The following is a 72,089-nucleotide window of genomic DNA, read 5'->3' on the forward strand; positions in this document are numbered from 1 at the left end:
CTGTACCAGATTTTACAGAGGATAAGAGAGGTGGCCTATAGGATTTCTTTGTCGCCGCCGCTTGTTAATCTTCATGATGTGTTTCATGTGTCTCAGTTGAGGAGATATATTTCAGATCCATCTCATGTGATCCAGGTGGATGACGTGCAGGTGGGAGATAATCTGAATGTTTATGTATCACCTGTGCGGATAGAGGATCAGGAAGTGAAGCAGATGCATGATAAAGAGATTTCCTTAGTGAAGGTAGTTTGGGGTGGACCAACTGGTGGGAGCATGACTTGGGAGCGTAAGAAGCAGCTAAGGAAGTCGTATCCGACTCTATTTTCCTCATATAATTTTCGAGGGCGGAAGTTTCTTAAGTGAGGGAGAGTTATAACACCCCATTTTTTATTAGATACTTTATTATATTTTAATTGTTTGAATTATAGATTTTAATAATTTATTTTATGGCTGGCGGAGTATGTACCCTTGAGTTAGGGGTATAGATGGATGGTAGAAGTAAATAGAACAATTTAGAATTGTTTTGATAATTAAAAATAATGTTTATTTATTTTTATTATATTAATTAGTGAAGATAGAATAATTGGGCCAAATATGAGAAATTGAGAAAGTTAGTGGGAGGAAGGAATAGGAGATAATTAAATTGGGGCCAAGTTGGTGATTTGGAAAAATTTACCCTAAAAATAAAAAGTTAAGAGGAATCTAGGTTTAGGGAGATTTTCATAGTACGTGGCATTTGAGAAAGAGGAGTAAAGAGAAAATAGGAAAGGTGATCAAGGGAAGAGAGTGAAAGTTTCAATTCAGAATTTTTGCAAGAAATTCAGGTAAGGATGGGAACTTGTTCCAATAGTAATGAGTATGGTAGAAGGGTAGAATGGAGGAATCTTTAACCTCATTAGGATTGAGTGTTTTGATTCATAATTTTGAACTTGGATGCTATGATGGCCGTTATTTGATGATTATATGATGAATTTCATGTTCCTTATGTGCATGTATTTTTCTATTTTTATGATTGAACATATATTCACCATTGTTGCAATTTCGAAGGTTTTAGATATAATCTTAAAATTGTGATTAAATGATTTAATTGTGTTAAAACTATAAATTAACTTTAGATAATTAGAGTATTGCATGGGTTGTAATTTTTTTGAGCGTTTGGTTTTTTATGGAATCGAAATCGGGGGTCTGGAAGGCCTCCAACAATGAAAAACGCAGAAAATTCTGCATTTTGTCCATCACAATCGTGCTCAGCGCGAGAGCCTTTTTTGTGTTGTTTGGTCGAAATTATTTTGGCTGTAACTTTTGATTCGTAAGTCCAAATCGAGTGCCATTTGAAGCGTTGGATATCTGAAATAAAGGGATATAACTTTGTTTTAGGGATAAAATAATTTTGGTGATTATTTAATGGGCGTTTTCCGGGTTGAAGAAGATGAAAATTGTGTTAGAAATTTTAGAAAACAAAGTAACGCCTTCTTGCACGGTTTTGATCATAACTTTCAACTCGTAAATCATTTTGGGTTGGGGTTTGTGTAAGACCCCAATTTTGTCCCTAAGATCCCTCATGGCATCATAACATTGCATTTGCATTGCCTCAAGGATCATTAGCATCTTGGTTCCCTTTGCCTTTGGGTGGGACCTCTTGTGAGTGTTTTGAGATCACCAAGCATGCTTGATTTGTATATCATTGCTTTTCTTATTTTGTTTACTAACCAAAAGCACAAAAATATGTCACTAACATCTTTTGTTTGTAGCTTAAGCAATCACAAGGTCAAAGCTTCTAGGAGATCATCTATGCAAGGATAAGGTCAAGAGAAGATGATAGCAAGCATGGTAATGGTTCCCAAAGATCTCATCCATCAAATATGCCTCCCTAGCATCTCAATTCATCATTTTGATCAAAGCAAGTCAAAGGGTTTGAGGTTTGTATCCCAAAGGAACCCTAATTCATCAGTGCACCACAATGCCTTGCTCTTGAAGCAACCTCAGCCCATGGTCAAATACAATCAAGGGAAGTTCTTTAATTCATCATTTCATGCATGTTTGAAATTATTTGAGTGTCCTCAATCATCAATTCATCAAGATATGAGTCATGGACTTGAGAAGTTGATCAGTCGATTCACTTGACTATTTTGAAATGCACTGAGACCTAACTTTTCATGTGTTGGTCAAATGGAGATGGTTCCAAAATAAACAATGTTATTAAGGACAATATGAATAACTTTCATGTTCATCAAAAATTGATTTGAAGCTTGGAAGGCCATCTCCTATTCCAATACATTATAGGTCATTTTGACTGAAACCCTAATTTTGGGTCAACTTCCCAAGGACATAACTCATCCATTTTTTATGATTTTGAGGTGGGATAAAATGCATTGGAAATATTAAGATGTCTACTTAAAATATTATGTTGAACAAAATTTCAAAATATCAAAGGAAATACATCTGATAATGCAAGACATTATAGGTCCTTTTGGACCAAATGCATTGAAAGGCAAAAAAGTCCAACTTCAAGTGCCCATAACTCTTTCATAAAAACTCCAAATGATGCAAAATTTAAGTCCATTTTAATTGTCTTGAAAAGATCTACAACTTTGATGTTGGAGGTTTTTTCATTTGAGGCTTGCATTATCAAAACAGAAAGGCTTGAACATTGGCCAAATTTGGAAACCTTGCATTGACATGTTTTGCACATTACACTTTAAACTCAAAATTCACCAATTTCCATACTTCAAATGGATTTCTGCCCAACATAACAATTGTTCCTTACATCAATATCTTTCCAACCATTACCCACATGATTATGTTTGGATTTTCTAATTGGGACTTTCGAAGAGGTGAATGTTTAGGTCAAAATATGGAATTCACATGAAATCTTGATACACAAGCAAATGCCATTCAAATTACACGTCCAATTCAACTTGATTTGTGTTCAGCATTCATTTGCATCAGCTTTTGGGCTTTGCACGCGCCTGTACAGGCCCATGCATGAAGGGTCCAAGTTCCATGCACACGAGAATTCACCTTGCTTGCAGCTTGTTTTGCTATAAATAGAAGTGCTCAGCTTCATTCAAACTCAACCTAATGGCGCCTAAGATGCTGCACAATTGAATCCATAACCATTACCAAAGAAGCTAGTTCATTTTTCTCCAAATTTTTCAGATCCAAAATTCAACTACATCTGGTTGAATCCTTGGATCTAACGCTTCTAAACCTTCATCCTGCATCTCATTGATCTTCTGTTTTTGCAAAGAAAGCAAGGAATCGAGCTCAAGTTTCCAGAAATCAAGTTTGTTCTTCAACTGGTATTTTCTTCGAAACTCATCATATATTGACCTATTTGCTTGGATCTTGTGTTGGCTGAAGTCCTCTCAATAGAGGCATCATGATTGTGCATTTAATTTTTGAAATCCATTGAGTTCATGATGAACACCACAGAACTTCCATCTTTGATTTCTCTCAATATAGAGATCTAGAGTGGAATTGAGTGGCACAGGGATGATGTACATCATCCCAGCTTTCTAAAGAGGTATGGATCGTGCGTTTTGGTTTCCATTTGAAGTTCTGCAAATTTTGGATGTGGCCGGAGAAGACGGTGGCGCTGGCCACCGTCTGGTTCCCAGATTCAATCTGATCCGTCCATGTGAGTTTCCAGATTCAATCATACGCGTCAATTGTTATGACTTATTTAAAGGCTTGGTGTGTTTCAATTGACCAAGGTGCATGGTGAACGCGCGCTTATAGGTCGTGTGATGATCCACGTCAATTAATGAGTCTTCATCCAATGGCTCACGTTTTTTTTTTTAAATTCTGATTTCATTTTCCATTTTATTATTTTAATTTCATTTCATTTCAAAAATTCATATCTCTTTTATTATTGGTCCAAAAAATATGGGACTAATTGCATTAGTCTCCAAATAAATTCTAGTTTCTATTTCTGATTTTTAATATTTTTTATTTTGTCATTTGATATTTTTTATGAATTTTCTCTTTTCTGGTTATTTTTAATTCATTTTAAATAGTTTTTGATATTCAAAAAAATACAAAAATATTTTCCTAACCTATTTGAATGATGATGGATCTATGAAAAATATTCTCATCAATTTTTTAATTGATTTGAGATTTATTTGAGATTTTAGTTCAATTAGGTTATTTTTATTCATTTTTAATTGATTAAAATTAGTTTCTGACTTTTAAAAATGCTGAATTTTTTTGTCAAACTTAGTTTGACCTTGTTGAACTTGGGATAAATCACTTGGACCTTTCAAGGTTGATTTGAAGTGATTTTGAAGTTTGACCTTTCTTTTATTTTAATTCAAGTTTATTTTAATATTAAAAATGCCAAAAATATTTTGCTTATTGTTTAATCCCCAATCTCCATCTCATTTCTGATTTCTTATTGTTTGACTTTGACTTTCAATGTCATTTGGTCAATACATATGGATTGGTACATCTTATTTCATCTTATGCATTTTTTATCTTTCCATTTCCTTATCCATTCTTCATCTTCTTCTTCTTCTTTCTTCTTCCTTTTTTATCAATGAGTTGAAGGTTGATAAGTTAGCATTGATTAGGGAGACTTAATCTTCCTTGATTCAAATCTAATTCATCTTGATCAATTGATCAAGTGAATGGCTTTGCATTAAGGATAGGTTGTTTCCTAAATTGTGCAAAAGGCTTAAACCAATACAAGATCAATTCTCATTTTCTTTTTGGCATGGCAAGTTGTTGGAACTTGGTTCACTAATCAAGATTTCTAACTTGTGTTGTTGCCTACATTATTATTGACTGGCCTCAGATAGTTGTGACTTCTACATAAGTCCAATTACGATTGCTTAACATAGCGCTAAATTTGCCTTATGGCACACTAACTACTAACACTAACCATTAACAATTAACATTTACTTTTTGCTCTTTACTTTTATGCAATTTACTATTCTTGCACATAATATCTATTTGTTTTTCCCTTTGCTCACTTGAGCACATGTTTATGTTAATGCCATTTGCCTTTTGCTCACTTGAGCACATAATTGTGTATATACTATTGTGCTTGTGTTTTTCTTTTGATTGTTGTGGACCAAATGCAAAGAAGTGGACTTAGATCTTAGGATTTTCCCTATGCAAAATGGACAAATGGACTTAGTTTCTAGGATATTCCCTATGCAAAATTGGAGTAAAAGGACCTTAATGATGAAGATGGATTAGAAGGACCAAATCTCTAAACTCACTCTTGTCCATTCTTGGTTTACTTCATGAAACTTTTGATGTGTGTGCTTTTGTGCTAGGGGATTCTATGAGCTCAAATTGAAGGACCATTGCCATGTTCATTCAAAGTGAAAGACAAGATACATTGGGGATCTCCTAAGAGACTTGTTTGATTGCTTGAGCTTACTATTATTGTGATTGCTTATTCCAAAGGATGGGAGCTACTTGGATCATCACTATGATCTCAAGAGAGGAACTCCTTGTGTGGTTTTGTTCCCTTCTCTCTTGCCTCTTGTATGCTTAGGACTTTAGCCCTTCTTCTTCTTCCCTCCACTCTAACCCAAGCCAAAACTTTTGCGCAAACATTTAACATTTCTTTCCAAACATTAGAAACCTAAGCCTTATGCTTTTGATTTTCAAACTTTCTTTTCATAATACTTATTTTGAATTGAATCTTTAAGTCAACTTTGACCATTTTTGTATATACTTCTAATTGGTAAATATAACCCATTCAAATGTCTTTTTGTGGTTCCAATGGCCACTTCCTTAATCAAACGTTTCATAACCTTTAGCTATTAGGTTTTGAGTTATCTTTGTGGTAGATGTAATATTCACCTATATCCTTAGTGATGGACAATGAGTCTTCCATGCTTATTATAGGGTTAACCCCTCACTAGCATGTTGAAGCTATCCTCACATGGTGGATTTGTGGTTTGGTTGAGTTTTCTCCATTTGATAACAAAAGACCTTAAGGCTTTTGGACCAATCAATTCACCAACTCTTTTGAGATTTTTACCCCGAACTACGAGGTTTTGATCCTAATCTTTTTATAAGATGGTACGCAGGCAATGTGTTTATCCATCCAAACACAAAATGTAAATAAACTTGTATATTCTCATCTCATCTCTTCAATCATGTTTGCACAAACAAATTTTTCACAAAATAAACAACCTTACAACAAGTATGAAAAGGGCTCCCTAGGAGTACCTAGGATGTTTTGGGTGCCTAAAACCTTCCCATTACATAACCAACCCCCTTACCCAGATCTTTGTTTCTCTTTTACTAGTTTTTGTTAAAACTTTTAGGTTTTTGTTCGCTTTCTAACCATTCCTTTGGATAAATAGAAGTGCGGTGGCGACTCGACTTGTATGATTTACCTTGGATTTAGTCAATATCTCTAATGGTAACGAATACCCCGCTACAGTTTGAAGTATTAGAAAGTTGACTCTCAGGGATATAACATGATGATGATAAGTGAATTGTTTTTGTATTATTCCTATGCCTATTGTGTTGGTGAAGTTTTTGTTCATACATTCGATTAATGAATTGTTGACATATCCCAACGATTTTGGTCATAACTTTTATTCCGTATATCCAATTTTGATGTCGTTTGAAGCATTAGAAAGATAGCGCTCAAACCTATAACATGGTAGTGATTATTGATATGTTTTAATAATATTCAAATGCCTAGTATGTTAATAAATGTATTGGTTTATACGTTTGGTTGATGAATCGTTGCATTGTTGTAATATCGTGGTGTGATGATTATGTTGTTATGTTGATGATGTTAAGATATTGATAAGTTATTGTTGTTTATTGATATTATTCACGTGGAAACATGAATGGGTTGTGGCATAATGAATGATGTCAAGCATAAATTATGATATGTGTGTGGGGATCCTTTAGGTGAACCTTGTTGTGTTAATGCATATTATTTGAAAGTCAGGCATTTTCGTGTACGGGCTTCGGTCCAATTTTGGTGAGCTTCGATTCTATGGTGATGGATCGTATGCGAGTAGTTAATTCCTATTATGGGGGTTAGTGAAGCATTACCTATGTTGATGGTAACGATTTTTGGTGAGCCTCGATCCCATTGTGATGGATCGGGTGCGAGTAGCTAATTCCTATTATGTGGGATTAGTGAAGCGTTACCTATGGTGATGGTAGCAATTTTTGTGTGCTCCGGTTCCAAGAGGGAATCGATCCTATGGTGGGGATCATGGAGTGACATGAACTTGAGTGTTTATATTTGGTATCACATGCATGTCGAGTCGGTGTTGAGTACATTGCATAAGTGTTGCATTTGTATTGGTTGTTGTCGATGTTTTGTTGGATGAGATGTTGTTGCATATGATGTTAATGATAATTGAGATGTGGTTTTGTATGATGTTGATGATAATTGATATGTTATCGTATATGATGTTGATTATGATTTGGATGTAAGAATGATATATTGGTGTGCATGATTGTGTAGATGTTGTACTCTATTCTCCATTCTATATCGTTATTATTGAAATGAATTCTCACCCCTTCTGTTTGAATGTTGCCTTTACACGGGCATCGTGCAGATAATCAAGAGTAGTATTGATGAAGTAAGTGGAAGGTAGCTCTTAGATTACTTCTTTATTTTATCATTTTTACTAGTGGTACCTTGCTCTGATCATGTAACATCAGGTTGGGTTAAACATTTATTTTATTCCTTATGTATGATTATGTTGAATTCATAAGACTAATTTTGTTTTTGAGAATTCCTAAGATGTCAAGTTGATTGATTACAACTCTCTTATTTTATTATTACAATTGAAGTTAAGACTAGATGTTGTTACTTGCTTTATCTTCAATAATTATGATGATAATTCCGCTGTGGGGATACTTTAAAATGGAAGTGAGCATGCAGTGACAAGTTATAAATGTCTTATTATGTGAATATATAATACCGTCTAGATGAGTTAGATTTCATGTAAACATCCTTATTACAAATGTGTGTATTGAAATTTATTGTTGAAACCCGTGTTACGGAGCAGGTCATGTGTGTTATGAATGTGTGACACCCTACATAGTTTTATTTTATATTTAATTTATGTGATAAATTATGTGTGGGGTTTAGGGTGTTACATCAATTATGTTTGTATGCATTAGCATTACTCTTGCATCAGATCATGCATTTCATCTTATGCATTATGGCGTCACCCATATATCAAAAAATCCAACCATGTTTGGTACCTCAAAGTCCAGATCTCGTCTGGAATTCACTTTTCAAAACCAGTTCCCGTATGGTAGTTAAGTTTCCAAAACCAGTTCTCGTCTGGAAGTTAATATTGAAATTCAGTTCCCGTCTGGTAGTTAAGTTTCCAAAACCAGCTCCCGTCTGATGGTCAGCCCAGTTTCCGTTTGACGGCTTAATTCTCAAGTTAGTTCTCGTATAACTGTCTTTCACCAATTCCCTTCTGGTTGTCCTTTTTCAAATTCATTCTCGTCTGGAAATTCAACTTCAAAGTCCTTAACATCTTTAACCTCAGTAAATCTCTTCGAAGTATTTGTCTAAGACGAACATCTATTCATTAGACTATCTCAGATAACAATCTCCTCAACAAGTTTGATGAGCAAAAGTCCCCGACAGACCAGATTCTCTGAGTTGTTCTCAGTTAATCCCCATCAAGTCTCCTGCATAGTTATTCCCCAGAAAGTCTTTTTCATTTCTCTAAGATATTTTCTTTCATCCAAGAGTAGCTGAATGCAATGTTTTTCAGCCAAGAGCAGCTGGATACATCGCTTTAATATGACATCTACAACCAAGAGCAGTTGTATATGATCATTTCTTCCTCATGAGAGTTATTTTAGCAAAGGACAACTGAATTTAACTTTGATGAGTACATCTATCTTCAACGAAGAGCGTTTGAATATGATGTTACTACTAATTTATCTCCACTAAGAAAGTGTTTGGATATGATTACTCCCCAACAATTGTATTTGGATACGATACCTTATCCATCCCCTGTAGAGTTTTCTAACATGTTTGTTGCGATCCATCATCAGCAAGAAGCAACTGAGTACGATCTGTCAAGATTAGAAACATTTGTGTCAGTCAAGAGCAAATGAACAAGATTTTCTAATCCCTTAGAAGAATCTATCGTCAGTCAAGAGAAACTATATATGATCTTTTAATCCTTTGAGGAGTCCACCTTCAGTCCAGGGTTACTGAATTTGTTTTCCCATATCATTTTGCATTGCATTTGATGATTAAGTAATCAAGAGTATTGCTTAGTTTCATTGCATTCACCCATATCATGATTAAGAAAACAAAAATTATTTCTTTATTCATTTATCATCTGAGTTTAAGAAATCAGGAGTATTTCTTAACTTCAGCGTATTCATCATTTCATGGTTAAGAAATCAAGAGTATTTATTAATTCCTTCATCGCATTTGATGAATAAGTAATCAAAAGTATTGCTTGGTCTCAGTGCATTCACTTTAGTTCATGGTTAAGAAGTCAAGAGTATTTCTTAACCCCATTTCATCCATGTCATCCGGTGATTAAAAGATCAAGAGTATTTCTTAATCACAGATCATCATTTCATTTCACTACACTAGATCACAGAGATACAGAGATATATTGGTCACGAGTACTAATTTTTATCTATGTCTTTGTAAATTTCCATTTTTCATTCATGATAGAGAATTATAAGAGTCTAAGAGTTGACTATTTTGTATCTGGTTCTATGTTCATAGTTCATCGACATCATATCCCTTGCATCAGAAGGAAAAATATGGGTTTGTTCAATATTTAAACCATCTTTCACCGTGATAATTTGAAGACAAGAGTTCTTCATATCCTCTGGTTAAAGATGTTTAAATAGGGACAATTGTCATGGTTAAAGATGTTTAAAGATGTTTCCACTTAATCCAAATTCTTTTATAAATCAACTTGAAACGCTTGATCCAACGTCAAGTCGTTCTACACGCGAAACTCCTTTCTCAATAAAATTGAAAGACAAAGTGATAATTGGTGTACGCCTGTTGAATACCTTGGTTTTTTGCCTTAAAATACTTTAATCAAACTAGGATAACAAGTGACAATTGGTGCATGTCTTTTGAACATCTTGGATAAACGAGCACTTGGTGCACACCTATGCTCAAACGTTTACTAAATTCCGTAAAGACTAAATTTTCATAAAAATGGACGACAAAGGACCGAGAGACGCACATCTCTCTACAAGGCTTGGATAAACGACGTTTGGTTCACACCTTGCTCCAACGGTTACCCTAGTCCACATAAAATCAACTCAACCAATCAAACTTCTTTTTTTGGCCCGTGTGCGACTTGAAAACCTTTTTTCAAAAACGAGTATGCTTTATCCATTTCGACGCGAAACAAACAAAGACTTCATCCTCCAAGAGCTAGCAACAAGTAAATGTTCAACCGTTCAAATGCGAACTAAGCATCACTCCTTAAAAGCAACCAACAAAAAGTTCTTTTCTACAAAGAACTACGTAGTCTTAGTTCTCAATCGCACTTGGAGATACATAGGAGCATGATTTTGAAATCTTGTCAGGCAGAATAATAAAAAAACTCAGTTTAGTCTCTTTCTTTTCTATTTTCTTGCTCAATAAGTAGAAGATCCCAAATAATTCATGCTAACATTCTTCGCATGAATAACTAAATGAGTCTCGTTGAGTACAACGGATGTGATGGGTGTTAATATTTTCCCCTTGCATAACCGACTCTCGTACCCGATCTGGTTGCGGTGATCATTTCCCTTAGCTTTAGCGAGTTTTATTCTATATTTTCCCGTTCCATTGGAACAAATAAACATCATTGGCGACTCTATTGTTATTCCGAGCGCACAACGCGTCCAGGTGATTTTCGCGTTGCGACAAATTGGTTAGTTCAAAAGTCCTTTTAAATGATAATGGAAAACTTCTTAATGACTTAGTTTGGTTTTGTAAACATATTTAAAATATAAAACAATTTAGAAAAATATTTTTAATGTGTGTGTGTGTCTGTGTGTGTGTGCGCGCGCGAGTTATCTTAGAACTTAGAAGCTACTTTCTTACTTTTACAAAACTCTGGCAACTCAAAAAAACACAAATTGGAAATCTTTAAAACTTTATTTGAGGCTTCAAGATTCTTTTCCATAAGCATCGATCATATGTGAGCTTCAATCTTGAGTCTCTTTTATTGATGACACTCTGAGATTTTTTTCTAGTTGGTTCACCATCACCAGAGTGTTGAAAGTTATTACCACTGACTTCAACATCACAACTGACTTTAATATCACGACTGTTGACGTTGTCGTCATAAAAACTTCAGAGAGGATCTTTTGCGGAATTATCAACTTTATACCTGAAAGCACATAGATCCACATGTGGGTCGCGCCTGATGTATCTATATCTTTCTGATCTAATCATGCGCCAATTTGGATATATATAGTTTGCTCCAAGAGACATTTTCGAATCTTTTCCTCATACTATGATCCGCAAAGATGTAGATGCCATGTATGAGGATTTCCTTAATCATCTGGTACCAACTGAAGCACGAGGTATCGTAGCATCTAACGAATGAAATTGTGCATAAGGCTATGTCCAATGGTATTTTATAGTGTCACATCCTTATATGATACAGGATGCTGAGGGAGAGCCGCCTAGGTCAACTCATCAGGAGATATTAGAGAAGGAGCAGGCTAGGGCATATCGTGTTATTAATGTGTTATTTGTTTGTCATCGTATTATAGATCTTGTGCAAGAGGGTATAGACAGAGGGAACTTTCCAAAAGAAACTTCTGAAAGAACCATTATAGATGTCATTTTTACTGAGATACAGACGACATTGCAGTACAGGAGGCAGTGAAGAAATAGGGGGTTTGATATACACAATAGTATTGTATTGTATTTTGTTATTTTGAGTGTATTATGGACAATTTTATCACTTATATATGACATTTTCATCTTATTACATCAATGTTTGGCTTAATTGATAAAAAAAACATCTATGATAGTATAGTTATAAATAGGTGTTTTCTTGAAAATATGTCAAAATTTATTAAGTATAAGGTGACTATGAAAGTGTATATTCGTATTTGACACAAAGATGCATTTCCGGACTAAATTATGGTAAAATTATGAGTGTTTCAATTATGATTGGTTTGGATGCATATAAAATGAATCTAAAAATGTATTTTCAAACTAATCTCTACCAAAAACGTAGGTGTGTCTTTACACATGGATTTATCATAATACGAAAATATATTTTCGAATTTATACGAACATTTTTGAATTTTTATAGGGCGTTTCTCCACCACTTATGGATGGAAAAAACAACCCACTATTTTTATTCAATCCAAATAGTCAATAATTCAGTTCCTTTACGGCCCAAGAAAGAATTTAATCCAATACATTGGGCTTCAAAACCCAAACCTATTTACTTTAAAAGAAAATTCAAACCCTTCTATTTATAGTAAAATAATCAAAATAAAATTTGGGTCTCTATAGAAGTCTAGAATGTTTCAGAATTTTCAAGACCCCATGACAAAATAAATCAAAGTAAGAGCAGTTTCTGGATATTTCAGGATTATTCCTATCTCCTTCATATATATCTGTGCTTCCTCACAATGGGAATCACACTAAGCATCGATAGCATTTCGCACTCAATTCTTCTCAATTCACAGAGTTCTCATAAACTAAATCCAAAATGTCTTTGATTCCAAGTTTCTTTGGCAACCGAAGGAGCAACGTATACGATCCATTCTCCCTCGACGTTTGGGACCCCTTGAAGGATTTTCCATTTCCAAGTTCTGCACTCTCTGCTTCATTCCCTCGAGAGAATTCTGCTTTTGTGTCCACGCGAGTGGACTGGAAGGAGACCCCAGAAGCACACGTGTTCAAGGCTGACCTTCCTGGACTGAAGAAGGAGGAAGTGAAAGTTGAAGTTGAAGATGATAGGGTTCTACAGATAAGCGGAGAGAGAAGCGTTGAGAAAGAAGATAAGAACGATGAATGGCATCGCGTGGAACGTAGCAGTGGAAAGTTCTTAAGAAGGTTCAGATTACCTGAGAATGCTAAAATGGATCAAGTGAAAGCTTCCATGGAGAACGGTGTTCTTACTGTTACCGTTCCTAAGGAAGAGATCAAGAAGCCTGATGTTAAGTCCATTGAGATCTCTGGTTGAACTTAGAATAAGCTATGTTACTCGGTTGCTTCAATTTGTGTGCACTTGTTTTGTGATGTCTTGTATTGTAAGAGATATATGATGATGTAATATGTGTAATGTTAATGTATAAATAAAATTAAGTTGTTGCTCTTCTGACAATGCTTGGTCGAGTGTAATAGTATCAATTATAAGAGTATAGCAGTTACCTATTCAGCAAGAATGCCGTATTGTTTTTAGGTTTTTGGTAACTTTTGTAAGCTCGCATATCACCAGCTTGATCTAGTCATTTCTATTACTATATTCTCTCTCTTGCTCACACCATCATATGTTGTATCCACAATATAACAATGTGGTGTTACATTTACTTCTTTTAAGAGTAGAAAATTAAATCTTACTTTATAAGATTATAAGATTAATGACAGAATTTCATGCTAACAGTTGGATGGTAAAAGGGGCAAGTTGCTGATTCTTAGTGTTGATTCCGAAGAAAATTAATCCTGCTGGTGATAGAGTGTATTTATGATCTTATAGAAATAATTCATATTTAATATTAGGAATATTAATTTTTTATTAAATTTAACCTATTTAGTGTAGGTTAACATTTTGCTTATGTGATATTATTATTTCTGTACATAAATTAGTGTAGTTGTCAGTCTACAGTGCGTATGCGTAACCATGAGTGGAAGTTTGTTATTCTCTATCATCTTTCATTTTTATCTTCTTCATTTTATGTATCAACAATTGGTATCTAAAGCTCCGGTTCAAATCCATGGGGAAATATAGGGAAACACGACTAAATCCATTGTGTGATTGATTTCGTTTCTTGAATTTGTGTTGAATTTTTTATCGAAATCGTAACAGAATCACATTTCTTGATTCTGCAGAATTAAAAAACACTAGTGTTTGGTGAGATTTAAGTGAATTGCACAAGATTGAAGATGAACGAAAATGGTAATCTGAACATTAAGCTTCCAGTGTTCGATGACAAGAATGTTCGATGACAAGAACTGAAATCGATGGATGATTCATATGTGTGTGTTATTTGGCGCTTAAGATGTTCTTGATCTCGTCAACGGCAGTTACGTTCCGGTTGTACTTCTGAAACATGCAATGGATGCGTAGAGGAATGTTCCGCGTGATTTAAAGAAGAAGGGTCAGATGGCATTTTTCTGCATCTATCAGTGAGTGGATGCAGACGTGTTTGAGAAAATCGTCGATTCGACGACGACGAAGGTTGCGTGGGACACACTGGTACGGTGCTACATCGGTGATGCATCAGTGAAAATGTGAAGTTTCAGTCTCTACGTCAACAATATAAGAATCTAAGCATGAAGAACAATTAGAAGGTACCTGACTACATCTCTAGAGTGATTCTGATCACAAATAAGATGAAGTCGTGTGGAAAAACTTTATCTAAAGAAAGGATCATTGAGAAGGTACTTAGATATCCTACTCCTCAGTTTGATTACATTGTTGTGGTAATTGAACATTTTAAGGATCTTAGTACCATGAGAATTGAAGAGTTGCAAAGCAGTCTAGAGGCATATGAATTGCGTCTGACTGAGAGAAACTCTGAAATGGAGGTAGAGTAGTGGGCTCTGAAAGCAGCTTCTGATAAGAAATATCAAAAGTATTCTTGGTCAGAAGTCAGGAAGAAATCTGATGGTGTTCAGAAGTCAGAAACCTCAACTTTTGAATGGCAGAATAGTGCTCAAAAGTGGAAGGAGAAGTATGACAAGAGGAAAGTCCAGTGCTACTGTTGTAAGAAGTTTGGCCACTTCACTGCTGATTATTGGTCAAACAAGGAAAGGAAGTCAGAAGAAGCAAACATAGTCAGAGGAGATTCTAATGATGAACCTGTGTTATTAATGGCTTCTGAGTATGATAATGTGTCTTTGAAAGACTGGTGGTGCATGGACATTGGTTGTTCAAATCACCTTACTGGAAATAAATGGCTGGTTGAGTTTGACTATGGTAAGAGGATCAAGATCAGATGTTATGATGACAAGTATCTAAATGCTGAAGGAATGGGAAATGTCAGAGTAGTTCTGAATAATTGTAAAACTGCATTGATTCAAAACGTGGGGTATGATCCTGGTATGAAAAGCATCAAAATAGATTTTCAGTTACCATGAAGGATAATCTTTTGAGGTTGTATGACTGTAATCAGAAGTTGATTATGAAGTCAGAACATGAAAGGAATAGAACATTCAAAGTGAATGTTAAAACTACAAACTCTGAATGCCTTAGTGCAACAAGTGTTGTGAAGGAAAGTGAGTTGTGACACAAAAGATTTGGTCCTCTGAACTTCAGAAGCTTATGACATCTGAATTCAAAGAAGTTGGTGCATGGAATTCTTACAATTAAAAAGCTAGATAAGTCATGCAATATGTGCATGAGAGAGAAGTAACAAAGACTGCCATTTGCATCTGAAATGCCTCCAAGAGCAAAACATGCTTTGTGTGTCGTGCACTATGATGTGTGTGGACCATTTCTAATACCTTCAAGAGAATAAATTACTTTGTTTCATTTGTTGATGAGTTTACAAGGATGATATGGGTATCCCTTATAAAGTCCAAACACGAGGTGTTTGCTGAATTTAAGAAATTCAGAATCAACGCTGAGAATCAGAGTGGTCAGAAGCTGAAAGTTCTCAGAATTGATGGTGGAGGTGAGTATAACTCTACAGAGTTCAGAAAGTTCTGTGAGGAGAATGAAACTGAGCATGAGGTGACTAGACCATACACTCCTCAACATAATGGTCTTGCTTATTGAAGAAATCAAATTTTGCTTGATATGATAAGCAACATGCTGAAGGAGAAGAAGCTCCCTCACACCTTGTTGAAGAAGTTGTTGTCAGTGCAACGTACATGCTCAACAGGTGTCCAACCAAGAAGCTGAAGGAAATTGTTCCTTTAGAGAAGTAGACTAGAGATAAGCAAAGTGTGAGCCATTTGAAGGTGTTTGATTATGTTTGTTACAAACATGTTCCAGATGCTAAGAGAAGGAAGTTGAATAGCAGAAGCAAAGTTATGTTCCTTGTAAGGTACCATAGTACATGTGCTTATAAGCTCTATTGTCATATCACTAACAAGGTTGAATTCAGAAGAGATGTTATTGTGAAAGAATCAGAAGCGTGGGATTAGAACAAGTCTTAATCTAACTTTGGTGCGGTGTTAACTTCTGAAGATACTTTAGAATCTGAAGATTATGATGATGAGTTACAATTATAAAATGATTCTGAAGGTGATTCTGAAGGTGAGTCTAACTCTGAAGGCGAGTCTGACTCTGAATGTGAATTTGATTTTGATCCATATTCTGATGGTGATTCAGACTCTGGTGGAGATCTAAACTCTGAGAATATTCCAAACTCTGAAGATGGTCATACCTCTGAAGGTGGTACTTCTGGGGTTCCAGCATCTAATATTTTTCCAACGTCCGAAGAAGATTTTCAACAAGTTCAGAGTCCACAAAGAATCATAAACATTCCAAGAAGATTTGCAGAGTTTGACACGATGCAAGATACTAAAATAGACTTTAAGGAGAAGTCATTTAGTGTGCCATGTTAGTAGACTCTGAACCAGTTAGTGTTGAAGAAGCGCTCAAGAAGAAAGTATGGTTGAAGGCCATGAAAGAAGAACTTGAGGCTAAAGAGAGAAACAAGACTTGGAAGTTGACTGAACTTCCAAAGGACAAGAAATGGATCAACTGGAAAACAGAAAGCAAGGTTAGTGGCAAGAGGTTTTCTACAGAAACCTGGGTTAGACTATTTTGAGGTGTTTTCTCCTATAGCAAGACATGAGACAATCAGACTGGTGATTGCGATAGTTGCTAACATGAATTGGCCTCTGATGCATCTGGATGTGAAATCTGCATTTCTGAGCGGTCCATTGCAAAAAGAGGTATACGTGTCACAACCTCTTATATTTATGAAAAAGAATCAGGAAATGGTTGTGTACAAGTTACATAAAGCTTTGTATGGACTGAAACAAGCTCTTAGAGCGTGGAATCTGAAAAATGGATTCAATTTTCAAGCTTCAAGAATTCAGAAAGTGTGAGATGGAATATGGAGTTTATGTTAAGCATACTTACGAAGGCAATATGATTATTAAATGTTTGTATGTTAATGACATATTGCTAACAGGGAGTTGTGAACATGAGATAGCTAAGTTCAAGAAGGTGTTGATGAATGAGTTTGAGATAACTGATCTAGGAAATATGACATATTTTTTAGGGATGGAAATTTGGTACTCTGAGAAGGGTATCATTTTGCATCAGCTGAAGCATGAAGTTGAGCTTTTGAAGAGATTTGAGCCACAAAATTGTAAGGTTGCGATCACACCCTCAGAAACAAATCATGATTTGGATTTTGATCCTGGGGAGGATGATGTAGATGCTACAATTTTCAAGCAGTGGGGTGACTCTCTGAGGTATTTGTGTAATACTAAACCTGATATTTGCTATGTAGTTGTAATGGTTAGTAGGTTCATGAGTAAACCGAAGTGGTCTCATTACCAAGTTGTTGTTAGGATTTTAAGGTATATTAAGGGGACTCTGAAGTATGGAGTTTTGTTTCCTTCTGGTGTTAAGTCTGAATCAGAACAAATGTGCTATTTAGATTCTGATTGGTGTGGAGACAGAGTTGACAAAAGAAGTACTTATCGATATTTATTTAAGTATCTGGGAGGTCCTATTTCTTGGTGTTCCAAGAAGCAACCAATTATTGCTTTGTCAACCTGTGAAGTTGAATACATTGCAGGTGTTGTGGTTGCATGTTAAGTTGTTTGGATTCTAAATTTACTGCAGGATCTGAAGATCAAGGTAAACAAGCCTCTGAAGTTGATGATTGATAACAAGTATGCAATCAATCTTGCCAAGAACCTAGTGTTGCATGAGAGAAGCAAACATATTGGAGCTAAGTTTCATTTTATGAGAAATCAGGTTCATAATTGAGTGCTAGAAGTTATGCACCGTAGCATCCAGAAGCAGTTGGCAGATGTTTTGACGAAAGCAATCAAGACTGATCAATTTCTCCACTTGATGGATGGAATTGGTGTTGCTAGTTTTGATTAGATGAAATGAATTAAGGGATGGTGTTAGAAGTAATTCATATTTAGTATTATTAGTATTAGTTTTTGTTAAGTTTAACCTAGATAGTGTAGGTTAGCTTTTTCGCCTACGTGCCATTATTACTTGTGTATATAAACTAGTGTAGTTGTCAACAGTAGTGTATATAGTGGATATGTGTAACCATTAGCTATAATTGTTTTGCAAGAGTAATGAATGTTTGTTATTCTCTCTCTCCTTCCATCTTCATCTTCTTCATCTTGTGCACCAAAAAGAATTTGTGATACAAAAATTGAGATTTTAAGAAAAATGGAGATAGATAATGGAGTGTTTAAAATCATCCTGAATCTCGACACTGGTGAATGGTAACCCCACCAAAAAGTTTAAGATGGATTGGGGTCTCAGGGAAGGAGACATGTGTTACCCATTCCTTTTCCTTATACTGGCAAAAGGGTTCAATATGCTGATGAAGAAAGATATTGAGACGGGGAAGTATCTGGAATACAAATTTGAGTTAGGGAATTAGTGATTCTCTCTTATAATATGTCGAGGAAACTTTGGTTATAGTTGAGAAGAGGTGGTCAAATATACGAATCATAAAGGTAAATTTGTATCTATTTGAAGTGATTGCAGGTCTAAAAGTAAACTATCACAAGAGTTCATTGATAGGAATTAAGTTTTCTCAGAGCTAGATTGAAGAAGCAGCAAGCATGTTGAATTGTAAAATAGGATCATTTCCATTTAATTATTTGGGTATTGCAATCGGTGTAAATCCTAAGTCGAAAGATACTTGAAAACGACAATAAAATCCAGCCTATCAAGTTGGAAAAATAAACACTTGTTTGTTGGTGGTAGGGTAGTCATTCTAAAATTAGTCTTATCCATTTTTGGGTTTATTTCCTCTCGTTCTTCAAAATTTTGACAAGTATTGTATCTATATTGTGAGATATTAGATCAAACTCCAGTATGATCGAATGGTAGCTTATTGGTTCGACAAATTGACAGGACCTTAGCGTGTCGTCGAAGTTTGTTTACATGTTGTATTCGAAATATGCTAGAATTGTTAGCATGCCAAATTGGGCATGTTTGTTATGCCCAATTTTTTAAGTTAGCTTGTTCCCTAAGTTATATTGTGTAATGGGTCAGTGTGTAAAAGTCCATTAGTTTAGTGTGTGTTAGTTTTCTTATAAATAGCATACTAGCCTCTCATATTGTATAACGCAAATCCTAATTAGGATGAGAGAGGTTATTTGCTACTCTATAACATTTGTAATCTTGTCCCCAAGAGAAAGTAAATAATAGCAGCTTATAACCAATTTCATTGTGTTCTTCTTGCTTCCCTCTTTTCTACTCTTGTGGGTTTCTTGCCGATCAAGAAACCAATTATACTTTGTTATTCTGACATTGTTTTTCACAACAAATTGGTGCGGTGAGCATGGAGAAGATGTCGTCAATAAAATATGAGATTGAAAAGTTCACCAGAGTAAACGATTTTGGTTTGGAGCGCTTAAACTTGAAAGCCATACTGGTTCAATATGGTCGTTTAGAAGTGTTGAAGGGAGCTGAAGCCATGGACGATGCATTAACGGACAAAGAAAAAATGACTATGGTAGAGAAAGCCCACAATGCCATCTTATTGAGCCTTGGTGATAAGGTTCTTCGACAGGTTTCAAAGGAAACGACAGCGTCTGAGTTACAGATGAAACTCGAAAGTTTGTACAAGACTAGATTGTTGGTCAATCACCTCTACCTGAAGTAAGCTCTATATTCATTCAAGATGAGTGAAGATAAAGTTCTGACTGAGTAGTTGGATATGTTCAACAAACTGATTCTTGATCTTGAAAATATTGATGTCAAGATCGAGGATGAATATCAAGTGTTGTTACTATTGTGTGCTTTTCCCAAATCACATGTTCACTTTAAAGAAACTCTCTTGTATGAAAGAAAGTCGCTGACCTTTGAAGAAGTTCAATCAGCCTTGTACCCTAAGGATTTGAACGAACGAAAGGAGCACAAGCCATCTTCGACTAGTGAAGGCTTATCGGTTAAGGCGAAATTCACAAAGAGAAATGGCAAGTTCAACAAGAAAAAGGGTAAAAGTTAGCAGGGGTCTTATAGTGGTGATGCATCTGGTATTCAATGTTATCACTATAAGAAGGAAGGTCATACAAGAAAAGTGTGCCATGAACGCCTGAAAGATCATGGACGTAAGTATAATGGAAACACAACCATTGTTCAAGATGATTTCTACTCATATGATGTTCTTATGGTTTCAAGCGGCGGCTCAAGTAAAGAGTGGATTATGGATTCAGGTTGCACTTGGAACATGACTCCAAACAAAGACTTGTTCGAGGAACTATGTTATCAAGATGGTGGATTTGTATTGCTTGGAAACAATAAAGCTTGCAAGATTGTAGGTGTTGGATCTATGAGATTCAAGCTCCATGATGAGTCAATAAGGTTATTGGCTGAAGTTAGGTATGTACCTGATTTGAAGAGAAATCTAATTTCTCTTGGTGAATTCGACAAGAAAGGATATGTTTTCCAAGGAGAGAAAAGTATTCTAAAATTCATGAAGGGGTCGAAGGAAGTCTTAAGAGGCGTGAAGAAATAAGGCTTGTATACCCTTGAGGATAAAGTTGTTAGTGGTTCCGCGGATGTTGCATCCACGAAACCTTTATCGGAGACAGAAATTTGGCACATGAGATTGGGTCATGTCAGTGAAAGGGGTATGGTGGAATTGGGGAAACAAAATCCACTTGGTGGAGACAAATTCGAAAAGCTGAAGTTTTGTGAATCCTGTGTACTTGGAAAATCTTGCAGGGTGAAGTTTAATAAAGGCAAACAAAAAATACATGGATCCCTTGATTATATCCATGTTGATCTTTGGGGGCCTATAAGGTTCCCGTCACATTCATGAGAAGGCTATTTTCTATCCGTAGTTGATAATTATTCCAGAAATTTTTGGGTATTCATCCAAAAGACTAAGGATGGAACTTTTGACAACTTCAAAAGTTGGAAGACTCTGGTCAAAAATCAGACTAGCAAAAAGGTCAGGAGATTAAGAACTGACAATGGCCTTGAATTTTGCAATGAAGCATTCGACGATTTTTGTGCAACCTCTGGTATTACAAGGCACATAACTACTGCAGGTACTCCCCAACAAAATGGTTTGGCTGAAAGTTTTAATCGAACCATTTTGGAAAAAGCTAGATGCATGTTGACTAGTGATGGGTTAAAGAAGATGTTTTAGGCATACGTTATTTCGACAGCAACATATCTGATAAATAGATGTCCTTCGAATGTGTTAGATATGAAAACACATGAAGAAGTTTGGTCGGAACACCCACCAGATCTCGATAAACTTAGAGTATTTGGCTGCACAGCCTATGCTCATATTAGGCAAGACAAGGTCAAACCTAGAGCTCTGAGATGCATGTTAATATGATACCTTGAAGGAGTCAAAGCTTATAGGTTATGGTGCCTAGCGCCAAGTTACATGAGGTGTATCACCAGTCGAGATGTGGTTTTCAATGAAGTTAAGATGACTTTCAAGAAAACTGATGACGTTAGGCGAAGTGCATAGATATTTATATAAGAGATGGAACATGAAGAGATTCTTATTGAGGTGGAACATCTCGATGTTGAATTGTGTATCCTAGATTAAGTCGAAGAAGAAGCACAAGATGTTGAAGATATTGAGAAGTTGAGGAAACTGTCGATGACTACCCGTTGGCAAGAGATAGGTCGAGAAGAGTTATTAAGTCACCTCAAAGACTTGGGTATGTAGATCTCATAACTTATGCCTTAATCTCTACAAGTGAGGTTATAAATGAAGAACCTACAGACTATATGGAAGTTATAAGGATTCGAAACAAGACTGAATGGTTGAAGGCCATGGATGATGAGACAAAGTCTCTTCATGATAACCATATTTGGGAACTGATCAAGAAACCTGTTGGCGCCAGGTTAGTCAGATGTAAGTAGATTTACAAAGTTGAGGAATGAATCGAAGGAGTGACGTCGAAAATATACAAGGAAAGATTGGTAGATTTTTTTTACTAAAAAATAAGGTGTCGACTTCAATGACGTGTTCTCTCTTGTTGTGAAGCACAGGTTCATTTGAATGTTACTTGCCATAGTGGCACAGTTCGGCCTAGAATTGGAACAAATGAATGTGAAAATTGCTTTCTTGTATGGAGATCTAGATGAAATAATCCTGATGAGGCAACCTGAAGGGTGTGCAGAAAATGGAAAGGAAGATTATGTGTGCAAGCTGAATATATCTTTATATGGACTGAAACAATCTACTCGACAGTGGAATAGGAGATTCGACAAGTTCATGGCACATATAGGTTTCATTAGAAGTCAGTTCGGCCACTGTGTTTACTTCAGATTTCGACCTGGAAATTCATTTGTTATTTTGTTGCTTTATGTGGATGATATTCTCATAGCAATCAACATTGTCGAGGATGTAATGAAGGTAAAGGTTGAACTCAATAAGGAGTTCGATATGAAGGATCTGGGAGCTGCATCCAGGATTCTCGGGATTGACATCCGAAGAGACAAAAAGTAGTCGAAATTATGCTTATCTCAAGAGACATGCCTACAGAAGATTCTCGACAAGTTTGGTATGTCGAATTCAAAGTCTGTTGTGACTCCGACAAACCCTCAATTCAAGATGAGTATAGATCAGTGTCCTAATACTGAGGTCGAAATAACTTATATGAATAACATCTCATATGCTAGCATAGTAGGTTCTTTGATGTATGTTATGGTTTGTACTAGACCCGACATAACATATGCAGTAAGTCTTGTAAGCAGGTACATAGCGAGTCCTGGAAATGCTCACTGACAAGCATTCAAGTGGATTCTAAGGTACATAAATGGGTCTCTATACAGAGTCCTGATTTATGGTGGAGCATGTGGTGAAAATGGTAAAGCAAAAATTGAAGGGTGTGTCGACTCTGATTATGCAAGTTGTATGGATTCCAGAAAATCTATTTCTGGATATGTGTTCACTATGTTTGGCACGACAATCAGTTGGAAAACAACACTTCAGAAGGTTGTTTCCTTATTAGCCACTGAAGCGGAATATATCGTCCTTACGGAAACTGTGAAAGAAGCATGGTGGCTTTAAGGTTTTGCTAAAGAGATGAAATTTCAAGGTCGAGTTACAGCATGGATTTGTCGTAATACGAAAATGCATTTCTTAATTTATATGAACATTTTCGAATTTCTATAGGATGTTTCTCCATTACTTACGGTGCAAAAAACAACACACTGTTTTTATTTAATCCTATTAGTCAATATTACCGCCCAAGAAAGAATTTAACCCGAATACTTTGGGCTTCAAAACTCAAACCTATTTACTTTCAAAAAGAAATCCAAGCCCACTTATTTATAGCAGAATGATTAAAACAAAATTTGGGTCTCTATAGAAGTCTAGAAAGTTTCAGAATTTTCAAGACACTTTGACAAAAAAAAATCAAGTAACAGCAGTTTCTGGATAGTACAGGATTCTTCCTATCTCCTTTATATATATCTGTGCTTCCTCACAATGTGAATCACACTAAGCATCGATAGCATTTCGCACTCAATTCTTCTCGATTCACAGAGTTCTCATAAACTAAATCCAAAATGTCTTTGATTCCAAGTTTCTTTGGCAACCGAAGGAGTAACGTATACGATCCATTCTCCCTCGACGTTTGGGACCCCTTGAAGGATTTTCCATTTCCAAGTTCTGCACTCTCTGCTTCATTCCCTCGAGAGAATTCTGCTTTTGTATCCACGCGAGTGGACTGGAAGGAGACCCCAGAAGCACACGTGTTCAAGGCTGACCTTCCTGGACTGAAGAAGGAGGAAGTGAAAGTTGAAGTTGAAGATGATAGGGTTCTACAGATAAGCGGAGAGAGAAGCGTTGAGAAAGAAGATAAGAACGATGAATGGCATCGCGTGGAACGTAGCAGTGGAAAGTTCTTAAGAAGGTTCAGATTACCTGAGAATGCTAAAATGGGTCAAGTGAAAGCTTCCATGGAGAACGGTGTTCTTACTGTTACCGTTCCTAAGGAAGAGATCAAGAAGCCTGATGTTAAGTCCATTGAGATCTCTGGTTGAACTTAGAATAAGCTATGTTACTCGGTTGCTTCAATTTGTGTGCACTTGTTTTGTGATGTCTTGTATTGTAAGAGATATATGATGATGTAATATGTGTAATGTTAATGTATAAATAAAATTAAGTTGTTGCTCTTCTGACAATGATTCATAATGAATGCTTGGTCGAGTGTAAACTAAACAAGAGATAATGTACTGCAACAAATTTCCATATTAGTATTACAAACAATACTCATACACGGCCGAATCTCCAACATGAGAACCCATATGATATAAAGCAGAAACAATCACCTATGCGCTTCTCATCAACTATAATTTGTTGGACCCATTTCGGCATTAGAGTAGGTTGGACGTCCAACCCTTCAATCAAGTCACCGTTGAGAAAGACAATATAATGTTCAATTGGACAAAACTCAATTGATTTTGGGTAGCAATGGTGGTAGAGATTACTTAATAGTATCAATTATAAGAGTATAGCAGTTACCTATTCAGCAATAATGTCCTATTGTTTTTAGGTTTTTGGTAACTTTTGTAAGCTGGCATATTACCAGCTTGATCTAGTCATTTCCATTACGCTTATTCTCTATTGCTCACCATCATATGTTGTATCCCCAATATGACAATCTGGTGTTACATTTACTCCTTTAGGAGTAGAAAATTAAATCTTATTCTTTTTTTTTTAAGAGTTTTTAGAGGTGTCTGTGATAAATTTCATGCTAACAGTTGGATGGTAAAAGGGCCAAGTTGCTGATTCTTAGTGTTGATTCCGAAGAAAATTAATCCAGCAAAGAAAACAAAATATAACTTAATATTGTTGATAGAGTGTATTTATTACCTTCTATTAAAGGTAAAAGCATACGATTTAGTATTGATTTAGTATTAGTTTTTATTAAGTTTAATCTAGTTAGTGAGGGTTAACATTTTCGATGTGGTATTATTATTTGTGTATATAAATTAGTGTAGTTATTAACAGTAGTGTGTACAGTGGGTATGCGTAATCATTAGTTGTAATTATTTTGTAAGAGTAGTGAAAGTTTGTTATTCTCTTTTTTTTCTGTTTTTCCATTTTCATCTTTTTCATAGGGAAACACGGGAGAGTACGAGTAAACCGTGAGGCATTGTGTGATTGATTTCGTTTCTTTAGTTCGTGTTGAATTTTTTATCGGAATCGTAACAGAATCACATTTTTTTATTCTACAGAATTGAGAAACACTAGTGTTTGATGAGATCTGAGTGAATTGCACAAGATTGAAGATGAACGGAAACAGTAATCTGAACACTAAGTTCGATGACAAGAACTGGAATCAGTGGATGATTCAGATGTGTATGTTATTTGGCGCTCAAGCTGTTCTTGATTTTGTCAACGATAGTTACGTTTCGGTTGTTCTTCCAGCGAATGCAACGGATGTGCAGAGTAATGCTCAGCATGATTTAAGGAAGAAGGGTCAGAAGGTGTTTTTCTACATCCATCAGTATGTGGATGCGAACGTGTTTGAGAAAATCATTGATTCGATGACGACGAAGGCTACGTGGGACACACTGGTACGGTGCTACAACGGTGATGCATTAGTGAAGAAGGTGAAGTTTCATTCTCTACGTAAGCAGTATGAGAATCTCAGCATGAAGAACAATGAGAAGGCACCTGACTACATCTCTAGAGTGATTCTGATCACAAATAAGATGAAGTCGTGTGGAGAAATTCTCTCTAAAGAAAGGATAATTGAGAAGGTACTTAGATATCTTATTCCTCGGTTTGATTACATTGTTGTGGAAATTGAATATTCTAAGGATCTTAGCATCATGAGAATTGAAGAGCAGTAAAGCAGTCTAGAGGCACAAGAGTTGCGTCTAACTGAGAGAAACTCTGAAATTAAGGCAGAGCATCAGGCTCTGAAAGCAGCTTCTGGTAAGAAATATCATAAGCAATCTTGGTCAGAAGCCAGGAAGAAATCTGATGGTGTTCAGAAGTCAGAAACCTCAACTTCTGAATGGTAGAAAAGTGCTCAGAAGTGGAAGGAGAAGTATGACAAGAGGAAAGTTTAGTGCTACTGTTGTAAGAAGTTTGGTCACTTCGCTGCTGATTATTGGTCAAACAAGGAAAGAAAGTCAGAAGAAGCAAACATAGTCAGAGGAGATTCTGATGATGAACCTGTGCTATTAATGGCTTCTGAGTCTGATAATGCGTATTTGGAAGACTGATGGTACATGGACATTGGCTGTTCAAATCACCTTACTGGAAATAAGAAATGACTGATTGAGTTTGACTCTGATAAGAGGATCAAGATCACATGTTCTGATGACAAGTATATAAATGCGGAAGGAATGAGAAATGTCATAGTAGTTCTGAATAATTGTAAAACTGCATTGATTATGTATCGCAATGGTGTATGAATCCTAAGGCTTGCCTTGGAATTAAGAATGAATAAACATCACTGATCTGAGCAATTTAGGCCGTGGAATTTAGGTGAATACATGGATCAGGCTTGTCTGTTTCGCTGTTTAGACCGGATAAAAATGATGCTAAATAGTGGGTGGCATTGCATGCCTTGCAATATTTGTTCTCAGTATTGCAGATCTGGCAGTTTCAAGACTGATTTTTCTTTGTATCTTATTTGAGGGTAATGCAATGAAATTGAAGTATGTTGGTAGCTTCGGGGTTGATTTTTGGAGAGGCTATTTGTTATAGCTGTTCTATTTGTTATAGCTGTTCCATTTATTGGTTTTTAGATTGGTGTTTGTTATAGATGTTCATTTAGAGTTTTTCAGATTGGTGTGGGGCTAGTATAATTAAGTTTTTGCTTAATAAAAAAAACATTATAGATTAGATATATAAATATATTATTTTGCTTATTCAAAAAAAAACATTACGAATGTGACAAATACTTCTCACTACCTGAAAGAAATGTCTACCGCCCAGGATAATAGAAAACTTCTCCATCCTCCATTTTATTGTTAACGTCAAACTTATAATAATGAAATCGCAGTAATTTTTGGAATCTCAGATATAACAACAAAGAGCACTTATTTATTAAGAGCACAAAGGATAGTTTTACTGCGCCATGACGGCTTAATACACAAGTTCTGAAACATAAAAACTAAGACAAATAGAACTTCAACACATTATACAAGTTCTGAACTAAAGACATACAGAACTTCAACAGATTATACAAGTTTTGAACTAAAGATATATAGAACTTCAACGCATTATAAGATGGCTACGCAACATTCACATACTTAAATTCCACCACGAAGGCGCAAAACTAGGTGAAGAGTAGACTCCTTCTGAATGTTGTAATCAGCAAGGGTCCTACCATCCTCCAATTGCTTCCCAGCAAAGATCAACCTCTGCTGATCTGGTGGGATTCCCTCCTTGTCCTGTATTTTTGCCTTCACATTATCGATTGTGTCTGAACTTTCTACCTCCAATGTAATGGTCTTCCCTGTCAAAGTCTTCACAAAGATTTGCATACCTCCCCTCAAACGAAGGACAAGGTGAAGGGTAGACTCCTTCTGAATGTTATAATCAGCCAATGTTCGGCCATCTTCAAGCTGCTTCCCCGCAAAAATCAACCTTTGCTGGTCTGGGGGGATACCCTCCTTGTCCTGTATCTTGGCCTTCACATTGTCAATAGTGTCTGAGCTCTCTACCTCCAAAGTAATTGTCTTGCCCGTAAGAGTCTTCACGAAAATCTGCATCCCACCACGAAGACGTAAAACAAGGTGAAGAGTTGACTCTTTCTGGATGTTGTAATCAGCTAGAGTTCTGCCATCTTCGAGCTGCTTTCCAGCAAAAATCAACCTTTGCTGGTCTGGGGGGATACCCTCCTTGTCCTGTATCTTAGTCTTCACATTGTCAATTGTGTCTGAGCTTTCTACCTCCAAAGTAATTGTCTTGCCAGTAAGTGTCTTCACGAAAATCTGCATACCACCACGAAGACGCAAAACAAGGTGAAGAGTTGACTCTTTCTGTATGTTGTAATCAGCCAAGGTTCGGCCATCTTCAAGCTGTTTTCCAGCAAAGATAAGCCTTTGCTGATCTGGTGGGATACCCTCTTTGTCTTGTATCTTGGCCTTTACATTGTCTATGGTGTCAGAACTCTCCACCTCAAGGGTGATGGTCTTTCCTGTGAGGGTCTTGACAAAGATTTGCATACCACCACGGAGACGGAGCACCAGGTGGAGGGTGGATTCTTTTTGGATATTGTAATCTGCCAAAGTTCTGCCATCCTCAAGCTGTTTGCCAGCAAAGATAAGCCTCTGTTGGTCTGGTGGAATGCCCTCTTTATCCTGAATCTTGGCTTTGACATTGTCAATGGTATCAGAGCTCTCCACCTCAAGGGTGATGGTCTTTCCAGTGAGAGTCTTCACGAAGATTTGCATCCCGCCACGGAGACGGAGCACCAAATGGAGAGTTGATTCCTTCTGTATATTGTAATCAGCAAGGGTACGCCCATCCTCTAGTTGCTTGCCAGCAAAAATGAGACGCTGCTGGTCTGGAGGGATCCCTTCCTTGTCTTGAATCTTGGCCTTAACATTGTCTATGGTATCTGAACTCTCAACTTCAAGAGTGATGGTCTTGCCAGTGAGGGTCTTAACGAAGATTTGCATCTACATTATGAGAAACAAACAAATCAATCAGAAATTCTTCATAAAGATTACTACAGTGAAAGACTACGTGTAGCAAACAAAAGACTAGAATATAATCAATCAACCAATATAATCACCTCTATCTATTTAAAGAAAAACATCTTAGAAACGTCTTCATCAAATTCACCAAAATACAACAGTCCAAAACAAAGCTATAGATTTGATACTTTTATAAATCGGGTCCAGTTCAGAATAGAAGCATCAAGCACCCTTGGACTGATCTAATTACAGAATGTTTTATACCATACAATACATAATCTTGTTCTGAGAAATTCGACATATGAACCATAAAACGGATATGAAGGTCTTCTTCGACCATAAAAATTGAAAAATATTGTCCAATTAATCAAAGAAAAGTTTCCCAAATCTAATTACAGAATGTTTAAATACCATACAATACATAATCTTGTTCTAAGTAATTCAGCATGCAAACCTTTAAACAGATATGAAGATCTTCTTCGACCATAAAAAATTGAAACATGTTGTCCAATTAATCATAGAAAAGTTTCCCAAACATGGGATTATTGATATTTCATCGGGTAAACAATTAAATCAAAATCAAAATTAAAATCAAAGCAACGTATCCAACAATCGATTAAAAGAGAAACCAAAACCCTAACAATTGAATGTGAAAAACTAAATCTAAATCTAAATCAAAATTGGTCCAATGATAAACTAATCGTGAGAACGCAAAACCCTAACATCGAAATATAAGATTGAAATAGAATAGGTGTAGAAGATACCTTGATTCTATGTGCTAGGGTTTCTTTTCTCTGGAACGAAACAAAAGTTTGTATGAATGAATATATGAATATTGCGTTACGGAGCTTTCGAATTTATAACTTGAAATGATATGAGGTTGCGTAAACGTAAGGGCAGATCGCCAATTGAATCGTGACACGTGGATAAATTTGAGCTATAAGCGATTTTGACACGGCAATGTTTGGTATCACAGTCGTCTTCGGCAACGGATGAGATGAATTATACATCTTCTTCCAAACACGTCTTGAATCTATTAGCTTGTTTTGTTTTACTGTGGTAATGTATACTCTCCGTTCCTTTTTTAAGTGTTACTTTTTTACTTTTTACACGTACCAAGGAAGTTAATCATTATTGTTACTTTTCAAACAATAATTTTTCTTTTACCTATAATATCCTTAATTATTTATTACATTCATTTTACTTTTTCTCTCTCTGCAATCATTATATAGGGGTAATTTTGATAAAATAACAATTAATACTACCTTGAACTTTACAAGTGACAATTAAAAAGAAACAAATTTTTTACAAGAAAGTGACACTTATAAAGGAACGGAGGGAGTAATATTTTGGTGTAGTTTTTTTTTAATATATTTTTTTAATTTTATTTTAAATTTTAACTTCTATTTTTTATCAATATATAACGGTTTCTATTTTTTATGCTAATAATTTTAAATATTTTATAAATAATTATCTATATTAATATATAAAAAACATGAATTTTGTATAGTTTTTTTTTCATCCAAATATATCTTTTCAATTTTATTTTTAATTTCTATTTTCCGTTTCTTATTTTTCAAAGTATTATCTTTAAATATTTTATAAATAATTAAAAATAAAATTAAAATATATACTAATATATAAAAGAAAAACATGAATTTGATGTAATTTTTTTTCAAAAATATATCATTTTCAATTTTATTTTAAATCCTAACTTCTTTTTTCCATAAATCGTAGTTATATAATAATTTTTATTATTTTTCACATTGATATTTTATAAATAATTAAAAATAAAACTAAAATTAAATAAAAATATAATACAATTTATGCGCATCAGTCTAAACGCTAATCTTTGATTAAGCTAAATAAATTTTTATCATTTTATTCAATTATTTTTTGATATTTTATAAAAAATGATTTATGAAAATTCTCCTAAGCGTTTTTTATAAGACTCATTTTTAGTAGGCAAAATTTATATATGAAATTTATTTTTAAAATAAGAAATTCTCATGTGTTTTATTCAATGGAAAAATATAAAGGATAAGGATTCACTTTCTTTGACGTGGGAAAGGAACCTACCTTTTAGTCAACTTTAACCACATGATAAATCTGATGTATAAAAGTATGTCATGTGTCCAATTATTTATTATCTATAATTATTTATAAAAGGTTAGGAAGATTTGGATTGACTTATTTTTCTTTTTAAATTACCTTTTTTTTTGTGCAAAGAGAGAGTTGAAGTCCAAACAACAACAACACTAATCAATTCTAGCAACATCTCGTTGGACAAACCCAAACAAGAAGGCTGGACAAAAGTCAAAGATATAATCATAAATTTTAAAATTGAGGTTAGTCTTAGCTAGTCGATCTGCATAGGAATTGGCTTCGCGGAGAATAACCTTAAAGCGATAATTAACAACACTCTTGAGCTCATCTTAGATAGAACGGACCAAGTAAAAACCAACTTTCTTATGAAGCTTATCGCTCAAAATATCTTTGGCAACATTCACATTATCAACCTAAACCTCAACCTTTGGCAGCTTGAGACGCTTAACCAAACGGATTCCTTGAAGAACACCCCACACCTCAGCAATATAGCTATTACAGACTCCAAGAAACTTCGAAAAACCTTTGATCCAACCTCCACATTTATTCCTAATTATCCCTCCACAACCAGCTTTACACCAAACCTGAAAACCAACAGCATTAACCTTGCGACTCATTGCTCCATCAACATTTAACGTCACCCAATTGTCGACAACAGGGGACTACTTCTCAATTATCCTAGGATGGCTTCTACTAAAAACCTTCTTTTGGAGCAGCATCATTCTACAATAACAATCATGGGAATACAATATATCATCGCCTAAGGATAAAGGAAAAGCAAAATCTGGATTATGAACACTCTGATTATGCCACTACCACAACTTAAAACAAGTTTGTGGCCCAAAGCGTGGTTCGATCCCGATTCTGACATCTAATCTTAGATGTAAGATTAAAGTCCAGTCATTCTTCCAAGCTAGTGGAGAAGAAGGTAGATTGGTGTTTGTGCGGAACCAAAATTAACCACACTTTCAAAGTAGACTGACAGTCGCGCATAACATGAAGAGTAAACTCTTATTTATTAATACACACGTTACAAAAAGGATCATGAATCTTACGTTTGAAAAGCAACAAATTAGTTTTCAAACCTTGGGCAAACATCACCCACACATGATAACAAACTTTTTTCGGGACAACAATATTCTAAATCTGACTCTATTGCCTAGGATGATCAACAAGATCGAAGTAAGTGTGTAACTCATACGAACTAGCAATCAAGAACAATCCATCAGCAGTGCCACTCCAAATGCTACAGTCCTTATGTATATTGTTTCTAATAGGGGGAGCTATCACACGAATTTGATTCACAAACTGCCCAGGTAAAAGGGACTGAAAAACCTTCCACTTCTAGTTGCCATGCATATCAACCAAGTCTACGAGCACGGTATCCACAACACACAAGTGAGGATTATTTGCAACAGTGCCCAATCTGAGCCCCGCTTGCACTCAACAATCATCTCAAGCTTTGATCCCAGTGCCATCTCCAATTTCCCACTAACCATACTTGTTATTAGAAATCCACTCATTGGCCAAGTTTTTCCACAAACTAGAGTCATAAGCTTTAACCTCCAATATGTTACCCGCAATACCTTTCCTATAATATTTATCCTTAAGTAAATTTCACCAAAAAACCTCGTCGCTGCTTTGAAGCTTCCATCTCAGCTTGGACAAACACGCCTCATTCATCTTTGTTCTACGACTGTCATCTGTCAAAGATTCTCGCTCAGTCATCATCAACTGAAGTTTCGAATACAGTGGATTCAGAGTTGGTGGAGAAACGGTCATTATATTCAATGTAGCCCTTTTTCCATGTATATCACCAATTTCAAATTTGTAAAGATCCATGGAGTCTCGCCATTTGCGGACTACCATTCTCATAAATAAATTTGAGACTTTATCCAATTCTTTATCCTCTTATTTGTTTCTGTTTAACAAATGTTTGCATGTTTTAATGGATGAATATCATTGTTTTAAACAAATAAAATTTTCATAAATAAACTGTTTTAAACAAAGTGAACATTCACAGTGACTGAAAGGATAAATGGAATGTCCTCAGCGCTTTCCCAAGGATAGTACGATCATCAAAGGGTAAGACATTTGTTCATATTCTGGCATTCTTGCTCCTTATATCCTCTTCATCAGCTTTTAGTTGTCTCCCCAGCAAGCGTAGAAAGAATAATACGTCATCAGCTTCCCAGAGAGTCTGGTATGAGAAGTTTTCCTTGATGGCTGTGGATTGATCTGTCTTATGGATTGCTTTCCCCTGGAAGATTTTTGGATGTTCATCCAATGCATTCTCAGTAGTTTGTTTGTGTATACATACTTATTTCTCCCGCGGAGTTTTAGAAATCCATGATTGGTATATGGTTGATCTGTGAATGATCCCTTCTGTTCCATTTTTTGCCTTGATATCTTAGAGATGTGTATCCCTCTATATCAGGCGCTAGCATTTGTGTTTTATCAATTATATGGTTGTCATCCCTTGTGTGGACTGACCTAAAATCCCTTATAGATTGATAAAAGTTGATATGCTTTAAGTTGAAAATATTCCTTGTCTCAACTGTCTACTCACAAGGAAGGTTGTCTTTCCCCAGCCTGAGTAAGAATCTCCAGCGGAGTAAGCATGTGTTCCCTGCAGAGCTGTCTTTCCAGATAATTGTTTCCTCAGCAAGAAGTTGCCTAGTGCAGTTGATAAAGGGCTTATTTCCCTTTTCATTTATTTGGAATAGAGGTATCCCTGGTATGTCGCTTGGTGATGAAGGATTCATTTCAAGTTTCCCCAGCCAGGGTAGTTCCCTCGAGAGCATTTACAGCTCGCCCCCAGTAGGGTTGCCAGGTCAGAGTTTGATGTTTGTATCTCCTCCGAGTTTGAAGATTTCTTCTATCATTGAGAGTTGGTGGTGAGAATGTTTATTTCTTTCTCCAGTGGAGCAAAATGCTATTTTTCCCCTCTTTGTAGAGTTTCCTCTCCAGCAGATAGAAGGGAGTGTTTTTATTGATGTATATCTAATTGGTGGTTGTTCCCCACGGAATTCCTTGATAAGTTTCCCCAGTAGAGCTTCTTCTCCGGCGGATCTTTTTGTTATTTAACCACCTGTCCCCGAGAGAGTTTATGGAAACTCCCCGACAGATTTTCTCCATCTTCCTTATGTCAAGATGGTTTGCTCCTGGAAGACTTCTCCTATACAGAGTGTTATTTTATGCAGTTGGAAGCTTTGACTTTGCCTATTCCCAATTGTGGTTAAAGTCTTCTCTTTTTTATTCTTATTCTAGAGATGATTCCCCATCAGAGTTGAGTTCTCTGTTTGATCATCTTCTTTCGCTGCTCCTAAATACATCTTCTTTGTATCCTCTGCGAGTGTAGCTTTGGGATAGGGTTTGATATCCCCGATAATTTATTTTCATCCTTCTCTGGGTTATTCCCTAGCTGAGTTCTCCAGTGGGCTTCGCCCTTCTTGTCGAGACGTTGTGCCGAGTGTCTGTTCGTGATTCCCGGACTTGTTTGTGTTAGATATGTCTGTTTGTCAGCATTAATCATACACAAATCATGCATATACATGCATAATCATAGCATTCAGATATTCATGACGCATTCTTTGCCATATACCTTTGTTTGTTATCTCCTGCTATTGGTGAAATGTTCTTCCCCAAGCAGATGTTTGTGTCTGATCTCTCCATATAGAGTTAGCCCCATAGGCAGAAAGTGTTTATCTTTCCTTCTTTCATCCCCACTAAGTTATGTCCTCGTGGATGATTTTTTTCAGTTTCCTCCCCAGTTGTGTATCGGGATGGAATTACTCCCCTGAGTCATATCCTCATCAGGTTGAATCTTGTTTGATTGTGTCTTTCTAGTTTGTTCCTAGATTGATTCATTTCTTGTTATCCCCTGCAGTTCCTTGTGGTTCGGTTGTTCAATTGCTCAGTAACCAGTAATTGTTCATCCTTTCCCCAGCGGATTCTGTGGCCTTCTACCTAGTAACCGGTAGTTGTAAGTCCTATTTCTGTGGTTTTCTACCCAGTAACTGGTAGATGTAATCCCCTCTTTATTGGTTATCTTTACCCAGTAATCGGTATTGATATTCCTTCGTTTTTAAGTATACCACCCAGTAACCGGTGATATATTTCTTGGATAATTGCTTTTGTCAGGCAATTTATCCCTAGCGAGTCATTTGTCATTTACCCTTCTTTGGTAATGATTGTTTCTCCTTCTGATTGGTCATCATTTTATACCCAATAACCGGTATCCTGATGTCCTTTCTTTTCGGTCGATTTATCCTTTATTAACCCAGTAACCGGTTGTGGATAATCTTCCATGCGAGTAGGCTATCTACGTTTTTACCCATATAACGGTAGTAGATAATATATCTCATGCGCTCTTCAGTCGAAGTCTTTTTCTTCCCCAGTCGAGTAAGATTCGTATTTCCTTGTGGAATCGAATGCCCATCCTATAAGTAGAGTTTGCTTTTTCAGCCCTCCTTTCGGATGATGAGTGTCTTGGATATGTTCCCAACTCACGCCTGGTTGGTCACCTATTATGTACCCAGTAACTGGTATCCTTAGTGTTCCTTCCTTCTGCTCCCTATTATGACTTTTTGTCCCCTGTGGAGTCAGATTTTCCTGAGTTGAGATGTGCCTTTGGGTCCTCCTCAGATGTTTCAGATGATTGATATCTCTCACCCTTATACCGGTCTTAGATATTCTTTCTCCCTGAGCGTGTTGTTCTCTCACCCAATAACCGGTGTTTTGATAACATGTCTCTCTTTGAGTTTATTACCCAGTAACCGATAATATCTCGTTGTTTCTTCCTCAGCTGAGTCCTTTGTGGACATCCCCATCTGAGTCCGGATTTTATCCGATGTATCCTTTGTGGATAGTTGTGTTGTATTGGAGTATTCCCCAATACATGCATCTTTGCGTCAGCTCGAGTCTTTCCATTGATTTATTTTCGTGAAATCTCTTCGTGTCTCCCAGCAAGTTTTCAAGTCGTGACCTGCTCACACATTTTTACCTTATTCCCCCCCAGAGTCTCGGTCTCCCTAGTGAATGTGTTACTCCTATGGATCTTCAGTTTCTCCCAATTTCTTTTCCTTTGTGGCAATTATTCACCATGAAGATTTTATTTTGCATGCATACATTTGCATCATAAGGTCTCTTAGGGACCAAAATTCGTCTCTTTGCTATTATTTAAGCTCATTCTATCTCGTTGAGACAAAGATTTTAACCTTCATATCTCCGGCTAGAATGACCTTAAATAGGGGCATCTGTAAGACCCTAATTTTGACCCTAAGATCCCTCATGGCATCATGTCATTGCACAAGTGCATTGCCTCAAGGATCATAGCATGTCTGGCTCCTTAACCCTAGGGTTGGGACTTGTTTGAATGTTTTAATATCACCAAGCATGCTTGTATTTTATGTTATTGCATTACTTATTTGATTACTAACCAAAAGCATAAAAATATGTCACTAACTCTTTTTGTTTTGAAGCTCAAGTGGTCGTGTGCTCCACAATGCTCCTAGGAGGCTCCTAAGCCCAATGCAATGGCTAGATGAAGATGAGAAAAAGCATGATAATGGTCCACAAAGTTCCTAATCATCATATATGTCTCCCAAATATCTCAATTTGCCAATTTGATCAAGATAACCCAAAGGTTTTGAAGATTGTTTCCCAAGGAAACCCTAATTTCACCGTGCTTTGGATGTGCCTATTCCATGAAGCAATCTCAACCTCTGATCAAATTAAATCAAGGGAATTTATTTCATTTATCATTTTATGCATATATGAGCCTATTTTAGGCCCCTTAATCATTTATTCATCAAGATTGGAAGTTTGGCCTTAAAAAGTTGACCAGTCGAGTCATCTGACTAAACTGAGGATCAATGAGATATAACTTTTGATGTACTTGTCACATGAAGATTCCCCCAAGAGAAAAAATGTTCCTAAGGACCATATGAACAACTTTAATGTTCATTAAAAATCCATTTGAAGCTTGGAAGGTCATCATTCATTTCAAAACATTATAGGTCATTTTGACTGAAACCCTAATTTTGGGTCAACTTGCCAAGGGAATAACTTCCTTAATTTTTATGATTTTGAGGTGAGACTAAAGGAATTGGAAAGCTTGAGATGTCTAATTCAAATGTTATGTTGGACAAAATTTCATAATCCTAACATAAATACATGTGATAATGCAAAACATTATAGGTCATCTTGGACCTAATTCATTGAATTTGAAAAAGTACCCAACTTTAAATGCCCATAACTTTTTCATAGAAAATCCAAATGATACAAACTTTGAGTCTAGATTGACCATATTGAAAGGATATACAACATTTATGTTGGATATTTGTTCATTTGAATCATTTATCATGAGGACATAGGGGCTTGATCAAGCTTACTTTTGGTGAACCTTTTCAAAATGATTTGAGCATGTCTTGTACTTGAATTTTCCCAGCCAGTTTTGATCAATTTTCACATGGAATTTTTTTTTGCCCGACATGACTTTGTTCCTTATTTCAAGAGGTTTCCAACCATTACTCACACTAGTCCTTGGGGTCTACCATTTGGGAGTTTCGAATTTATTTTCATGTATGTGCATTTTGGATATTTTATGTTATAACTTGGTATGCAAGCATTTCCCCGTTCATGTGCACGTCCAAATGCCTTCTAGGTGAACTTAGCAAGTTGCTTAAGCGATCCATGGGCCTTTCACACGTCCACAAAGGCCCATGTAATCAAATTCCAATTTCCATGCACATGAACAAAGTGTGATGATCTGATACATTTAGCTATAAATAAACACCTCATGAGCTTCATTTCACAACCTTTTGGAGATCCCATATGCTATTGCACTGAAACCATAACCCTCCCCAAATGAATCACTCATAATTTTTCAGATTTTTGAACTTGAAATTCAGTAGCGTTAGCTGAGTTCCAAAGCTAGATTCCTTAGCCAATCATCTTCCATACATCCAAGGATCAAAGAGGAGCAAAGATCTTGGAGAATTCGTGGCTAGAAGTTCATCAATTCAAAGGTATAATCTCAAACTTTTTAGATCTGAAACTCCTAATTCAATGTAGATTTCTTGCGTTTTGGTGGTTCTCTGAAGTCCTCATACTTGAGGCAAGCTTTTGATGCATTCAATTTGCCATTTCATGAACAATACGTGTGGACACCATGATTTTCTCCTTCATCTTTCTCTTAATATAGGAAGAGTGAGGGAAATACATTGGTATAGTGATGATCTACATCACACGAGCTTCATTTCCATGTCCTTGTTTTCCATTTTTATTGAGATTTGTTTTCTACAACTTTTGGTCGAAGCTTGTGTGTTTGGCCGGAGAAGACGGTAGTTTCCACCACCACCACCACGTGTGTTGCTCCCTGGCCCTTGGATCTCCATTCCATGATCTAATCGTGTGCATCCGTTTTAATTACTTCATTTTATTCTTTGTGTGGCGCTGTTGACTTATGTGTACCGTGTATCCTCAGATCCAGGCCATGCATTAGTGCCACGTTAATTAATGAAGTGGATCTAATGGCTCTGCATTTTTCGCTTATTTCATTTTATTTTTATTTTCTGTTAATTCATTATATTTTCAAAAATTCATTAAAAATTCATTTGAAGTCAGAAAAATATGAGACCAACTTTGAAATTTTTCTTGGAAAATCTAGTTTCATATTATGTTTTTTAATTATTTTTGTGACTTCATTTGATATTTTTTATGAATTACTTGGTTTTTAATGATTTTTATTCATTTTAAAATACTTTCTGACTTTTAAAAAATACAAAAATATTTTCATAGCATCTATGGATCATGATAAGTCAATGAAAAATAGTCTCAACAATTTCTTGTTTGTTTTGGGATTATTTGAGATTTTAATTCATATTATGCTATTTTTGGATATTTTTAATTGATTTTAATTACTTTCTGATTTCAAAATTTTGTGAGAAAATTAGTCAAAGTTTGTTTGACTGTGTTGAACCTATGAGAATTTAATTGGACTCATTGAAGTTGTTTTGAATTGAATTTGAGGTTTAACTTTGTTTGTTTATTTTTTATTTGTATTTTATTTTAATTCAAAAATACCAAAAAAAATATGGTTGACTTCTTGACTTGTTATATTCATTTCTCTTCTGTTTGGTGTTGATTGAGGTTAAATTGATTCAACTTTGATCAAATTCATTGGATCTTGTGGTTTGAAAATCCTTAAGGATCATCACCTAGAAAGATGAATGAATTTGATCAAGGATGAGTTATCCCTTGATCAATTGGGATTGGTTGTTGACTTTTTACCCCTTCCCTTTCATCTTCATCCCTTTCTTTCCTTCAATGGCCAATGAGTTAAAGTCTTGAGGTTGGTCTTGACAAATAGAAGTTTAATCTTCTTTGATCCAAACCAAATTCAACTTGATCCATGATCAAGTGAGTTATTTTGTGTCAAAGATAGGTTACTTTTTGGTCAAGCAAATAACCAAAAGTCAATACAAGGCCCTTCCCCTTTTGTTTGGCATGGCAAGTTTATGGAGCTTGGCTTACTAGTCATGACCTCTAACTTGTGTTTTTTGTGTAACACCTCAAAATTTGCCCTCCTCTTCTTGGGACTAGCTTAGCATATTGCATTTCATTTTTTAGGCATTAGGCATTTGCATATTGCATATCATGTGGAATGAACAAGTCGTCCTCTAAGGTCTTTCTCAGAAGAAGGGGAGGTTAAGAGATTCAAGCCTGAGGGTCTCATAAATTGGTCACTAGCCATCTGAGGGTTTGTGCTTCAATTAGGGTTTCTTGGTCCTTCAAGGAGGTTGAGCATTATCTTGGTTGCAAGGGTACATCATCATCATCATGGTTATGTCCTTATCAAAGGCTTCAGAATTCATGCTCAGATTCCTTGGGATTAGGGTTTTGACCTCTGGTCAACCCTAATCAGTGCCATTCTATCAATCAGGGTTTCTCAAAGACATGAGACATTCCCTTGAGATGGAGATCATATGATTATTATGTGAAGCTTACAAGAGCTAGGGTTTCATTTTGGAGCCAATTCCTCAAGTGGTTGAGGCTCAAGCTGATCAGAGCACTTCTAAGTCATCTGTCAACCAGAAAGTCAACAGAAAGTCAACTGAGGGCTAGGAGGTGGAGAAATGAGTTTCAACATCCCATTCATGTTCAAAAGAGGCTTATTCATCATTACAAATGCATATCTTGAAGAATTTGAGGTCAGATCAAAAGTTTCCAAAAATGGAAAGTGACATGTAATTGAAAGTTTCCAAAAATGGAAAGTTTTTTGTTCAAATTCAACTTGATCTTACATCATCAAAGAAGCTTCAAATGAAATTTTGTCCAACATGAAAGTTGAAGATCTCTCTTTCCCATTTCCAAAAAGTCCAAGATCATGAATTTATGGTTAATGGTTGAGGAGATATGATCAAATCATTGTCAAGTGTGCATGGGACTTCAAGAGGCCATATCTTTTGGTTCATAACTCCAAATTGAGTGCTCCTTTTTGCCAAATTCTTCTCATGACATGAACTTTCCAAATCATTCATCACATTGCATGAAAATTCATCACATGACCATTTGCATATTCATGCTTATTTTGGAGGGAAATGGCTAATTTAAATTGGTGCATCATGGGAACAAATCACCATTGCCATTGTGTTAATTGGAAGTTTTTAAGTGAATTTGAGCCCTCATTGGTTACTGTTCACGTATGCATGCTCCATACACCTCAATTTTCATTTTTTGCTCACACACCTTATTTTCACTTAATCTCAACTTAACCTTGCTTAATTTTGATTAGAATGTAATTAGCACAGAGTATATATTCATAATCATAACAGAATTTGTGATTTTTCACCATTTCTAGATCTAAATCTTTTTCCCTCCAAAAAATTCTCTCAACCAAATTTGAAATTCTTTCACATAACACCTTAATTTGACTGCATAATTGTGTTCATGGATCATCATTAAGTGAAAATCAAGTGCTGGATTGGAAGGATTGGTGAAGAATCGTGCATGTGAAACTCAAGAACATAGCCATGGCAGTTGAGATTTAAGCTAGATCTACACAGTTCCAAGCCTCAATTTCTTCATCAAACTTCATAACAAGTGATCAGGAGTGTATTGGAAGCTTGCCAGGCCTTGATTCGTGCGTTTCCAGAAGTTGATCTTCAAGAGGTCATATTTTCGATCCTCTTAATTCTCTGTTTTATGTGGATAATCTTGTAGAACATTGAATGCTGAGCAATCTGATATGAAATTCGTGAGATTTGGTTAAGAAATGGCTGAGATATGTGAATTTAAAGTTTTGTGCATCAAAATGTTTTTGCTCAATTTGCTTCGTATGTGATGAATTGCTGTGAATTATTAGTGAATTCGTGTTCCTTGCATGATAACAGTTCCAATGGTGTAATTGCTTTCAAATTCTGGAAAAAAAATCATGATGAGTACTGTTCATCAACCGTCTCCACGAAGGAGACGGTTGTTTCCACCGTGCGTGCCACCAAGCGCCGCCGTCTGTAATTTTGTTGCTGGCTAGGGTTTGCATGCCATGCGAGCGCCACTTGTGCTGCCTGTTGGCCAAACGATTGGCCCAGGCTTTGTTGACCTTGCCACATAACCTTTGACTGCCACTAAGCCACGCCACCTGTTTAATGAAACGCCTCGTTTCATCCACAAACCTGCTTCGATCCCTGGCATTGTCATTTTGGAATTTATTTTCCTTTTTCCAGCGAACATGCTTCGATCCGTCCTGGTTCCACTTATTTCAAATTAATTTCCAATGCTTCATTTCCCTCCATAATTGTCTATGCCTTGATCCATTTTAATTCAAATTTTTTTGCCAACTTTGAAAATTCATATTAAATTGAAAGATGATCCAAATGATTCCAAGTTTTTTGCTACATGATCCTTGAAATGTCTCCTATTTTTTGATGCAAATTTCTGGAGTTGTGCATGGCTGGATTTTTTATAGTGCTAGATTCTTTGAACATGTGTGCATATGTGACATTGCCTTGTTCTTTCCATTGTGAAATGCTTGATATTGATCCAAATGCCATGAAATTTTGCATGATGATTCTTAACATGTTGATGGATGTTTGAGGCTTGATTGTGCATTTTTCTCATTTGCCATTTCTGTTTTATGTACATGTTTATATGGTGTGACAATGTATGTCACACAATTGGATGTCATATTTGATCATTTTCATTTACATATCAATTGATCTCTTCTGTTTATGATTTTTGGTATGCTAATTATGTTTGATGTCTTGAATGCTCATGAAAATTTCCAGAATTGTTTGAGCCATTTCTGATTTAATGTGCATTTTCTCATCTTGTATGTCCAATTGATGATCATGTTGTGTGCATTGCCTTTTCTTGGTTGAATGATGACTTTACTTGATGATTTTGATTTGGTCCTTTTTAGGACATGTTCATGATTGATTAAGGATGATTTATGCTGAGTTTTAGCTTCTGATTTGGCTTTTTACTTCACCTTTGACCCTAGGCTTTGCCCTAGGGGTTTGTACTCACATTTGAGTTGTGAATTTCAGGTTCAAGCATGCATCTCCATGATTGATGTTGCTTCTTCATTTGAGCTTGGCCATTTGTTATTGTTTGCTAACATTTGTTTGTTTTGTAGGCTTTGATGATAATCCACTTGAGTGTTTGCCTTATGGCTTACTCATTGTGCATATTGGATTTATTTGTCTGTTGAGATCTATTAACTGTTGTCTGTTTGTCTGAACATGGTACTGATTGTTTAGCTTTTCTTACAGGTACTTTAGCCGCTTTAACTCATTGTTTGAGTTGCTTTGCTTGTGGTTGGCCTACCACTTAGGTATTTTCCTTGATCTCCATGTAGTCTGGAAGACCTGCTGTTATTGGCAGGCACCTGTCTGAAGCCCTCCTTAAGAGGCCATGTTTTTGCTTGTTTACCTTTGTGCCATGTACATTTAAAGACCTCCTAAGTGAAGAGGCATTGGCAGATAAAAGGGATGTGTAATCCATCCCTTGCTATTCAGTTGTGTCTTTCATCTTGTGTTGATGCACTTTGAATAAAAACCCAAAATCTTGTTGTGTCAGTCATGTGGAATAGAGTCCCCCATTCTGGACTCCCACACTTTCATTGATTGAAGCTCACCCAGGCCCGGGTTAAGAGCTATGAGGTCTTACCCTCATTACCATTTCATCTGCTCACCCTAACTCTCAATGTTAGAGGTTATGAGCCTGACCACCCATTCCAGTATTTGGCTTGTTTGTCAAGGTCGATATGACCCCTTGACTAAAGCCCAACCTTGCTTGAGCCCGCTTGTTTGCATATAGCGTGTGGTGATTGCTTTTGATTTTTATCTGCTTTTGCTTCTCATCTCCTTTCTGTAGGAGTCGTATGATCAACTTTCGAGGAAGTTGAACGTACGTAGAGATAGATTTGAGTTGACTCACTGCCTGTGTGAGTCAAACTCTTGTTAGAAACCTCAACCTAGGACTATTGTGGATTGCATGACAACTTTTAGGCTCGAGTCAGTCTCCCTTTTAGTTGTTATTTCCCTAGTCTCTGGTTAGGAGGAAGTTTCTCCCCTGTTAAGGGGAACTACGTCGCCCTGATCCTCATACCAGATGAGGTACGTAGGCAGGAGATCGTGCGAGATCTCTCCGGGCACCTTTTTTTTCTTTTTGTGTGTGTTTGCTTGACAGTTATTAGGCTCGAGTTCCAGACTCCCTCTTAGCTTGTCTGTTTGATAACCTCTTGTGTTTGTGTGCTTGGAGTCTGATGTAAGTCCAGCCATTGGCATTCGGACCAACCATTGGCAGTCTATTTCCATTTGTGAGTTTCATCTGACGTCTCAGCGTCTTTGTGCTGTGTTTTGTTTCGGCGTGCGTTAGCCGAACTACGGTAGCTCTGATTCTCATTCCAGATGAGATACGTAGGCATAGGATGCGATATCCTAGCGAGCCCGTTTCCCATTTCCCCGAACTACGTCAACTCTGATGTTTGTTTCTGACAAATTACGTAGGCATAGGATGCGATATCCTAACGAGCTCGTTCCCCTCTTCTTCCATCTGTGTTTTATTCCGGTGTGTGTGCATTCTTTGAGCAGTTATTCAGCAACCTTTTTCTATTCTTCTGAGCGTGGATCCCGTCGAGTACGACGGACGTGAGGGGGTGCTAATACCTTCCCCTTGCGTAACCGACTCCCGATCCTTGCAATCTCCGGTCGTAAGACCATTTCCTTTCCAAGTTTACTTCGAGCATTTCCTTTCCCTCCTTTGGGATAAATAACGCACGGTGGCGGCTCTGTTTGTTTGTCTTTTTCCCGCCGGTTGTTTTTCGCGTTGCGACAGCTGGCAACTCTGCTGGGGACTAAGAAGTTGACCTATTGCTGGTCCATCTTCCCTAAGCGAGTCAATCCTAGCGTTCTCTAGGATAGTTTTGGTTGCTTGTGCTGCTTTATTTATTGCATTTATGATTATTATGTTGTGCATATATTTGCATAGATGTTTGCATGCATCATACTATCATTGTGCTGACTCTGTACAGGTTGGTTCTTCTGATTTGGGGTGGGTGTTCTGAGTGGGGCTAAAACTCAGGCCCGAGTATACACATAGGATTAGTGTGGTCTCACGTTTCCTCACATGTTGGATCAGCATGTTGTTGCGACATGACATACCACAAGCTGGACGAGGTTCTTTTGAGAGAATCCTTCCGGGTGGAGTATTCCACTTTTGTTGGGTTGTCTCATCTGAGCTGTTGACTTCGGTGACCGTTCTTTCCCGGATCTTTGGTTTAGATGATCTTATGAGAGCTGCAGCGGCACACCCAAAAGGGCAAACCCGTTGAGTATCTTGTCCGATTGTCGAGACCATTATCCGCCTTAGGATGACCTGATTAGAATTCACCTGTGAGGGGAGGGTTGATTCTTACAGATGCATGTTCTGATGGTGACTTTGATGGTGACTAATGGTTCAGTTATTGATCAGAGTTTTATTTATAAGTCGGATTTATGGATTTATTTCCGAGACGCCGGAGTTCTGTCCGTGGTATTTATCAGTGGGGATCCGTTTATTTCAGGATTCCTTGGGTTGGTACAGATGATTGTGTTGATATCAAATCAGTGATTTCTCCAGTGATGATGGTGATGTATTCTCAGATTCCGTTTATTTCAGAACTCCCGAGTCGGATTTATGGTTATTCATTCCCTCAGATGGTTGTGATCAGTTCAGAGACCAGGGCTTCAGTACAGATGTTCAAATGACTTGGAGGATGGCACAGTGCATTGCATTCATACATCAGCATCATTCACATTTTGCATTTATCTGCATCTAACTCATGTTTATCCATATGCAGGGGACATTCTTGATCGAGATCCTGGTTGAGAGACTTCTTTGTTTCCGACATGAGGCCCGGCTTGAAAGATGACGTCGTCTACAGTTTCTTCAATCTAGAGATTGATGTGTTGAAGGATATGATAGCATTGATTACACCTGACTATGTGGGGATGTCCCGTGAGGCTTATGGGGGTATTATGAAGTTGGTTTTCAGGCTCACAGATACAGATAGGAGTGCCATCCATACTCTTCTCCAGTTTTATGACCCGGGTTTGAGGTGCTTTGTTTTCCCGGATTACTTGTTGGGACCTTTGATGGAGGACTATGCCAGTGTCCTGGGTATTCAGGTCAGAGACCAGATTCCTTTCTATGTCACTAAGGAGGAACCTGATGTTGCTGAGATCTCTCGTGCTCTTTATTTGAGCCCGGAGGTGACTAAGGGGGGTTTGAAGGAGAAGGGAAAGTTGCCCAGTTTTCATCTTAGTTTCTTGGAGGCTAAAGCCAAGGAGCATGTTGTTCTGGGTGATTGGACGACCGTTTATGCTTTGATTGTTGTCAGTATCTATGGGATCATCATGTTCCCTAATCAGAAGAACTTTGTGGACATTAATGCCATCCGGGGGTTTATGCAGAGGAATCCTATTCCTACCTTGGTTGGGGATGTGTATTACTCGGTCCATAATCGGAACGAGAAGAGGCGAGGGGGATTGATCAGATGTTGTGCTCAACTGTTGCACAAGTGGTTCAAGGGGTATTTGCCTTCCAGAGGTGCTTTTGTTTCTCTTGATCCTGCGGTTAATTGGGCGACCAAGTTGATGGGTTTGCGAGCCAAGGACATAGCTTGGACTCACAATGGTATGGCTGGGCGAAATTTCATTTACAGTTGTGGGAGCTTTCCCAATGTGCCTCTTATAGGAGTTCAAGGTTGCATTAATTACAACCCGGCGCTTCTTAGGAGACAAATGGGGTTTGCCATGGAGGTTCCTCCTCTCGAATGTGAGATTCAGGAGTCTTTCTACTTCCCGGCTGAGGGTAATCTGTCACAGTTGAGGCAAGTGTCTGGGGCATGGCGTAACATTCAGAAGAAAGGCAAGGTTCCTTTTGGTAAGGTTAATAGCAGGTCTTTTCCTCCATTTGATGACTGGCTTAGGAAGAGGATTGAGCTCACGCATCTACCATTTCCTGGGGTGATCCTTGGTGTCCTTTGATTGAGGGGCCACGTTCTTCTGTCAGCTTGGAAGAGTTCCTTGAGATGAAGAAAGCCAGAGATCAGCTGCAGGCAGAGAAGACTGAATTGGAGATGAGTGTTGCTAGGATTCATATGGCTAATCAGGAAATCAAAGGAAAAATAGAAGACCAGGATAAGAGACACGCTTTGGAGGTGAAGCGCTTTGAGATAGACACCGCTTATTACCGCAAGATCAGCCAAGCGTTAGAGTCATCTACAAAGGAGCACGACATCACCAAGGAGAAGTTGGCTAGAACTTTGAGAGTCATTGAAAATGAGAAGAGGAGGCAGATCCTTGTAAAGAATCAGAGGGAAGCTAGAGCCAAGGTCCTTACCACGGAATCGGAAGCTGAGAAAGCGAAGATTATTGCTGAGAGAGACCACTATCTTGCTGAGAGGGATCATTATTTCCGACAGATGAAGATTCACCAGAAGGAGATAGGAAGATTGCAGCAGGAGAACACTGAGCTCAGGTTCGCCGTGAAGTTTACCAAGATGGTTGATGATGCAGAGCCGTCTGTAGGACCTTCTTCAGTGTAGACTTTTGTTATTGTGTGGATTACCGTCAGGCCTGTTGACAGAATTTACTTGCTTGTGTTTTCTTTCTGATTCTGGAGAATTGTAATTTGATTGGTATCAGCCTGATGTATGACTCTTGCACGTGTAGTGCACTTTTGATATACAGTGGTTATTATCATTCAGTGGTTGATCTTCAAGCTTTATTTGCTTACCTGTCTGCACACTCACATAGCACACACATGGTTGGGTGATATCTTTGCTAAATCATAATTCTCTGCTTTGTATGGCAAAACCAGATGATTGATGTTAGAATGTTGCGGCCGGATTATTATCTGTCTCGATGAAACCAGGATCGAAAGACAGAGTGTTCCTCATATGGATAGACATTGCATTCATGCATGAATCATAATAACTTATCTTCTATTTTGCAGGTGTCAGTTTCTAACGTGCTTGATTGTTTCAGGAATCATTGCTCGCGCACGTAGAATCATTCCCTTGCACGTAGCACGTCCACACAGATACCTTACCAAACGCAACACATCCAGGCTGATGGATCTACCCAATGCAGATATTCTCGAGTTGAAGGAGAAAATGGGTGAGCTGATAAATGTTATGCAAGGGCTTACTCTGGGACAAAAAGCACTTGCTGATAAAGTAGAGAAGCTCGACCGGGCTTCGGCTGCCAACAGTGGTAATAATCAGGAGGGTGTTTCCAACAATGGTCTCGATGGATCAAGAGATGGAGGAGATCTCAGAAAGGAGACTATTGCTAGGGTGGTGATCAATAATGGTGGTGGTTTTGGTGCTGCTACAGGCGGTGGACCGGGTCCGGGGAACAACAATCTGAAGGATAGTCTGTTTCCTCCTTTCTTCGGGGCTGAGGAGGATAGAGAGGAAGACAAAGAAGCGGATCAGTTCTCCATGCTGAATGAACAGTTTGGTCAGTGGGGTGTTCAACCACCAAACAAGGAGATTCAGGTGCTGGCGGAGAAAATCAGGGCTCTAGAAAGCTATGCTACTCCGGGGGTTGTCAACATGTCAAACATGGGGCTAGTTGAGGGGATTGTGATCCCGCAAAAGTTTAAAGCGCCTGCGTTTGACAAGTATAATGAGAGTTCTTGCCCGGAAACTCATCTCCAGGCTTTCGTCCGAAAGATTTCTGCTTATACAATGGACCAGAAGCTTTGGATGTATTTCTTCCAGGACAGTCTGTCTGGGGGGTCTTTGGAGTGGTATACCAAGCTGAGGTCATCTGATGTCAAGAGCTGGCAGGATCTTGGAGATGCGTTCTTTAAACAGTACCAATTTAATGCTGACATGGCTCCTAGCCGTACCCAATTGCAGGGTATGTCTCAGAAGCCTAACGAAGGGTTTAAAGAATACACACAGAGATGGAGGGAGTTGGCTGCCAGAGTCCAACCTCCGTTGGTAGACCGGGAAATGTCTGATCTGTTCATGGGTACCCTTCAGGGGACGTTTGAAGAGAGGATGGTTGGATGCCCGGTTACCAACTTTGCTGATATAGTGGTGGCTGGGGAAAGAATAGAAAGCTGGTTAAAGCTGGGAAAGATACAGGGTAACGCTTTGTCGTCTGGATCGAAGAAACCCTTTGGTAATGGGCAGAGAAAGAAGGAGGGTGATACAAGTGCTGTGTATACCCAGAGGGGACAAAGTAGGGATCGTTACTACCAGCACACTGCTGCGGTAACAATTCCTGCTGATAATCAACAGCAGCAACAGCAACAACCGCAACAACAACGACAACCATTTTAACAGAGACCGCAGAGGGCTGGGTATCAGGTGAGAGGACGAATGAATGATCGTCAATTTGATAGACCACCTGTGACCTACTCATTCTTACTGAAGAAGTTGAAAGACTTGGGGTTGGTCCAGCTGAGGACGTTGGCTACGTCGAGACCTGATCAGAGGCCTGCCAGTTTTGATGAGAATGCTAAATGTGAATTCCACTCTGGTGCCCCTGGACACAATGTGGAAAATTGTAAAGCTTTTAAGCATGTTGTCCAGGACCTGGTGGATTCTAAAGCCAACAATTTTGCACCATCTCCAAATGTTAATGCTAATCTCATGCCCGCGCATGGTCAAATGGGGGTGAATGCAATTTCTGAGGATGAGGGCCGAATCTGGGTGACGAATGTGAACCGGTTAAAGACTCCATTGGCTGAGGTCAAGAGACAATTGTTGAGGAATGGGGTCTTCCCGAGCTGCGATGATTGTTGTGTTGCATGCACTGTTGCTACTAATGGATGTGTTTCATTGAGGGAGGTTGTCCAGAGGATGATGGATGAGGGAAGCCTCAGATTTGAAAAGGTTGATTTGGGAAAGGAGGATGTCTCCACCATAACCATCTACTTTGACCCAGTCGATTTGTCCATGCTGGCAGATGCGGCTCCAGTTACTATCACGATACCTGGGCCTATTCCTTATGACAATGATGATGCGGTGTCGTGGCACTGTGGTGGAGAGGTATACTGTAATGGGGAGAAGCAGGAAGATCATGCTGCAGGTGAAACCACCGTTTCAAAGGTGGATAATGCCGGACCCAGTGGTTTCACTCGCAGTGGAAGGTTGTTTGCACCTGATGCTTTGAGGAGTGGGGATGGAGAGAGAGAAAAGAAAGATAAGGCTGAGGCTTTAGCCAGGGTACGAGGAAAGCAGGTGGCGAGCGAGGGTACTCCTGTGGTGACACCGGCGCCTGGTGGGTCGGAGAAAGAACTTGATGATGAAGCTGAAGAATTTCTGAGGATCATCAAGAAGTCTGAGTATAAGCTTGTTGACCATTTGCAGCAGACGCCGTCTAAGATTTCCATATTGTCATTGTTGTTGAGCTCAGACGTGCATAGAGAGGCTTTGTTGAAAATACTGAAGAGAGCCTATGTTCCTCAGGAGATAACGATCAATTAATTAGAGACAGTGGTGTCAAATGTTAATGCTAGCCATGGGCTGGGTTTCACTGATCTTGATCTGACGGTGGATGGGCGTAATCATAATAGGGCATTACACATTGCAATGGAGTGCAAAGGAGCAGTGATTTCGCACGTGTTGGTGGATACCGGCTCATCACTTAATGTGTTGCCTAAGAAGGCCCTGGCGAAGCTGGACTGTGAAGGGTTGATCTTAAGGCCCATGGACTTGATAGTTAGAGCCTTTGATGGTTCGAAGAGGGCTGTGTTCGGGGAAGTGGAGCTCCCGGTGAAGATTGGGCCCGAGGTGTTTAAGTCTGTATTTCACGTCATGGATATCCAGCCGGCATACAGTTACTTGTTGGGTCGGCCTTGGATACACGCTGCTGGGGCAGTGACTTCGACTTTGCACCAGAAACTGAAGTACATCTGGGACGGGCAGGTCGTCACCGTTTGTGGGGAGGAAGATATCTTCGTCAGCCACCTATCATCGTTCAAGTACGTTGAAATGGACGGTGAGATATGGGAAACACCGAGCCAAGCATTTGAAACCGTTAAGGTGGAGAATGCCATTTTTGTTAAGGAGGAGAAAAAGCCGTCCATTTCTTCGTACAAGCAGGTTGCCTTGGTGGTGAAGAGCGGAGAAGCCCCAGGTTGTGGAAAGATGATTGACATCGCCGCCAAGGAAGACCGGTTTGGGGTTGGTTATCAGCCGGGTCGAGGCTCGTCTGGGCAGAACAAGGGCCGTCGTCAGCCGTTCACATTCACCAGTGCTGGAATGCTGGATCCAGATCGCATCTGTGCGGTAGGTGAAGAGGTCGACAGTGATTGTGAGCTTGATCAATGGATAAAACCGTGCATACCAGGGATGGAGATCCAGAACTGGAAGGCCGAAAAGATCATCACTGTCACTCTACGTGAAGAGTAATATTTCCTGTTTTTCAATTCTGTCTGCATGAAAGCCATACATTTTGCCCGAAACGTAATGGTTCATTGTAAGGGCCACCTCATGTGTTTCATTTTGCAATATTTGCATCATAAATAAAAGGATGTTTTTCATTAAAAGCGGTGTTCCCTGTCTTTCATTTATTTTTGCAGTTTAATAAAAATAAAAATAAAAATGGCAATGTTGTTTTCATTTTCCTTTTAATTTGCTTTGCTCCGGTTCTAAAGCAGTGCATGAATTAACATTCATGCAGATGCGATCTTTCTTCGGATCTCATTGATAACAATCCTGTTACGCCCTCGTATGACTTCGACAATCCGATCTATCATGCCGAAGATGAAGGAGAAGAAGATTGTGAACTGCCGGAGGAATTAGCCAGGTTGTTGAAACAAGAGGAGAAGGTGATTCAACCGCACGAGGAGCAGGTTGAGGTTGTGAATCTGGGTACCGACGAGGTCAGAAAAGAAGTGAAAGTTGGGGCTGCTTTGGAGGCAAATGTTAAGAACATAATGGTAGCATTGTTGAGAGAGTATGTCGATATCTTCGCCTGGTCTTATCAGGATATGCCAGGATTGGATACCGATATTGTTGTGCACAAGCTACCGTTGAGAGCAGATTGTCCTCCAGTGAAGCAGAAGTTGCGCAGAACTTGACCTGAGATGGCTATGAAAGTTAAAGAGGAGCTACAAAAGCAGTTGGATGTTGGCTTCCTAGCTGTTACTAATTATCCACCTTGGGTCGCGAACATTGTGCCGGTGCCAAAGAAGGATGGGAAGGTGAGAATGTGTGTGGACTATCGGGATTTGAACAGAGCTAGCCCGAAAGATGATTTTCCATTACCTCACATTGACGTGTTGGTAGACAATACAGCTCAATTCTCGGTGTTTTCCTTCATGGATGGCTTTTCTGGCTATAATCAAATCAAAATGTCGCCAGATGATATGGAGAAAACAACGTTCATCACACCGTGGGGCACTTTCTGTTATAAGGTGATGCCATTCGGTCTCAAGAATGTCGATGCTACCTATCAGAGAGCCATGGTGACTTTATTTCATGATATGATTCATCATGAAATTGAATGCTATGTTGATGACATGATAGCAAAGTCCCAAATAGAAGAGGGGCATCTGGTAGACCTGGCCAAATTGTTTGACCGGTTGAGACAATTCAGACTGAGGTTGAACCCGAATAAGTGCACTTTCGGAGTGCGGTCCGGTAAATTGCTGGGGTTCATTGTAAGTGAAAGAGGAATCGAGGTTGATCCTGCTAAAGTAAAAGCAATACAAGAAATGCCTGAACCGAGAACAGAGAAAGAGGTTCGTGGTTTCTTAGGTAGATTGAACTACATTTCACGGTTCATATCTCATCTAACAGCCACGTGCGAACCTATATTCAAATTATTGAGAAAAGATCAAACGGTCAGGTGGAATAATGATTGCCAAGCGGCATTCGAGAAGATAAAAAAGTATTTGCAGGAGCCTCCGATTCTGATGCCTCCTGTGGATGGACGACCGTTAATTCTGTACTTGACGGTCCTCGAGGGGTCTATGGGGTGTGTATTGGGACAACATGACGAGTCTGGTCGAAAAGAGCATGCCATATACTACCTTAGCAAAAAGTTTACCGATTGTGAAACAAGATATTCACTGCTCGAGAAAACTTGTTGTGCTTTGGTCTGGGCTGCTCGTCGACTGAGACAGTATATGCTGGTTCATACCATTTTATTGATTTCCAAGATGGATCTGATCAAGTATATTTTTGAGAAGCCAGCATTGATCGGACGGGTGGCAAGATGGCAAATGATTTCAACCGAATATGATATACAGTACACCTCTCAGAAGGCAATCAAGGGGAGTGTATTGTCTGATTACCTCGCCCAGCAACCCATTGAGGATTATCAACGGACGAAGTTTGAATTCCCTGATGAGGACATCATGTTTCTCAAATCGAAGGATTGTGAGGAACCAATCCCGGAGGAGGGGCCTGACCCTGAATCCGAATGGATTCTGATGTTTGATGGGGCCGTTAACGTGAATGGTAGTGGAGTTGGTGCTGTTTTGGTCACGCCGAAAGGATCCCATATTCCTTTTGCTGCCCGGCTAACATTTGAGTGCACCAACAACGTGGCTGAATATGAAGCTTGTATCTTGGGGATCGAAGAGGCGATTGATTTGCGAATCAAGAACCTTGTTATATATGGAGATTCAGCTTTGGTTGTGAATCAGGTTAACGGAAAGTGGTATACGCATCAATCTCATTTAATTCCATACCGGGATTATACGAGGAGATTGTTGACGTTTTTCTCCAAGGTGGAATTACACCATATGCCGAGAGAAGAGAATCCTTTGGCAGATGCTTTGGCTACTTTGGCCGCCTTGATTAAGGTGCAGTGGTGGAATCAGTTTCCCAATGTTGAGGTGGGACGTCTGGATAGACCGGCTTATGTGTTTGCTGTTGAAATAGCGCCTGATGATGAGAAGCCGTGGTACTATGACATTAAGTGGTATTTGGAAACCCAGGAGTATCCTGAGGGAGCATCCAAGAAGGACCGAAAGACTCTGAGGAGGTTGCCCATGGTGTTCTATCTGAACAAGGATGGAGTTTTGTACAAGAGAAATTTTGATTGGGTTTTGCTCAGATGTGTTGATGACAAAGAAGCAAGCCAATTGATGAAAGAGGTGCATGAGGGGTCGTTCGGTACCCATGCCAGTGGGAATGCGATGGTGAAAAAGTTGTTAAGAGCTGGATATTATTGGATGACGATGGAGGCTCAGTGTTTCAACTTCGTGCGAAAATGTCATAAATGCCAGATTTATGCTGACAAGGTGCACGTGCCTCCAAATCCGTTGAGTTTGATGTCATCCCCGTGGCCGTTTGCTATGTGGGGCATTGATATGATCAGAAAGATTGAGCCTACGGCTTCGAATGGGCACCGGTTCATATTAGTGGCTATTGATTACTTCACCAAGTGGGTGGAAGCAGCCTCTTATGCGAACGTGACGAAGCAGGTCGTGGCCAGATTTCTGAAAAGAGACATCATTTGCAGATATGGGGTTCCCGAAAGAATCATTACTGATAATGGTTCTAATTTGAATAACAAGATGATGGCCGAACTGTGCCGGGAATTCAAGATCGAGCATCACAATTCTTCTCCTTATCGTCCTCGAAGATGAATGGGGCGGTCGAGGCAGCCAATAAGAATATAAAGAAGATTGTGCAGAAGATGGTCGTGACCTATAAAGATTGGCACGAGATGTTGCCATTTGCATTGCATGGGTATCGAACCTCGGTGCGTACATCTACTGGGGAAACGCCTTTCTCGTTGGTATATGGAATGGAAGCCGTGCTACCGATTGAGGTCCAGATTCCCTCTTTGAGAGTCCTGATGGACGTGAAGTTGCAAGAGGCTGAATGGGTAAGGACTCGGTACGAAGAATTGAGCCTGATTGAGGAAAAAAGGCTGGCGGCCATTTGTCATGGGCAGTTGTACCAGCATCGGATGAAGCGTGCTTTTGACCGAAAGGTGCGACCTCGTGTGTATCACGTAGGCGATATGGTGCTGAAAAGGATCCTTCCTCCTCAGAACGATCGTAGGGGCAAGTGGACACCCAATTATGAAGGTCTATTCGTGGTCAAAAAGGTTTTCTCTGGCGGAGCCTTGTTGTTGACGACCATGGATGGAGAGGATTTTCCATCCCATGTGAATGCGGACGCAGTTAAAAAATACTTCGTATAAGAGACCCGCTAGACGAAAAGAATAAAATAGTCCAGGCAAAAATGGGCATCCCGGCGAACCGAAAAAAAGAGAAAAGGTTCGGGCAAAAATTAGGGATAAAAAGAAAAAAAACTGTACACCCGGCAAGTCGAAAACCCCACAAGGGCGGCTTGGGCAAAAAAGGGTATCCTGGTGGACTAAAAACCCGAAAGGGCGGTCCAGGAAAAAGAGGGATTGAAACGAACAATTGCGTCTAGCATGATCGTTTGTACTTTGGTTAAGGTACCGTGGATAATCCCCGGTAGGGATCAGTCGGAATCGTCTTGTTCAGAAGGCAGAAAGCGCGGAGAGTCTGAGGACATATGGGGTGTAACCAAGTTGGAACTTGATGAGATTGCGGTTTCACATTGCCATTAGGATAGATTTTTCCTTTTGTGCGCAATTATCTCTTTTCAGGAATTGCTTCCTTTGTATTGCTCAGTTATGAGCCATCTTTTTCAATCAATAAAATGCATATTCAGTCAAATAATTGTGTTTTTTGTTTTCATTACCGTTTTGATTGCAAAAACATCCATTTATTTTGATAAAGAATCTTTGCATTTTGAGACATGGAGATCCCTTCCAATGCATGCTTATAAGATTGAAAGCTTGAAATCTTATTCGGAAGGTGGAGTGGCCCAAGTGTTGAAATTTTGGCACGCCTGGGGCACGTTTTTATCTAACGATCTCTTTTGGCAGGTGCTGTTAGATATTTTCACTCACTTGTAGGTTGTGATGAGAAGCTTTTGACAAAAGATCCCCGTGGAGTCCAGTCAGGGACAAGAGAAATAGAAGAATGGGGAAAAGACGACGAAAGACGTGCAACGATCCTTGAGAATTAATCAAGAAGACTCTTCAAAGTCTGAGGACTGGAAAGTTTGTATGAATCCAAGGAGTTCGATCTCCATAGAGTACGGAAAAGTCGAGAATACAAGGTGATGAATCAGAAAAGTCCAGACGAGTCTGGGAGCTCTCGAAAGTGGAAAGCTGACACTGGATTTAGATGTTGAATACCAGGGTTCGACGAGTCGACGGGTGTTTTGTGCCAGACTTTCTTTATTTCCCCAAGCAGAGTCGGGATTGTTACCTCCCCAGCAGATTCAAGGTCTGTGTCTTCTCTGGCAAAGTCGGGATTGTTATCTCTCCAGCAGTTTTGAGATTGGTATTTCCTCAGCAGCCAGGCCTGAAGGTTGCTATTTCCCCCAATGGAGGTGTCTGTTGGTAGCTGTTTCCCCTGGCACGGCGGAGATTGGAGGAAGGATTTCTGTCGGGAGGAGATGGAAATGATAATCAAAGAAGTTTCGGGGTCCAAAAAGAAAAATAAAGAGAATAATCCCCAGCTGAGCACAATTTGTTCGTTCACAATGGATTGAATAGAGGATAGTATGCTCATGGCTTGTTATCCCCAGCATGGGTCGTTGGCATGTGTGCCACCTCATTTATCACTGTCCCTTATTTCTGCCGATGCTGACAGGCATGACAAGTTTTCGGGTATTCAGACCGTTGTGGCGCTCAGGCCAGTTTTTGGGTATTCAAATCGTTGTGGCGCTCAGGCCAGTTTCCGATTTTCAAATCGAAGAGGTTTCCGACGATCAGGTCGACGCACTTGTGGCACTCAGGCCAGTTTCCGATTTTCAGATCGAAGAGGTTTCCGACGATTAGGTCAAAGCACTTGTGGCACTCAGGCCAGTTTCCGATTTTCAGATCGAAGAGGTTTCCGACGATCAGGTCGACGCACTTGTGGCACTCAGGCCAGTTTTCGATTTTCAGATCGAAGAGGTTTCTGACGATCAGGTCGAAGCACTTGTGGCACTCAGGCCAGTTTCGGATTTTCGGATCGAAGAAGGTTCCGACGATCAGGTCGACGCACTTGTGGCACTTAGGCCGGTTTCCGATTTTTAGATCGAAGAAGTTTCCGATTTTCAAATCGAAGAGGTTTCCGACAATCAGGTCGAAGTACTTGTGGCACTCAGGCCAGTTTTCCGGTACTCAGACCGAAGTGATATCCAAACCGAAGTGGTATCCAGACCGAAGTGGTATCCAGACCGAAGTGGTTTCCAGACCGAAACGGCATTCAGGCCAGTTTTTCGGGCGTTCAGGCCAATCTCTCGCTGTTCAGACCGATATCAATACTCCCAGATTCCGATGCTCAGTATTCAGACTGATGAGCGGCGTTCATGCCATGGTGGTTCCTGTGTTACCATTTATTTTGGTATCCGGGTCAATATTCCTTTTCGGTATTCAGGCCGACTTTCTCCGTACCAGACGGATTTTTCTTTTGAGATTGCTTCTTTGCCGATTCTGACAGGCTTTGTTAATTATTTTCCCCGCGGAGTGCAAATTGTTCGTCTGTTCTTGGTATTCAATCACTCCTCACACTGATCATCTGAAAGCCGAGGCTATTCATATCGACAGGTTCACAGTGGTTTGAATAGGGGCAGCTGTAACACCTCAAAATTTGCCCTCCTCTTCTTGGGACTAGCTTAGCATATTGCATTTCATTTTTTAGGCATTAGGCATTTGCATATTGCATATCATGTGGAATGAACAAGTCGTCCTCTAAGGTCTTTCTCAGAAGAAGGAGAGGTGAAGAGATTCAAGCCTGAGGGTCTCATAAATTGGTCACTAGCCATCTGAGGGTTTGTGCTTAAATTAGGGTTTCTTGGTCCTTCAAAGAGGTTGAGCATTATCTTGGTTGCAAGGGTACATCATCATCATCATGGTTATGTCCTTATCAAAGGCTTCAGAATTCATGCTCAGATTCCTTGGGATTAGGGTTTTGACCTCTGGTCAACCCTAATCAGTGCCATTCTATCAATCAGGGTTTCTCAAAGACATGAGGCATTCCCTTGAGATGGAGATCATATGATTATTATGTGAAGCTTACAAGAGCTAGGGTTTCATTTTGGAGCCAATTCCTCAAGTGGTTGAGGCTCAAGCTGATCAGAGCACTTCTAAGTCATCTGTCAACCAGAAAGTCAACTGAGGGCTAGGAGGTGAAGAAATGAGTTTCAACATCCCATTCATGTTCAAAAGAGGCTTATTCATCATTACAAATGCATATCTTGAAGAATTTGAGGTCAGATCAAAAGTTTCCAAAAATGGAAAGTGACCTGTAATTGAAAGTTTCCCAAAATGGAAAGTTTTTGGTTCAAATTCAACTTGATCTTACATCATCAAAGAAGCTTCAAATGAAATGTTGTCCACAATTAAAGTTGAAGATCTCTCTCTCCCATTTCCAAAAAGTCCAAGATCATGAATTTATGGTGAATGGTTAAGGAGATATGATCAAATCATTGTCAAGTGTGCATGGGACTTCAAGAGGCCATATCTTTTGGTTCATAACTCCAAATTGAGTGCTCCTTTTTGCCAAATTTTTCTCATGACATGAACTTTCCAAATCATTCATCACATTGCATGAAAATTCATCACATGACCATTTGCATATTCATGCTTATTTTGGAGGGAAAATGGCTAATTTAAAATTGGTGCATCATGGGAACAAATCACCATTGCCATTGTGTTAATTGGAAGTTTTTAAGTGAATTTGAGCCCTCATTGGTTACTGTTCACGTATGCATGCTCCATACACCTCAATTTTCATTTTTTGCTCACACACCTTATTTTCACTTAATCTCAACTTAACCTTGCTTAATTTTGATTAGAATGTAATTAGCACAGAGTATATATTCATAATCATAATAGAATTTGTGATTTTTCACCATTTCTAGATCTAAATCTTTTTCCCTCCAAAAAATTCTCTCAACCAAATTTGAAATTCTTTCACATAACACCTTAATTTGACTGCATAATTGTGTTCATGGATCATCATTAAGTGAAAATCAAGTGCTGGATTGGAAGGATTGGTGAAGAATCGTGCATGTGAAGCTCAAGAACATAGCCATGGCAGTTGAGATTTAAGCTAGATCTACACAATTCCAAGCCTCAATTTCTTCATCAAACTTCATAACAAGTGATCAGGAGTGTATTGGAAGCTTGCCAGGCCTTGATTCGTGCGTTTCCAGAAGTTGATCTTCAAGAGGTCATATTTTCGATCCTCTTAATTCTCTGTTTTATGTGGTTAATCTTGTAGAACATTGAATGCTGAGCAATCTGATATGAAATTCGTGAGATTTGGTTAAGAAATGGCTGAGATATGTGAATTTAAAGTTTTGTGCATCAAAATGCTTTTGCTCAATTTGCTTCGTATGTGATGAATTGCTGTGAATTATTAGTGGATTCGTGTTCCTTGCATGATAACGGTTCCAATGGTGTAATTGCTTTCAAATTCTGGAAAAAAAATCATGATGAGTACTGTTCATCAACCGTCTCCACGAAGGAGACGGTTGTTTCCACCGTGCGTGCCACCAAGCGCCGCCGTCTGTAATTTTGTTGCTGGCTAGGGTTTGCATGCCACGCGAGCGCCACTTGTGCTGCCTGTTGGCCAAACGATTGGCCCAGGCTTTGTTGACCTTGCCACATAACCTTTGACTGCCACTAAGCCACGCCACCTGTTTAATGAAACGCCTCGTTTCATCCACAAACCTGCTTCGATCCCTGGCATTGTCATTTTGGAATTTATTTTCCTTTTTCCAGCGAACATGCTTCGATCCGTCCTGGTTCCACTTATTTCAAATTAATTTCCAATGCTTCATTTCCCTCCATAATTGTCTATGCCTTGATCCATTTTAATTCAAATTTTTTTGCCAACTTTGAAAATTCATATTAAATTGAAAGATGATCCAAATGATTCCAAGTTTTTTGCTACATGATCCTTGAAATGTCTCCTATTTTTTGATGCAAATTTCTGGAGTTGTGCATGGCTGGATTTTTTATAGTGCTAGATTCTTTGAACATGTGTGCATATGTGACATTGCCTTGTTCTTTCCATTGTGAAATGCTTGATATTGATCCAAATGCCATGAAATTTTGCATGATGATTCTTAACATGTTGATGGATGTTTGAGGCTTGATTGTGCATTTTTCTCATTTGCCATTTCTGTTTTATGTACATGTTTATATGGTGTGACAATGTATGTCACACAATTGGATGTCATATTTGATCATTTTCATTTACATATCAATTGATCTCTTCTGTTTATGATTTTTGGTATGCTAATTATGTTTGATGTCTTGAATGCTCATGAAAATTTCCAGAATTGTTTGAGCCATTTCTGATTTAATGTGCATTTTCTCATCTTGTATGTCCAATTGATGATCATGTTGTGTGCATTGCCTTTTCTTGGTTGAATGATGACTTTACTTGATGATTTTGATTTGGTCCTTTTTAGGACATGTTCATGATTGATTAAGGATGATTTATGCTGAGTTTTAGCTTCTGATTTGGCTTTTTACTTCACCTTTGACCCTAGGCTTTGCCCTAGGGGTTTGTACTCACATTTGAGTTGTGAATTTCAGGTTCAAGCATGCATCTCCATGATTGATGTTGCTTCTTCATTTGAGCTTGGCCATTTGTTATTGTTTGCTAACATTTGTTTGTTTTGTAGGCTTTGATGATAATACACTTGAGTGTTTGCCTTATGGCTTACTCATTGTGCATATTGGATTTATTTGTCTGTTGAGATCTATTAACTGTTGTCTGTTTGTCTGAACATAGTACTGATTGTTTAGCTTTTCTTACAGGTACTTTAGCCGCTTTAACTCATTGTTTGAGTTGCTTTGCTTGTGGTTGGCCTACCACTTAGGTATTTTCCTTGATCTCCATGTAGTCTGGAAGACCTGCTGTTATTGGCAGGCACCTGTCTGAAGCCCTCCTTAAGAGGCCATGTTTTTGCTTGTTTACCTTTGTGCCATGTACATTTAAAGACCTCCTAAGTGAAGAGGCATTGGCAGATAAAAGGGATGTGTAATCCATCCCTTGCTATTCAGTTGTGTCTTTCATCTTGTGTTGATGCACTTTGAATAAAAACCCAAAATCTTGTTGTGTCAGTCATGTGGAATAGAGTCCCCCATTCTGGACTCCCACACTTTCATTGATTGAAGCTCACCCAGGCCCGGGTTAAGAGCTATGAGGTCTTACCCTCATTACCATTTCATCTGCTCACCTTAACTCTCAATGTTAGAGGTTAAGAGCCTGACCACCCATTCCAGTATTTGGCTTGTTTGTCAAGGTCGATATGACCCCTTGACTAAAGCCCAACCTTGCTTGAGCCCGCTTGTTTGCATATAGCGTGTGGTGATTGCTTTTGATGTTTATCTGCTTTTGCTTCTCATCTCCTTTCTGTAGGAGTCGTATGATCAACTTTCGAGGAAGTTGAACGTACATAGAGATAGATTTGAGTTGACTCACTGCCTGTGTGAGTCAAACTCTTGTTAGAAACCTCAACCTATGACTATTGTGGATTGCATGACAACTTTTAGGCTCGAGTCAGTCTCCCTTTTAGTTGTTATTTCCCTAGTCTCTGGTTAGGAGGAAGTTTCTCCCCTGTTAAGGGGAACTACGTCGCCCTGACCCTCATACCAGATGAGGTACGTAGGCAGGAGATCGTGCGAGATCTCTCCGGGCACCTTTTTTTCTTTTTGTGTGTGTTTGCTTGATAGTTATTAGGCTCGAGTTCCAGACTCCATCTTAGCTTGTCTGTTTGATAACCTCTTGTGTTTGTGTGCTTGGAGTCTGATGTAAGTCCAGCCATTGGCATTCGGACCAGCCATTGGCAGTCTGTTTCCATTTGTGAGTTTCGTCTGACGTCTCAGCGTCTTTGTGTTGTGTTTTGTTTCGGCGTGCGTTAGCCGAACTACGGTAGCTCTGATTCTCATTCCAGATGAGATACGTAGGCATATGATGCGATATCCTAGCGAGCCCGTTTCCCATTTCCCCGAACTACATCGACTTTGATGTTTGTTTCTGACAAACTACGTAGGCATAGGATGCGATATCCTAGCGAGCCCGTTCCCCTCTTCTTCCATCTGTGTTTTATTCCGGTGTGTGTGCATTCTTTGAGCAGTTATTCAGCAACCTTTTTCTATTCTTCTGAGCGTGGATCCCGTCGAGTACGACGGACGTGAGGGGGTGCTAATACCTTCCCCTTGCGTAACCGACTCCCGATCCTTGCAATCTCCGGTCGTAAGACCATTTCCTTTCCAGGTTTACTTTGAGCGTTTCCTTTCCCTCCTTTGGGATAAATAACGCACGGTGGCAGCTCTATTTGTTTGTCTTTTTTCCGCCGGTTGTTTTTCGCGTTGCGACACTTTGCCTATATTCTTATTGACCAGCCTCAGATAGGTGTGACTACTACATAAGTCCACTTAAGATTTCTTAACATAGCGCTACATTATCTTATGACAAGCTAACATAACTATACTAACTACTAAGTTTAATTTGAGCTTTTAAATTCTTGTCATTTACTTTTAATGTCATTTATTTCTTGCTCATTATTCATCTTGATTTTCATCTTTGCTCACTTGAGCACATATTTTATGTTTATGTCATTCTTATTTTGCTCATTTGAGCCCATTATTATACCTAAATATATTGTTATTTTGTGTTGTTTTGTGTTTGTTTTGATGTGAACGAAAATGCAAAAGGAGAAAGGACTTAAAATTAGGATTTACCCATGCTTAAAGGAGTTCAAGAGCAACTAGGTCTCATGCCTTTAGAATGCAAAATATGTTGAAGAGCAACTAGGCCTCATGCCTTTAGAATGCTAAAATTCAAAGTTGACCTCAATGGACTTCTCCTCAAACTTATTCTTTGTCCATTCCCTTTATTATTATGTGAGCTTTTTGATGTGTGCTTTTGTGTGATAGGAACCTCATCTTAAGATTGTGAAAAGCTGACCATTGTCATGAGTAGCCAAGTTAAGAGCCAAACCAAATGGAGATCCTAGGAGCTTAAATTCAATTTATTGATTGCTTGTTTGCTAAATCCAAAGGAAATGAGCATCTTGAGTCATCTCTATGACTTCAAGAAAAGGAACTCCAAGGGTTTTCTTCCCCCTCTTATCTTTGTATGCTTTAGGAATATCTATTCTCTCTTCTCCCCACTCTAACCAAGCCAAAAATCATTTTCAAAACTTTGACTTTGTTTCAAATTAGGAACCTAGGCCTTAAGCCTTTGACTTTTCAAAACTCTTTTCATAAATACTCATTGTAAATAAACTTTTAATCCAACTTTGACCTCATTTTGTAAATAAATCTAACTTGTAAATATAACCCATTTCAAGTTGTTTTGTGGTTTCAATGGCCACTTGTTAAAACCTTTTCAAAACATTAGCCATAGGTTTTAGTTACCATAGTGGTTGATGTAAATCTCACCTCATCCTTAGTGTTGGATTATAAGCCTTCCATGCTTATTATAGGGTTAACCCCTCACTAGCATGTTGAATCCTTCCTCACATGGTGGATTATTGGTTTAGGTTGAGTTTTCTCCCTTTGATAACAAAAGACCTTAGGCCTTTTGATTAAAATCAATTCACCTATCTTTGAGATTTTTACCCCGAACTATGAGGTTTTGATCCTCCTTTGTGATGGTACGTAAGCAATGGGTTCATCCATTCAAACAACAAAATTTGTAAATATAATCTATTCTTTTCTCATCCCTCCAATATTTTGTACAAATCTTTTCACAAATACCAACCTACAACACATATTTGCAAAAAGAGGTTCCCTTAGAGTACTAAGTGTAGTGGGGTATTCGTTACCTTGAGATTTATTGACTAAATCAAAAGTAAACCATACAAGTCGAGTCGCCACCGCACTTCTATTTATCCAAGGGAAAGGTTAGAAAGTGAATAAAAACCGAGAAGTTTTATCGAATCAAAAACTAATAAAAATGTCAGAGATCGGGGTAAGGGGGTTGGTTATGCAATGGGAAGGTTTTAAGCACCCAAAATATCATAGGTACTCATAGGGATCCCTTTTCACAATTATTGTAAGGTTGGTATTTTGTGAAAATTTGTTTGTGCAAACATGATTGGAAAGATGAGAGAAGAATGTACAAATTATTTACAATTTTGTGTTTGAATGGATGAACCCATTGCCTACGTACCATCTAAAAAAGATTAGGATCAAAACCTCGTAGTTCAGGGTAAAAATCTCAAAACAAGTTAGTGAATTTGATTGGTCCAAAAGCCTTAAGATCTTTTGTTATCCAAGGGAGAAAACTCAACCTAAAACCACAAAATCCACCATGTGAGGATAGCTTCAACATGCTAGTGAGGGGGTTAACCCTATAATAAGCATGGAAGACTCATTGTCCATCACTAAGGATATAGGTGAGTATTATATCTACCTCAAGGATAACTCAAACCTAATAGCTAAAGGTTATGAAAAGCTTTTGATAAGAAGTGGCCATTGAAACCACAAAAGCATTTGAATGAGTTATATTTACTAATGAAAAGTATTTACAAAATATGGTCAAAGTTGACTTAAAGATTCAATTCAAAATAAGTGTTATGAAAAGAAAGTTTGAAAATCAAAAGCATAATGCTTAGGTTTCTAATGTTTGAAAACAAATGTTAATGTTTGCACAAAAGTTTTGGCTTGGGTTAGAGTGGAGGGAAGAAGAAGAATGGCTAAGTCCTAAGCATACAAAGATGAATGAGAAGAAATAAAACCACAAATGAAGTTCCCTTCTTGAGATCATATTGATGATCCAAGTAGCTCCCATCCTTTGGAATAAGTAAGCAAATAAGTGTATACTCAAGCAATCAATCAATCAAGCAAAGCTCTTAGGAATCTTCCAATGGCTCTTGTATCTCTCACTTTAGATGCACATGACAATGGTTCTTCAATTTTGGCTCAAATGGGAATCCCTAGCACAAGAGCACACACATCAAAATGTTCTATAAAGTAAACCAAGAATGGGCAAAAGTGAGTTTAGAGATTTGGTCCTTCTAATCTATCTTCAACATTAAGGCCTTTTTCCTTCATTTTTGCATAGGAAATGTCCTAGAATCTAAGTCCTTTTTGTCCATTTTACATTTGGTCCACAACAATCAAAACAAAAACACAAGCACAATAATATATACATTTATGTGCTCAAGTGAGCAAAAGGCAAATTGCATTAACATAAACATGTGCTCAAATGAGCAAAGGGCAAAAGTAAATGAGTAATATGTACAAGAATAGTAAATTGCATAAATGTAAAGTGCAAGAATTAAATGTTAATGGTTAATGGTTAGTATTAGTGTGCCATAAGGAAATTTAGTGCTATGTTAAGCAATCGTAAGTGGACTAATGTAGTAGTCACACCTATTTGAGGCCGGTCAATAAAATATAGGCAACAAACACAAGTTAGAGATCTTGATAGTGAATCAAGCTCCTACAACTTGTCATGCCAAAAGAAGATGAGAAATGATCTTGTATTGATTTAGGTTCTTTGCTTGATTAGGAAGCAACCTATCATTAATGCAAAGCCATTCACTTGATCTATGATCAAGATGAATTAGATTTGAATCAAGGAAGGTTAAACCTCTCATACATCAAGGCTAACCACCAATCTTTAACTCATTGATCAAAAAAGAAAAAGAAGAAGAAGAAGATGATGAATAAGAAAGTGCATTAATGGAAATCAAATGAGGTAACCAACATACATTGACCAAAGATAGATGAAATCAAGGTCAAACACTAGTAAACAGAAGCAAAATGAAGATTAGAAGTCAAGAAACAAATAAAATATTTTTGGTAATTTTCAAAATTAAAATAATACTTGAATTAAAATAATCAATTAAAGGTCAAACTTCAAATTCACTTCAAATCAACTTTGAAAAGTCCAAGTGAATCATCCTAAGTTCAACAAGGTCAAACAAAGTTTGACAAAAAATTTCAGCATTTTTAGAAACCATAAACTATTTTTAATCAATTAAAAATGCATAAAAATAACCTAATTGAATTAAAATATCAAATAAATCTCAAATCAATTAATAAATTGATGAGAATATTTTTCATAGATCCATCATCATTCAAAGAGGTTGAGAATTTTTTTTGTATTTTTTGACTATCAAAAACTATTTAAAATGAATTAAAAATAACCAGAAAAGAGAAAATTCATAAAAAATATCAAATGATAAAATAAAAAATATTAAAAATCATTTTTAGAAACTAGAAATTAAAAGAGAAATAATGTAATTGGTCTCACCTTTTTTAGACCAATAATGAGTGAGATATGATTTTTTGAAATGAAATGGAATAAAATAAATAAAATTAAAATTAAAATCAGAAATTAAAAATAAGAAAAATTGTGAGGCGTTGGGTCAAGAGCTCATTAATTGAGCTGGCACATCACATGGATCATATGCACGCGTCCACCATACTCTCAAGTCAACCGAGTCACATGCTGCCATTAAAAAAGTCATAACATATAAAGGTCCAGATTGGATCTGGAAACAAGATCGTGTGGCCATGATTTAATCTGGCAACCAGACGATGGTGTACACCACCGTCTTCTCCGGCGAGACCTTCAACGCCGGTGAGAGTTGCAGAGATCAAAGCTTCACCATATGAGGCGATCTATACAGCAATGGAAAGCTCGGGTGATGTACATCACCCCTGTGCCAACTATTTCCACTCTAGACTTCTATACAGAGAGAAATCAGAGGTTGGAATTCGTGGTGTTCAACTGAAACTTAGTGTATTTGCAAAATTCAAAGCACAGTTATGTTGCCTCTGATGAGAGGACTTCAGCCAACCCAATAAATGCAAGAAATAAGCTATATCCAATGAGTTTCGAAGAAAATAAATTCTGATGTCCACCTCTAAAATGTGGATCTTGAGAGCACGATTCTTCAAAGCTCTTGCTTGCAGTGTAGTCTCAAGAAATTTAGAAATCAACCAATTGTAGTTGAAATTTAGATCTGAATTTTTGAATAGAAAGAGAGAGTTCCTTTAAGTGAGGTTAAGGAGAGATTCTTGCAACATAACAGGTGCCTTCAGGTTGTGAAAATGTGAGGCTATGCACTCCTATATATAGCAATTGGCAAGGTAGAAGCATGAACAAAACATGTGCATGGATGGAAAGGGCCTCCATGCATGGGCCTGTACAGGCGCATGGAGGGCCCAATTCCACTTGGTTTGGAAAGCTAAGATCATAATATGATGGAATGGTCATGCAAAATGGATGTAATCAACTTATGCAATGTGTTTTCAATTGGTTTCCAAAATTGCATCAAAACATTCCCCTCTTCGAAAATGATATTTCCAAAAATGAAACATAGCCTTATGGGTAATGGTTGGAAAGCTCTTGACATGAGGATTAATTTTTATGTTGAACAAAACTTAATTTGGAATTGGGAAATTGGTGAAAATTGATCATGAAGTGCAAGGTGCAAAACATGTGTATGTGAAAATTTCCAAAATGAGCCAACTTCAAGCCCTTCTGTGTCAATGATGCAAGCTCCAAATGCCAAAACCTTCAACATGAAAGTTGTAGATATTTTCAAGACAATCACTTTTGACTTAAATGTTGCATCATTTGGATTTTTTATGAGAAAGGTATGGGCATTTGAAATTGGACTTTTTCACATTTCAATGCCTTTGGTCCAAAGTGACCTATAATATTTTGCATTATCACATGTATTTCTTTTAGTATTATGAAAATTTGTCCAACATAACAAATGAAGTAGACACCTTAAAATTTCCACTGCATTTGATTCCATCTCAAAATCATGAAAAATGAATGAGTTATGTTCTTGGGAAGTTGACCCAAAATTAGGGTTTCAGTCAAAATGACCTATAATGTTTTGAAATGGATGATGACCTTACAAGCTTCAAATGGATTTTTGATGAACATGAAAGTTGTTTATATGGTTCTTAAAAACATTGTTTCTCTTGGGGTCATCTCCATTTGACAAACACATCAAAAGTTAGGTCTCAGTGTACTTCAAAATAGTCAGATGAATTGACTGATCAACTTCTCAAGTCCAAAACTCATATCTTGACGAATTGATGATTGAGGAAACTCAAATAAGCTCAAATATGCTTGAAATGATGAATGGAAGCACTTCCCTTGATTGTATTTGACCATGGGTCAAGGTTGCTTCATGAGCAAGGCATAGTTGATGGATAGATGAATTAGGGTTGCCTTGGGAAACAAGCCTCAAGCCCCTTGGTTTGCTTTGATCAAAATGAAGAATTGAGATACTTGGGAGGCATGTATGATGATTGAGAGCCTTGTGAACCATTGTCATGCTTGCTTTCACCTTCACCTGGCCATTTCAATGAGCATGGGGCCACCTAGAAGCCTCAGGTCTTATGATTGCTCAAGCTACAAAACAAAAGATGTTAGTGACATATTTTTGTGCTTTTGGTTAGTAAAGAAAGTAAGAAAAGCAATAATATACAATTCAAGCATGCTTGGTGGTATCAAACCAACTCACAAAAGTTCCCACCCTAGGGTTAAAGAGCCAAGATGCTATGATCCTTAAGGCAAATGCAAATGCAATGTTATGATGCCATGAGGGATCTTAGGGTCAAAATTAGGGTCTTACAGATGCCCCTATTTAAGGTCATTCTAGCCGGAGAAGTGAAGGTTAAAATCTTTGTCTCGACGAGGTAGAATGGGCTTAAATAATAACAGAGAGACGAATTTTGGTCCCTAAGAGACCTCACGATGCAAATGTATGTATGCAAAAAGGTAATACTTTGTGGGATATATGTCCACAAAGGAAAAAGAAATTAGAAGAATGAAAATCCACATGAGTAATATACCCATAAATGGAGCAGAGACTCTGGGGACTCTAAATGGGTATAAGAAATGGGATAAAAATGCGTGAGCAGGTCACAACTTAAAACTTGCTAAGAGTCACGAGGAGAATTCCACGAAAATAAATCAATGGAAAGACTCAAGCTGATGCAAAGATGCATGTATTGAGGAATATGCCAATATAGCTAAAATATCCATAAAGGACACTTCGGATAAAAATCCGGACTCAGATGGGGAAAATCCACTAAGGGACTTCGCTGGGGAATGTCCAAAGAGGACTCAACTGAGGAAACAACAAAATGAGGTATTACCGGTTACTGGGTAATAAGCTCAAGAAGACATGTGATCGAAACACTGGTATGAGGGTGAGAGAACAACACGCTCGGGGAGAATGAATATCTAAGACCGGTATAAGGGTGAGAGATATCAAACATCCAAAAATTTGAGGAAGACCTAAAAAGGTATATTTCGACTCAGGAAATCTGACTCAACAAGGGACAAAAAGTCATAATAGGGAGCAGAAAGGGAGGAACGCCAGGGATACCGGTTACTGAGGCATATAATAGGTGACCAACCAGACGTGAATTGGGGAATATTTCCAAAACACTCATCATCCACAAGGAGAGCTGAAAAAGCAAACTCAAATACAGGATGGACATTCGATTCCATAAGGAAATACGAATCTTACTCGACTGGGGAAGAACAAAAGACTTCGACCGAAGAGCGCATGAGATATATTATCTATTACCGTCAGAACGTAGATAACATACTCGCATGGAAGATTCTCCACAACCGGTTACTGGGTTAATAAAGGATAAATCGACCGAAAGGAAAGGACATTGGGATACCGAATACTAGGTACAAAATAATGACCAATCAAAGGGGGAGAAACAATCATTACCAAACAAGGGTAAATGAAAGATAACTCGTTGGGGATAAATTGCTTAATTGGAGCAATTATCCAAGAGATATATCACCGGTTACTGGGTGGTATACTCAAAATGAAGGAATATCGATACCGAATATTTGATAAAGATAACCAACAAGGAGGGGATTACATCTACCGGTTACTAGGTAGAAAACCGCAGAAGAGAGTAACCGTCATCGGTTAGGATGAACAACAATCAAGGGTTAACTCTGCAAGGGGATAAAATTGGGGTTTACGACTACCAGCATGAGGGTAGAAAACCACAAGAAATAGGACTTACAACTACCGGTTACTGAGTAGAAGGCCATAGACTCCGCGGTGGAAGAGATGGACAATTACCGGTTACTGAGCAATCATTCATCTAAACTACGGGGAAGTGCAGAGGAAGTAACAAGAGGAGTCAATCTAGGAACAAACTAGAGAGACACAATGAAGCAAGACTCAACCCAATGAGGATATAACTCCAGGGGGAAATTCCATCCCAGTACATATTTTGGGAGGAAACAGAAATAATAATCATCCACGAGGTCGTAACTCAGTGGGGAATATGGAAGAAAGGATAGACACTTTTTGCCTATGGGGCTGACTCTATATGGAGAGATCAGACACAAACATCTGCTTGGGGAAATATGTATCACCCAAATAGCAGGAGACAACAAACAAAGATATATGGAAAAGAATGCAGCATGAATATCTGAATGCTGAGAATATGCATATATGTGTGGTTTATGTATGATGAATGCTGACAAACAGACATATCTAACACAAACAGGTCCAAGAATCAATGAACAAGCATCGGGTACTACATCTCAAAAGAGAAAGCCAGGCCCACTGGAGAACATCCAATCTGATGGGGGCAACAGATACCAAGAAACAATGATTCTACAGGGGAAGGAAAACCAATCATTCTGCTGGGAAGGAATCAACACATCTTCCTTAGAAGTTCCCATGCCACTCTGAAATCAGGCAAAGTCTTGGCTGGGGAACTGAACATGGATATGTTCTATCGTAGAAAGTCGTTCTACTGGGGAAATTATCCATGGGAAGGATGAAACTCTACGGGGAACAACCACCAATCATAAAGTTCCAACACCAACACATTTCCTTGCACTGCTGGATAAATCATATCTGCCGAGGAGAAGAGAACACTACTCCGCTGGGGATAGAAAATAACCATTTTCAATGCCCGCTCTACTCAGGAGGAAAAATAACAAACATGCTCTGATCAGACAACTCCACTGAGGAAACACTGTTGACGATCGTTCTGAGGAGTAAAAGCGGGATCAACCCTTCTGAGGATGGTCGAGGAGCAAATCTGCTGGAGATCAAAGTAGACAAGTCCGTAGGGGAAAAGCTACAAACCAAATTTGATGATAATTCCGCTCATGTCGGGGATTTCCTGTTCACTCTGGCGGGGAGATTTCTAACTTGAAGTGAGGGAAAACGAACTTCTTCGAAAAATATTTAGCATATTCAATTTATCAATCTATAAGGGATTTTAGGTCAATCCACGCAAGGGATGACAACCATATAATTGACAACACAAATGCTAAATCCAGCCTCACTGGGGAGCTAGAAGATTAAGACCATACTCCCAAACTCTCTAGGGATTTGGTGATGCATAATCTTTTTCTGCACTTGCGGAGGAGACCACCTGAAAGATAATGAAGAGGATACAAGTATGCTGGGAATATGACCAAATGTCTTACCCTTTTGGAGATCATACTATCCTTGGGAGAGCACTGAAGGCATCCCAACTATCCTTTTTGTCACTGTGAATGTTCACTTTGTTTAAAAACAAATTATGAAAATTTTATTTATTTAAAACAATGATATTTATCAATTAAAACATGCAAAATATTTGTTGAACAGAAACAAATAAGAGTGCAAAGAATTGGATAAAGGCTCAAATTTATTTGATGGAATGGTAGTCTGCAAATGGCAAGACTCCATGGATCTTTACAAATTGAAATTGGTGATATATATTGGAAAAGGGCTACATTGAACATAATGACCATTTCTCCACCAACTCTGAATCCAATGTATTTGAAGCTTCAGTTGACGTTGACTGAGTGAAATTCCTTGACTGAAGACGGTTGTAGAACAAAGTCTTGTCAGGATGCAGTTACTTGCCAAATCCCTAATTTTTGCCTAGATTTCCCCAGGGTGGGGCACTCAACTAGCGGGATATATATATCATTTTTTGTGTCTCTAACTTTTGCCTGGATCGCCCTTTCGGGTTTTCAATCCACCGAGACGCTCATTTTTGCCTAAGTCGCCCTTTCGGGTTTTCAACTTAGCGAGCTATTCTGTTTTTATTTCTAGGCGAAGTATTTCTTGACTGCATCTGAATTCACAGGACGAGTGAAATCCTCTCCATCCATAGTTGTAAGTATCAAAGCACCGCCTGAAAAGACTCTCTTAACAACATATGGACCTTCATAGTTTGGGGTCCACTTACCCCTGGAATGGGGCGCGAAAGACAAGACTTTCTTGAGCACGAGGTCACCTTCTCATAACACACGAGGCTTGACCTTCTTATCAAAGGCGTTCTTCATCCTTTGCTGATATAACTGACCATGGCACATGGCAGTTAATCTCTTCTCTTCTATTAAGTTCAACTGGTCATAACGACTCTGAACCCATTCAGCATCAGTCAGCTTGGCTTCCATCAAGACTCTCATTAATGGGATTTCCACCTCTACTGGGAGCACAACCTCCATGCCATATACAAGGGAGAAATGGGTTGCCCCTGTTGAAGT

The 72,089-nt window shown here is 38.3% G+C and overlaps 2 protein-coding genes and 1 pseudogene across 2 annotated transcripts; 2 read left to right on the plus strand and 1 right to left on the minus strand.

The window, feature by feature from the left end:
• Window positions 1-12,565: 12,565 nt before the first annotated feature.
• Window positions 12,566-13,283, plus strand: LOC127108316 (18.2 kDa class I heat shock protein). The gene has a single exon (XM_051045781.1). The coding sequence runs from the start codon at window positions 12,672-12,674 to the stop codon at window positions 13,146-13,148; it is 477 nt and encodes a 158-aa protein (XP_050901738.1). The 5' UTR covers window positions 12,566-12,671; the 3' UTR covers window positions 13,149-13,283.
• A 10,385-nt stretch (window positions 13,284-23,668) lies between these two features.
• On the plus strand, window positions 23,669-24,449 carry LOC127108318 (18.2 kDa class I heat shock protein). The gene has a single exon (XM_051045782.1). It carries the CDS (start codon window positions 23,838-23,840, stop codon window positions 24,312-24,314), a length of 477 nt encoding a protein of 158 aa, XP_050901739.1. The 5' UTR covers window positions 23,669-23,837; the 3' UTR covers window positions 24,315-24,449.
• A 2,867-nt stretch (window positions 24,450-27,316) lies between these two features.
• On the minus strand, window positions 27,317-29,940 carry LOC127108317 (polyubiquitin-like; annotated as a pseudogene).
• Window positions 29,941-72,089: the final 42,149 nt, after the last annotated feature.

This window comes from Lathyrus oleraceus, chromosome 7 (genome assembly GCF_024323335.1).
Source record: "Lathyrus oleraceus cultivar Zhongwan6 chromosome 7, CAAS_Psat_ZW6_1.0, whole genome shotgun sequence".
In the NCBI taxonomy this organism is placed as follows: Eukaryota; Viridiplantae; Streptophyta; class Magnoliopsida; order Fabales; family Fabaceae; genus Lathyrus; species Lathyrus oleraceus.

Excerpts from the sequence above, each read along its gene's own strand:
- LOC127108316 (XM_051045781.1), top strand. The coding sequence starts at position 12,672 with ATGTCTTTGATTCCAAGTTTCTTTGGCAACCGAAGGAGCAACGTATAC.
- LOC127108318 (XM_051045782.1), top strand. The coding sequence starts at position 23,838 with ATGTCTTTGATTCCAAGTTTCTTTGGCAACCGAAGGAGTAACGTATAC.